This window comes from Lactuca serriola, chromosome 5 (genome assembly GCF_051521515.1).
Source record: "Lactuca serriola cultivar US96UC23 chromosome 5, Lser_US96UC23_V15, whole genome shotgun sequence".
NCBI classification, from domain to species: Eukaryota; Viridiplantae; Streptophyta; class Magnoliopsida; order Asterales; family Asteraceae; genus Lactuca; species Lactuca serriola.
Window position 1 is genome coordinate 8,035,471 of NC_136412.1, and position 72,089 is coordinate 8,107,559.

The 72,089-nt window shown below is 40.6% G+C and overlaps 2 protein-coding genes, 1 long non-coding RNA gene and 1 pseudogene across 4 annotated transcripts; 2 read left to right on the forward strand and 2 right to left on the reverse strand.

The window, feature by feature from the left end:
- Positions 1-31,232: 31,232 nt before the first annotated feature.
- On the forward strand, positions 31,233-32,480 carry LOC145051925 (fatty acid desaturase 4-like 2, chloroplastic pseudogene; annotated as a pseudogene).
- A 625-nt stretch (positions 32,481-33,105) lies between these two features.
- LOC145055788 (uncharacterized) lies at positions 33,106-34,917 on the forward strand. The gene is made up of 3 exons (XR_013685347.1): positions 33,106-33,211; positions 34,013-34,100; positions 34,614-34,917. It is a non-coding gene; the product is annotated as an uncharacterized LOC145055788 (long non-coding RNA).
- A 7,219-nt stretch (positions 34,918-42,136) lies between these two features.
- Positions 42,137-45,332, reverse strand: LOC145051926 (microtubule-associated protein TORTIFOLIA1-like). The gene is made up of 4 exons (XM_078999754.1): positions 44,379-45,332; positions 44,082-44,273; positions 42,814-44,001; positions 42,137-42,671 (listed from the first exon to the last, which is right to left on the reverse strand). The coding sequence occupies exons 1-4, from the start codon at positions 45,075-45,077 to the stop codon at positions 42,474-42,476; spliced, it is 2,277 nt and encodes a 758-aa protein (XP_078855880.1). The 5' UTR covers positions 45,078-45,332; the 3' UTR covers positions 42,137-42,473.
- A 668-nt stretch (positions 45,333-46,000) lies between these two features.
- GDC1 (Ankyrin repeat family protein) lies at positions 46,001-47,144 on the reverse strand. Of its 2 annotated transcripts, XR_013683868.1 has the most exons (3): positions 46,812-47,144; positions 46,113-46,478; positions 46,001-46,076 (listed from the first exon to the last, which is right to left on the reverse strand). XR_013683868.1 is itself a non-coding variant. In XM_078999755.1 (2 exons), exons 1-2 carry the CDS (start codon positions 47,085-47,087, stop codon positions 46,221-46,223), a joined length of 534 nt encoding a protein of 177 aa, XP_078855881.1. In that variant the 5' UTR covers positions 47,088-47,144; the 3' UTR covers positions 46,067-46,220. The 2 variants fall into 2 exon arrangements, 1 of the variants encoding a protein (XP_078855881.1); XM_078999755.1 differs by having other exon boundaries at positions 46,067-46,478.
- Between the last annotated feature and the right edge of the window lie 24,945 nt (positions 47,145-72,089).

Genomic DNA, 72,089 nt, shown 5'->3' on the forward strand with positions numbered 1-72,089 from the left:
TGGGAAGATCATAGATGTCTGAACTTGACATCTTTTGGGAGATATTCAAGATAGTTGATTTAAAGTCCTTAATATAACACTCAATATGAAATATTAAGGCTAGGACCCAACAAACTATTTTATAACTTGGAAGAGGGATGCCGTAATCCAAGCTATAGAATATTTGAAGGTAAGTGAATGACGATTCACCAATTTCCACCATGAAAAACGAAATAATTAATTAGGTTTTAATTGGATTTGAAATTCCTAGATCTTTGAGATTCATTGAACTATTCAATGGCATGTTTCAATCTCGAGTGTGCCCTTCAGGTTTTGTGACTGGGATGCCGAGGATCACAAAACAAGGTGTGAAGTAACCATACAAATTACTTGGTACCCTTAAGTGTTTACCCCTCAATCAATGTGCCGGTTAACCACACACGTTCCATCGATACTATGATAAACATTAAGTTACCCTTTGCCTACCTTGTTAAATACGAGTTAGTGTGCCGGTTAACCACACACGCTCCACTAACCGACTTAAACAAAGTGCGAAGTGTAATTTCATGGATTTGCACCTTATTCACATTTTCCTAAGTAACTAAGATTGGGTATTATTAAGAGTTTAGTTACTTAGTATTTATCATTAATACTTTTAATGAAGGGAGAATTAAAGTCCTGTCAAACCCGTTCGGCTAACGACCCTCCACCAGTCAAGGAAGCGGTGGGTGAGAGCGGACACCCATTAAACTGTCATTTTATAGGCAGTAACCTTATACCCCCCTTATAGACCGGCTTCGTGAATGAGACCTACTAACGGTAAGACTGGCTTTACTCTTATACATATATATATTATTAACTTATAATATTATAAAGTATAAGGGTTGAATTTTAACTTTTAAAATTCTCAGGGCTAACTTGGAATTAAAGTATTCATAAGTGAAAACTTTTTAAATTTCAAAACTTGAGGGCAAGTTTTGAAACTATTCAAAACTAATTAATTCCATAACTTATGTGTTTAAAGTAGTTTTAATCCAAAAACTCTTCAAGTTCCATAACTTGAGGACAAGTTATGGAAGACTTTAAACTAATAAAAGAATTAACTTTTCTTTATTTTATAACTTATGGAATTAATTAAGGTTACACTTTTTTTTATTTAATGAAGAGACTGTTGGTTCTCCATAACTTGAGGACAAGTTATGGAGTCATAAAACCATTTAATAAGGAAATACTCTTCATTTTTTTTGTAACCTAAGGCATTTTTATGAGTTTTTAAGATTCATAAATGTGACTTTTCATATAACTTGAGGACAAGTTACAAAAACACATTTTATGAACAACTTTTAGATTAATTTGGATTGAAAACTATTAACACATATTTTTCATTAATCTAAAAAATAACTCATAAAACAAGGTAACACAAAAAATCTTTTGGATTCCATAACATATGGAGTTTAATGTTTCTTTTATGATGAAACTTTTCATGTTCCATAACTTAAGAACAAGTTATGGAATTCTTTAAAACATTAAGACCAAGTTTTGTAACTCCATAAAAAACTTTGAATCAATTTTTTTTAAAACCTTTTCATATCCATAACTTATGGAGGTTTCAAAAAAACTCTTTAGATCAAACTTTTACAACTAATAAAATAATCATATCATTTTATCCTTTACTAAATTTGACCTAATTCAACTCATATAGCAAATGATTCAAATTTTACAAATAATTAGTTTTTCACAAAAAAAAAGTAATTATCTTAAAATTTGACAAACGTCATGTTTTTTTTCCTTTTTTTTCAACTTTGAAAATAAAACATTTGCATCAATATAACAGAAAACAACCCACGGCTCTGATACCACTGTTGGGTTTTGAGCATTTTAACACTCCTATGGTGTACATGCAACCCTATAAACCTTGGATCTATGTTTTCTCTATTATACATGCAAATAATAACTTACCAAGGCTTTAATCCTAACTAGCATATTATGAAGTTCTTATACTACAAAGTACTAGTTAGATGACATACCTTTTGATGTAGCTTGATATCTTCAAGCTTTAAGAGCTTAGCCTCAATAGTGTGGAAGACTCAAATGGAATCACAAATCACCATAACACCTTGGAAGACTTTAGAGAATATGGATACTTGTTCTCTCTAGTGAAATCGGCTAGCCCTTCTTAGTGTACCACACTAGTGCCAATTTCACCAACCAAGGACATCTTTATATAGTATGGAAACTAGGGTTAAACCCATGACCTTTCATTTCATATGATCCATGGATTAAACACTCCATGGACTATTCATGAAAGCTTAGCCCAACCTAAATGAACTTGGCCCATTCCATATATATAAGAGTCCATATTTAATTAGTTGATTTTGATCACTTAATTAATTCTAAATTAAGTCTTGATCAATACTAATTAAATAATATGATTCCATATTAATATATTAGAACTTATAATATATTTATATAAATCATAAATATACTATTCTCAAAAGACTATCCATATAAATTGTGTCGGTGAAGTGCAACCCAAATGGACTATGCCAGGTCGGGTCAAGTACATACCAAATATAGTTATGGACTTAGACATTAATCCAACAATAAGGGCCTTTAAATAGGTCCCAAACCCGGACAATTAGGGTTTTCCTTGACAGCGACGACTCGGCGAGTCCAAATACCCGACTCGTCGAGTCCCTTCATTAAACTGGTCCCCAAAACGCAATCCTACTCGACGAGTTGAGGCATCAACTCGCCGAGTCTCCTCATTCCCCAATATAAAATACTCAAATTCCCATACCTGGATATCCGGATGTTACAGCAATCGGGACCATATCAATCGGAAACTCAACGACGAAAATCTCGAGTACATATCCTCGAATCACATCAGTGGCATACACCGCTCGCTCGTCAGCTATGGAAACTCGTAGAGGTCGACTCAACGCCTCCTGTTGGGCACGGGTGTGCTGACTAAATGCTAAAGACAAAAATGACCGACTTGCACCCTAGTCAAATAACGCCAATCCAGGTACAGAACTCACAAGAAAAGTACCTACGCATATTGTAATATAAGCACAATATCTCATAACTCGGCATAAATAAATCAAAGAATATATACCAGCCACGACATCGGGCGCCGCGCGGACCTCCTCCGCTGTCAACTGCAAGGCTCTCCCGCGAGCCTTCGGTGCCTCGGCCTTCACCGGCCGAACCTCAGTAGCTCGGGCAGCAGGTGCAGATCCCTGTGCCAATCCCTGCCGCAACTGTGGGCACTCGTCCTTCTGATGGTCAGTCTGGTTGTAATGGATGCAAACCGTGAATCCCTGGGGACAATCCCTCGCATAGTGCCCCTCCTTCCCACACTTGTAACACACCCGAGCTCTGCACACTCCCTCATGGCTCTTGCTTCACTTCCCACAAGTGCGGCCCTTCGGACCCCCAGATCTCGAATCAGCGGGCTTTGCCCGCTTGGCTACCGGTTGCGCCTGTGCCGGTCGCCTGTCTCTCCTCTAAGACTCGGCCTCCTCACTGACCTGAGTCTCCAGCTCAATCTCTCTCTTCCGGGCATTTGCCTGGAGCTCAGCAAATGTCTGGTATGACGAGTTCGTCACAAACTCACGGATATCCCTCCTCAATATGCTCAAGTACCGACTCATATGTGCCTGCTCAGTCGACACGTGCTCAGGGAAAAACAACGTCCTCTCATGAAACATCCTCTTAATCACCGTAACAGACTCAGTTCCCTTCTTGAGGGACAAGAACTCCTGGGCTAGAAGTTCCCTCTCCACAGGGGGAACATATTCATCTTGAATCATCATGGAGAACCTCTCCCAGGTCACCGCAATAAGCTCTGCCGTTGTGAAGTCTTCCGTCACAAACTTCCACCAGTCCTTCGCCTCCAAGCGAAGCTGGTTCAGTGCAAACTGAACTCTCAAATGCTTCGGACACGAGCAAGTATAGAAACATCCCTTAATATCAGAAATCCATCTCATCACAGCGATCGGATCCTACCTCCCGTCAAACTATGGTGGTTTCGTGTTGCTGAACTCTCGGTACAGCAACAAGTCACCCCCTGCACCCTTGCAGCAGCGACGGCTGCGGTGGCCGCAGCATCAGAAAGAGCAGTGTAACGCTCGTCAAAAGTCTCGATCAGAGTGGTCTTGATATACCCAAACATGTCCGGTATCTCGGCTCGGATGGCTGCAGCCACGTCCTCATGAATCAACCTACGGATCTCCTCATCACTAACACCACTACTCTCAGGTGTGTGGTGTGTCCCAACCATGATGTATCTCTAAAATATAACACAAAATATCAGAGATCCGCTCTAGCATACTCGCACTCGATAACTCAACCCTACTTGTTCCCTAGTACCCTAAGGATTCTTACTTGGATTGCGCACTGATACAGTGTCTTCGGTAGTACGGGCCCTTATACTACCGTCCACACCGCATCAGTATTCACCCCAAGTCCTCCTCCTTGGATCCCAGATCACAAGTACTCTACATATTGCTAGCATAGGCTACCCTTCGGTAGACCTCTCATAAGCTCCTCACTGCTACCTACTCACTCTCAAGCATCTAATAGCAGCAGAAATCTTCTTGGGCTAAGGCATCACAAATCACGCCACTCTAGTCCTAATATGAATACCTAGCCTACTCTAGCATGCATATCATATCATAACATATCTCATAACACATAATGTACGCGTATTTTGGGAAATCACCGTTCGGGCGCTGGCTAATTATACACATTGCTTCCTTCTGTTTTTCTCAAACTCTTTTACTTTTTTAGAAAAAAAAATTATGAAAAACTACCTCAAATCCTCAGTTTGAGTTCAGACACGCCCGAAGGTGCATACGAATCCCTCAAACCCAGGCTCTGATACCAACTTGTAACAACGTAAATTTCAAAACAATTTTTCACTTTTTAATAATATAATTTCATTCATAAAGATTCTCAATTCTCAATGTCTCACACAACAAATCCATAAAATCACATCCCAAGATCAAATGTATTAAACTCCAATAGTGTGTACTGATCATGCCGGCGCCTTCCCGCGATCCTCACTGGCACCTAAAACACATAACACAAACACTGTAAGCACAAAGGCTTAGTGAGTTCCCTAAAATACCACAAACAATACATATGCCACTTGAGGCTATAGTACGACCCTCCGGTCAATGTGTCTCAGTAGGACCCTCCAGTCCTGTAGCTCGTTGTCTAGTTCGGTCATAGCTCGTTAGACTCTTTGGTCCGGTCTGTATCGTTGGACCCTTCGGTCCGGTCTATATCGTTGGACCCTCCGGTCCGGTCTATACTACATATGGAATACATACAATAAAATGCACATAATCTCATACATACACAGAACATACAAGACCCTTAGGTCTACACATAAATACCATTCTAGGTAATGTATAGTGAGAATACTCACCTCGGGTATCTCGAATAATATCGCACACGAACACACTGATCTAGCCCCGCCAAATCACATAAACAGCACTATCAAATAAATAATGGCTCTCAAAGGCTAGATTAAATCCACTCCTACAATTTCACATAAGGGTAAAAGACCATTTTACCCCTCCGTGACCCAAAAGTCCAATTGTTGACCAAAACCCTAAAAGCCAACGAAAGTCAACAGGAGGCGGTACACGGGGCGTACGCCAGCGAACAATAATTGGAACTTTCCCTAAGCCTCTTAATCCATAAAGTCAGAACCTTTAAGCCTTTGCATGGCTGTAAACGTCCCTAAACACTCTAACACCTTTCCTTCTTCCTCAAAAGGTCTAGATCTCATGCATGGCTCAATATTCATGTCCAAGATTGTATTTTTATGAACATACAACTCTTATAGTCCTGAAATATGGTAAATCTAGGCCATTAGAGACCATTTGCTCATAAAGTCTCCATCTTGGGACCAAAAACCCTAGAAATTGGTCCAAGAAGCACACATCACAAATGACAAGGAAAGTTTTGAGCTTTTTACCTCAGAAAGAAGCTCCAACCTCTGAAAAACTTGGATCTACTCTTGTCCACCAACTTCTAACTCCCAAAATGGCCTCCTCTTCTCTTTCACCACCTTGAAATGGCACTTTGAAGCTTAGAACACAAACACACAAGCTAGAACGAAGGATGACTCTCTATTAGGGTTTCACTCTCTGAAATGGTGGCTGAGGATAAGGCCTTAGCATTCCTTTTATAGTGCACAAGTCATAAATTTGGGTTTACATCTGGGCCCGCTACGCCCAGCGTACCTAGGCGAGTCTGCGTCCAACTTAAGTGCACGAGTACGCGCAGTGTACTCTTCAGTACACCCAACGTACTCACTTGCCTTAACATTTCATTTTAGGGGCTTAACTTGACAACTTCGGAAAAGGAGAAGGGTTTAAGAGACACACCTGAATTCGAGATGTTACAGATCCGTAGTACTCACTATTTAGTGAGAGATTGTGGTGATGCTACGGGGAGCCATAGTACTCACTATTTAGTGAGAGGTTGTGGTGATGTTGCAGGGAGCCATAGTACTCACTATTCTATGAGAGGTTGTAGTGATGCTACGGGGAGTCATAGTACTCACTATTCAGTGAGAGGTTATGGTGATGCTACGGGGAGCCGTAGTACTCACTATTCAGTGAGAGGTCATTGTGATACTGCGGGGAGTCGTAGTACCCACTCGTCAGCGAGAGAATATTGTGATGAAGTACTCTCTGATCAGAGCATGATGTAGAATAGTTTTAGGCATAGGTAGCCCTAATATTTGAGTTTGTGGGAGCCTAGTGGTCGAACCAGGGGTGAGACTAGGGTCTCCATATTTGTCAGGAGTTGTTATATTTTGAATTGAGTAGTGGTTGTCGCAATCAAAGGGAAGTGGATAAGTGAGGTATGCATGGGTTGCGGGTCATGAGTCATGAGTTGAGTGGTTCATTGGGACGAGTGGATCCAACTCTGGGTTAGACCAAACTCTCGAGTTTGAGTTTGGCTCTGGTAGTGCGTCGGGTAGAAGAGATGAGATTCTAGATTCACAGATGAGTTCCATCTTGAAGGGTATTGGTTGTCATCTAGTGTCTTAGACCAGTGTAGGTCAGTGCTTGGTTCGGGAGGTACCGCGAGATGCATGGAACTAATGAGCCGTAGACAACAAATGTAAGGGGTGAGCCGATCTTTAGTGGGGATTTTAGTATTCGCTTGGGATATCGAGAATTTCGTTACTGGTGTGTCACAATGGACCGAGATAGTTATTGAGAGGGGGAAGGCGGCGAGACGTTTTGAGGCATGTAGTGGGTAACCTTTGGAGGTCCGACTGTAGGGTTGAGAGTAGACCAGGTGCTAAATGATAAAAGAGATATCTGTGAGAAAGTGAAGGATTACGATTTTAGAGGTTGAGGACTTCCGAGCATGATTATTTCTCTTGTCTCTGAGAACGGGGTGACAAAAGTTTATTGTTCGGATGGGTTCTGATTATATTTCAGTGGATGAGCCCATGGTGGGATGTGAGCCCTTGTGTTCCTTAGGGCGTGATTCAGATCGTTCAGTATGAGTGATCAGTCACCGATTTTTGGACTTTGTCTTGTGTGAAACAGTGGAGCAGTGAGTTATCAGGGTTGGTGTTCGAGGAGTATATATCATGGTGATAGCTTGAATGGGCGGTCTGGCAGAGGGCCAGGCCACTAGAGTTTCCAGATGTTGGGAATGTCAGTAAGGGGCATCTTAGCGGCAGAAGGGTTGGTTTGGTTCTAGACTTGGGAATTTCTATATGGATTCAGGTTCCCATGGAAAAAGATATCGGTGTGGAATGAGATTCTTTCGGTAGGGCCTTTCGGGTTGTTGGATTCAATCTATGTGTGGTTAAGGAGCGATTTCGAGGGCGATATCTCATTCAAGTGGGGGAGAATTGTCACATCCGGTTTACCAAGTATATTGTTTTAATTATTTAATTTATGGATTTTGGAGGGACTCGACGAGTTAGTGCCTCAACTCGTCGAGTAGGGTCGCGGCTTGATGATGTGGATAATAAATGGACTCGACGAGTCGGAGAGATGACTTGATGAGTCAGCGTTGTTGGCAGAAACCCTAATTCTCTCGTGCTTGGGCCTCTACAAAGGAACTTAAGGCCTCCTATTGCGGCTACCCTTCAGAGGAGAGAACCCTAAACGAGTCCTGAGTGCTTTGGGAAAGAAAGAGAGCCATGTTGAGCTTCTTGGTGGGTGTCTTGCAAGGAAGAGGAAGGTTTCAAGCCAAAGGGGCTAGAGGAGGTTGTAGATCCGCGATTTGCAACCAAGGAGCATCAGTTGGAGGTATCAATTCGGACCCCTTTTCTTCCCTATTTGAGTGGATCTTTCTTTTGTGGATTAGGGCTTGTATTACCTTCTTGGTGGGGTTTTGAATGCATCAAACCCCTCTTATGAGCTGATAGCATAGATCTGAACCTTGGAGGGTCCAGAGAGTTCGAAAGTGGGTAGCCATGGTGGAGAAACCATTGGGATTTGAAGCTAGGAGCCATTAATGGAGTTTTTATGGTTTATAATGCAAAATACACCATGCATGGACATCAAGATCGGACCTTTATGCGAATTTTGGGTAGTAGGAGGTTAGATCTATGAGTTAGAGCTACAGATCTAACCTCAGGTGGCTGAGTGATTAAACCAATGGAGCCAACTCGCTAAGTCCATGGGATGACTCGACGAGTTGTAGCGGGTGTGACCTGGTAGTGTTGGCCAGTGTTGACTCATCGAGTTAGGAGTCAACTCAGTGAGCTGAGCGGACCCTAGGAAGATCATGGAGAATTTGAGGGGACTCGGCGAGTCACAGGTGTGCACTCAGCGAGTCAGGTCAACATGGAATGTTGACCCAGGTTGACTTCAGTTGACTTCGTGAGTGGACCAGTAAGGGGGCGGGTGGGGCCAAGGAGGGGTAAAATGGTCTTTCACCCATCCTGAAGGTCAAAAGAGGAAAAGAGGATTTAAAGTGTAAAGAGTAATAAGGCAGATAATGATTAAGATGCTTGTCTTATGTGTTAGGTGGAGGCTAGTCCAAGATTTCCAAGTACTTCTCGGTTACCTGCTAACCGAGGTGAGTCTTCTCGCTATACGTTACCTAGAGTGGTATTTATGTGTGACCGGAAGGTCTTATGTGCTTGCTTGAGTTATGCATCTTGTCTATGTGATATTATGCTATGAGTTATTTAGATCGGACCGGAAGGTCCAACGATTTATGAGGCTGGTAGGCTCAACCAGACCAGACCGGAAGGTCTAATGATTTATGAGGCCGGAAGGCTCAACCATACCACACCAGAAGGTCCAACGAGCTAGACCGGACCTAAGGGTCCAACGAGCTATAGGACCGGAACGTCATCATGGGTAGGACCGGAAGGTCTACCAGAGTTGTGGAGCCGTAAGGTCCACTTAGACACATTGACCGGAAGGTCTCGTAGAGCCATAGCCTCGAGTGGCTAGTTATATGTGTGTGGTATTTTGGGGAACTCACTAAGCTTCTTGCTTACCGTGTTATGTGTTATGTCTTTCAGGTTTCTCAGGATCGTGGATGGCAATGGCTTGATTGTACACACCAGAGAAAGAGTTATGTTCTGAGGATCCTGGATTATCAATTAATCAAACATGGACTTGTGTTTTGTAAATTTAACAAACGAGATTTTATACAATATGTTATGAAAAGTATGCGATTTTAAAATGAAAAAAAAATGTGTTTGAAAATTTACATCGTTACAAGGCCCAACACTTAAGGCCCATTATAAGATTTAGCCCAAAAAGCCTATAGCAAGGTTATGCAGGGCGTACCTCCCTTGGTACTCTCAGCGTACACAAGTATTCACGAAATCTGATCAGGGACTCCAACCTAGTACGCAGGGCGTACTAGGATGACACCCAGCGTACGTCTAGTATGGCTTTTCACACTTTCTTCGTCTTAATCCATTAAGACCTTAGCTCATATCATAGATCTAGACTCCCTAATAGCTCTTATTCAGTGAATTTAAACCTTTGCATGGCTGATAAGGTCACAAACACAAAAAACTCTCACTCTCTTATCTCAAAATGCTCATATCTCATGCATGGTTTGATTCCAACGTCCAACTCTTTATTTTTATGACCCTACACCACTAATTACACTTAAAGGGGTTGATCATAGTCTCTAGAGCTCAAATATCTCATAAAGACTCCAACTTTTGGGACAAAACCCTAAAATACTCTACTATAATGCAAAAATCAAAAGGGCCAGAAAGCTTGGAGCTTTATACCTCTAGATGAAGCTCCCAACTCATATATGCTCAGATCCAAGGCCTGGACTCTCACTCCTTGTTCTCCAAAGCTCCTTCTTCACTCCAAGAACACACAAAATCACTTAAAGGCTCTCAAATGGACAATACAAGCTCAATGGACAAGGATTAGGGTTTAAGAGGGTTGATTGACTGAGGATGGTGGCCAGGAATGAGGCCATCTTATTCTTTATATAGGGATACCCCCTCATTTAGGGTTTTCACTATGTGCCCAATATGCCCAGCATACCCTCTGGTACACCTAGTGTACTAGGTGGCTCCGCTTAAAAGCCATGTACATGACTACGTTAAGCATACACACACGTACTCCCAGCGTACTCAGCTGCCACCTTTCTCAAATAAGAGACCTATTTTATCAAAACTTCAAACTTCCATAGCTTCCTCGATATAACTCTGTTTCCAATGAACCTCATATCCATGGAAAGGTGACAAGATGTAACACCCATAGAGTTCAAACCATTTTAAAATTTTTAAAACATTTCCAAACCCATTAACCATTACAAAACTTGTTTTCAAAATGTATCATATCAGAGAATCCCATAAACAAAGTCATAAAAAAAAAGTGAGGAGATGTACGATCACGCCTTTTCCTTGCCACGATCTCCTGATGTACCTGAAACAATAAACTAAAACTGTAAGCCCGAAATATTATTGAGTTACCCCCAAAATACCCATACACACAACCATACACATACAGCAATGAACAACATACTATGGGTCCAGTCAACCATCGGGTTGGAATACCCTTGGCCCTCAACCATCGGGTTGGAATGCTAACATACTACGAGTCTAATCATCCTCGGTAACAACTACTATAGTTCCAATCATCCATCAGGATGGAATACCCCGGGCCCTCAACCATCGGGTTGGAATGCCAAACTACTGTGAGTCCAATCATCCTCGGGATGGAATACCCCCGACCCACAACCATCGGGTTGGATTTCCCACATACGATGAGTCCAATCATCCTCGGGATGCAATACTCTTGGCCCACAACCATCGGGTTGGATTGCCCACATACTATCAATCAAACATGTGCACCTATATCAGATAATCACATAACAGTCTACAAGACAACATACTAGGGCCCTATCGTCCTTGGGATGGGATACCCTCCACTACTGCTCGATCATGTGCACATATAACAGGTAATCTCCTACTAGCATACAGACAGTTAGACCAAACTATAGGTCACTAAGCATACCCACATCCAATCTATCAGGATATCGATCTACCGATCATACTAGCATATACCCATCCTATCTACCAGGATACCGATCTGACCGACCATACTAGCATAGAACCGTCCTATATACCAGGATACTGAGCTAACATATCACATTAGTAACTATCTCAAAGAGCAAATCAAAGGGTCGGCCATGGTGCCTTAGGCCCTTGAGTATAGTGAGGATAACTCACCTTCCAATTGCCGAACTGAAGAGATAAGATCAAATCCTCCAATCACAGCCACGAACTCCACCACCTAACACTATGATGGAACCACATCTATAAGTGCTCAATTACCAGAATACCCTTGGAAGTCAAACTAGTCAACTCTTGGTCAAAGTCAAAGTCAACAGCCGAGGTCAACAGTCCATGTTGACCTGACTCGCCGAGTGCACTATACTGACTCGTCGAGTTCTTCCAAAACTCACAGAGTCATGAAACCCTCGTTGACTCGCCGAGTTTCCAAGCAACTCGTCGAGTCCAAACATGTCCAAAAGTCGGGGAAACACCAGAAGACTCAACGATTTGAATCACAACTCAAGACTCGCAACCCTAATGTTACTCGTTGAGTCGGGCGGCCCGACTCGCCGAGTTCCTTCGCCCTAATCCATAATCCAGCGATTCTGAGCAAACCAATTGTTCCAATTTGTAGATCCAACCTTCTAGGGTATGATTCTCACGTAAAGGTGCAAACTTTACATGTATGTACGGTGATTTTCGGTCAATACAAGATAGGGAGAAGGTTCATGACAAGAATGCTCACAAACAAGCTAAAGGGATGATACTTTATGATTTCATGGACCAAGACAAGTTTAGATTTGAAGTTGCAACCTCATATCTAGACCCAAAACCCGAAATGGATCCTAAATATGCTAAGTGACCCCAAATCTCATCCATGAATAAATCTAAATGTAACAAGGTCAAGGTAACGACTTGTTACCTTCAAACTGATGCCATTAAGCAGAGAAATCGAATCCACCAGCTCCTCTATGATCTTCTTAAACTCCAAGCCTTCTTCTTGCAATTGCTTCAAAACACACTTTCCCTCCTTCTCACACTCAAAATGGGGGTTTGGATCGGTTAGGGCTGCTTCTGGATGCCAAGGGGTGATAAGGGGGCTGAGGTAAGGACTTAAGGTCCTTTAAATAGGGTGTAGACCCTAAAATTAGGGTTTTCTCTTCCCAACACCAACTTGTCGAGTCCAACCGCCGACTCAGCAAGCTGGTCACTTAACTTGTGGCCAAAATCCGCTCTGACTCGACAAGTAGGCATACCTACTCGCCGAGTAGACTCCTTAATTTACACATAAGCCCCTAAATTATACTTCTGAAGTTTGGGATGTTAGAACTCTCCCCCACTTAAATTAGGCTTCGTCCTTGAAGCCTGCTTCAGAACACGATTTTTAGGATAACACTCTTGCATTGTAGCCTCCGAGCACCCAGCCAACTCAGGTCTCTTCAGACACTACCACCGCATCTTTTCTACGGCAACTCCTTCCTGTCGTGAACATACTTTCGTGACTTGCAAAACTTAGATACTACTATAATTCATTGGGCTCTCTCACAGTACTAATATATCTTCCCCTTTCCAAACTGGTGATAACCCGAGTAACTTGCAATATTGGAAACTCATCCTGTCCCCTTCCTGAATCTAGTCCCTTTCCGCGCTGATAGGATGATGCATCCTTCAGCTTCCGGGCAACTCCCATGAACAACCACCTATATCACATAAACACTCATACCTGGCCCAATCAGCCTTGGGCTGGAATACCAGGTACGTCTACGACAGTCTAGTCATCCCTAGGATGGTATACCCTTGTATCCTCATGCATGTTTGGCCCAGTCAACCCTCGGGTTAGAATACCAAACACATCAGGTCCAATCAATCATAGGGAAGGCCATCCTCATGATGGAATACCCTAGATTGGAATACCACTACATACATAACCCATGTTTACAACCATACTTGGAATCCAAGGAGCTATCCTTGCATCTCCTTCAAACTCCTCTGATTCAACACAACCGAGTACAGCTCACCCAAATCTCAACAATACGCCTACTCCAAACGCTACAGCAGGGAACATAACTATCATGATCTCTACACCCACGACCTACGACTAGAAAACCCTCACGTGGTCCTCAACATAGGTCTAATTTGCTTCTGAGTCTGTCAACCCCGCTACCTCCACTTCTGTTGTCTAAAGCTCTATCCTGGAGATACTCACCTCCTCCACTTCCAAGGAGGCCTAAACCATGACCTCGCAACATCAGTCAGTGTCGTAGTGTTGAAATCCCACCTTACACTATCCACTGGTGGAACATATTGACATTCTATCACACATATACTCAGAACCTGATCACATAGCTAATAAACCCATGCAGAGTCTTCATCACACTATCTCAAAATATTCATCACTTGAAGACAGACCCACTGATTGTTATTAGCATAGCAGTATACTCAAGGCCCACACATAGATCTACAATATATATAGAGTCTTCAGCATAACTGGACTGCCTCATTGCACCACTCTAGTAACCGTCATCCAAACTGCATCAAGCAGCATCTTCCAAAGCAAATGCCTCATCCGAGAATTTCTAATTCTCCCCCACTTAGAGCACTAACTACTGTCTACTGGTGGCGAAGCTAGTACGCGACTCAATTGTCCCTATCCGAGGCAACAAACTTCAAAGAATCCGAGTTCCTGCTGATGATTTCTAAATCCCTGAATCATGGCTGCTCGTCTTGGTTTGTCGATTTTTTTCTATCCTATCTCTTTCTCTTGAATGCACCACCGGATCCTACTCATCTATAATCCCTTAACAACAAATTCTCACTAGCATCTCCTATGCCCTAATAACTCATGCAGGAAATAAATGGAACTCATAATACCAACATGAACAAAAGATTGGAGAAAAGACATACTGGTCGTCACCTCTGGCGTTGTCCCGGTCTCCTCAGCCATAAGCTGATAGGCACGCCCTTGAGCCTTTGGAGGCCCTGCTCTACCCTGACCCCCGTCAGTAAGCCTCAAAGTGGCTGGTGATGGGGCTTGTACTAGCCTGGCAGCCAATAGAGGACACTGGGCCTTCATATGGACCACCTGCTCGCAATGATAACAAAGTCGGACTCCGGCAGCTGGAATCTGTTGTCTGTAGTCCCTGGCTATGTGACCTTCCTTGCCATACATGTGGCACCCAGAACAAGACCGAAAACCTCCATCATGCACTTTGCTGCACTTCCCACAAGTGCGAATCCTCTTACTTCCTTGTCGATAATCAATGGCCCTCAACCGTTTCGGTGTAGGCTATGACTGCACCGGGGCCTGCCTCTGCTCCTTCATCTGGAGCTCAATCTCTAACTCGCGTCCTGGCGGCCTCTTGCAGCTCCAACAAGGTATGACATCTCTGCGTGGACACGAAATTTTTGGAGTCAGCTTCTCCCTCTCAACCCGCAGGACATAACGGGTACTAAACATGTCCCGGAACAGATACCAAGTAACTGCAACCCGCTGCATATCAGAATATGATCCCGTAGTCAACCTCCACCGATCCTTTGCCTCGAGCCTCAACAGGTTCAGAGCACACCTCACCCTCTGATCAACAGGGCGTGAACACGTGAAGCAACATCCCTCCACGTCCGACAACCATCTCATAGCAACAATCGGATCCTGAACCCCATCGAAAGTAGGGACTTCATATTTTCAAAGTCCTGATACTGGAAGCCCCGGCCGACTCCTCCCCCTGCCTTTGATACATCCGTTGTAGTTGCAATGGCAGCCGTCTCAGCAAGAGCTGAATAACGGTCATCGAAGTACTCCACCATAGCGGTATTGATAGACCCAAACATTTCCGGTAACTGAGCCCGAAACATAGCAGCAACCTCAGTATGTAAGATCTCACGAATCCTGGCATCCAACTCATCCATCCTCATCTGACCAATGACCTCGAGTGGTGCTGACCCATCCTGACCACCCTCACCTAATCCTGCTCCTGATCCCGATCCAGATCTCGCCCCGAAGCGTCTCGTAACCACCATACTGAAATACACTAAGAAGAACATTAGACACTCCTCATAAGAACCCATGAACTAACTTCCAACCAAAACCCTAGGGAGTTGTGACTTCCTTGATACGTGTATGGGGCCTGTGCTTTCAGTAGTACGGGCCCATAATACCTTCCACACCTACCCATATTTGTCTTAAGTATCATCACAACACCCAAACAACATACATAGAAATAGCGAGCGCTCAATCCTCACTCCTAGAGGAATGCTAAATATCTCATCACTGACCTACCATTCCCACACAACCCACCCATCCATGAAACTTTCACCAACCCTACAACACTAGTGTATGCTAGTCATACATAACGCTGGACCCTATAGACTTTCGAATATCCAATCCTACCCTAAACTGCCAATCAGACAAGAACAGAACATAAGACCAAATCAAACATTCTCAGGCTATAAGATCTTAGTTATGTATAACCGTGATGCCTACACTAAATAACTACAGTAATGATGTCAATTTCATATAAAGAGAACCCTAGGCTAGCAAGCATCATTTAATCAGGAAATTCTTTCATGTAGTTCCTAAAGATCCCTAGCATAGTACTAGCATGTTGTTCTAACATATCACATAATATCAAATAATTGTATGGTATTTTGGGGTCTACTTACTGGCTCCGGCTGATCGTGCACCCTGCATCCTCCTTTACTTATTTTGAAAATCATTTTAGAAATAATTTTGAAAATTTCTCCTTGATTTGAGACTGGATTCACACGAATGTGTTGGATAAGGTGTCTAAGTCCATAACTATTTCTGGTATTTACTTGACCCGACCCGGCATGGTCCATTTGGGTTGCATGGCAACATGCATTGGATAAACTAAATAAGAGAAATAACACTTATGGTTTATTAATATATTATAAGTTCTAATATATTAATAATATTATTTAATTAGTTTGATCAAGAATTAATTAAGTGATCAAAAGATAACTAATTAAATATATGGGTTGATTATGTAAATCATCCATAACTTATATTGTGAGCTAAGAGGCTCCATGGATTATCAAGTTGGGTTTCACCCATAGGATGCTCCATGGAGTTAATCCATGGATCATGGAAATGAAGAGTCATGTTACATTAGGGTTTACCTAATGCAACACACTATATAAACCATGTGACATCTCCAAAAATCGGTAAGACACATGCATGCTTGAGGGCTAGAGCCGATTTTTGAGTGTTATACTTTCTCTCCAAGTTTACTCCATAGCATTTGGTGTTGTGTGAAGCATTTGAGGCATCACACTTGAGGTGCTAGGCTCACAAGGTTTCAAGGAATCAAAATCAACAACAAGGTATGTTATTCTATCTATGAATTAAGTTAAAATGTTCCCCATGTATGCTAGATAGGATCAAGAACCTTGGAAATCAATTTTGCATGAATCTTAGACAAACATAGATCCAAGGTTTATTAGGGTTTCATGTACACTTAGGAAGTGTTAGAATGCTCAAAACCCATCATAATGTTCCTCCAATTCACTAAAACCAAGGCTCTGATACCAGCTTGTAACACCCATAGAATTCAAGCCAATTTAAAACTTTTAAAACATTTCCAAAACCATTAACCATTACAAAACTTGTTTTCAAAATGTATCATATCAGAGAGTCCCATAAACAAAGTCATAAAAAAGTGAGGAGATGTACGATCGCGCCTTTGCCTTGCCACGATCTCCTGATGTACCTGAAACAATAAACTAAAATTGTAAGCCCGAAATCTTAGTGAGTTACCCTCAAAATACCCATACACACAACCATACACATACAGCAATGAACAACATACTATGGGTCCAGCCAACCATCAGGTTGGAATACACCTGGCCCTCAACCATCGGGCTGGAATGCTAAAATACTACGAGTCCAATCATCCTCGGGATGGAATACTCTCAGCCCACAACCTTCAGGTTGGAATGCCCACAGACCTACACATACAACAACTACTATAGGTCCAATCATCCATCAGGATGGAATACCCCAGGCCCTCAACCATTGGGTTGGAATGCCAAACTACTGTGAGTCCAATCATCCTCGGGATGAAATACCCCCAACCCACAACCATCAGGTTGGATTTCCCACATACGATGAGTCCAATCATCCTCGGGATGCAATACTCTTGGCCCACAACCATCGGTTTGGATTGCCCACATACTATCAATCAAACATGTGCACCTATATCAGGTAATCATATAACAGTCTACAAGACAACATACCAGGGCCCTATCATCCTTGGGATGGGATACCCTCCACTACTGCTCAATCATGTGCACATATAACAGGTAATCTCCTACTAGCATACAGACAGTCAGGCGAAACTATAGGTCACTAAGCATAACCACATCCAATCTATCAAGATGCCGATCTACCGATCATACTAGCATATACCCATCCTATCCACCAGGATACCGATCTAACCGATCATACTAGCATAGAACCATCCTATGATCCTATTTACCAGGATACCGAGCTAACATATCACAATAGTAACTATCTCAAATAACAAATCAAAGGGCCGGCCTTGGTGCCTTAGACCCTTGAGTATAGTGAGTATAACTCACCTTACAATTGCCGAACTGAAGAGATAAGATCAAATCCTCCGATCACAGCCACGAACTCCACCACCTAACACTATGATGGAATCACATCTATAAGTGCTCAATTACCAGAATACCCTTGGAAGTCAAACTAGTCAACTTTTGGTAAAAGTCAAAGTCAACAGCCAAGGTCAACAGTCCATGTTGACCTGACTCGCCGAGTGCACTATATTGACTCGTCGAGTTCTTGCAAAACTCAAAGAGTCATGAAACTCTCGTTGACTCGCTGAGTTTCCAGGCAACTCGTCGAGTCCAAATGTGTCCAAAAGTCGGGGAAACACCAGAAGACTCGTCGAGTCATCTCCTAGACTCGCCGAGTTGAATCGCAACTCAAGACTCACAACCCTAATGTGACTCGCCGAGTTGGGCGGCCCGACTCGCCGACTTCCTTCGCCCTAATCCATAATCCAAAGATTCTGAGCTAACCAATTGTTCCAATTTGTAGATCTAACCTTCTAGGGCATGTTTTTCACGTACAGGTGCAAACTTTACGTGTATGCAAGGTGATTTTGGTTCAATACAAGCTAGGGAGAAGGTTCATGACAAGAATGCTCACAAACAAGCTAAAGGGCTGATACTTTATGATTTCATGGACCAAGACAAGTCTAGATCTGAAGTTGCAACCTCAGATCTAGACCTAAAACCCGAAATGGATCCTAAACATGCTAAGTGGCCCCAAATCTCATCCATGAATAGATCTAAATGTAACAAAGTCAAGGTAACAACTTGTTACCTTCAAACGGATGCCATTGAGCAGAGAAATCAAATCCACCAGCTTGTCTATGATCTTCTTTTCCTCCAAGCCTTCTTCTTTCAACTGCTTCAAAACACACTTTCCCTCCTTCTCACACTCAAAATGGGGGTTTGGATCGGTTAGGGCTGCTTCTGGACGTCAAGGGGTGATAAGGGGGCTGAGGTAAGCACTTAAGGTCCTTTAAATAGGGTGCAGACCCTAAAATTAGGGCTTTCTCTTCCTAGCACCAACTCGTCGACTCCAGCCGCCGACTCGGCGAGTTGGTCACTTAACACGTGGCTAAAACCCACTTCGACTTGACGAGTAGGCATACCTACTCGCCGAGTAGACTCCTTAATTTACATATGAGCCCCTAAATTATACTTCTAAAATGTGGGATGTTACACTAGAATCCTTACACTTCTAGCAACTCGTCGCAGCCCCGAGGCTTCCTCATGCCCAGGGTTGCAGCCCACGAACCCTAATCACGGACGATCCAAAATAGGATGTTACATTTTTGGCTTTGAATTTTTGTATGTTACAAAAAGGGTGGCAGATGGCGGAAGGAGGTGGCAGCCACCACCTCACGGATTATAGTAGCAACACACACACACACACACACACACACACACATGAACACGAGTTCCAAATTGAAACATGCACACAAACTCAGCCACCCTCTTGGTGGCGTGTGGCAGTAGGAAGAGATGGTGGCAAACAAAACAATCATCGGGGCGGGGGCGGCGATGTAGCAGCAGAAAAGAAATGAAGAAGGAGAGGTGGCGCAACTCTTAACCCAGGAAAGAAACAGAGGCAACATCGTTCCTTCGTTCTTCAGGCCTTTCCATAGTCACGGTTTCAGCTTTCCACTTGTGTATTCATCGGAAGCAATAGCCTCGAGCTTCGGTGGTTCACTATGGCGTCAAGGAGTTGGCGGCGACGGTTGGAAGTTGGAGAGATAAGGTGGCGGCTGAAGATGGGATATAGGGTGAGGGTTTGAGGCGTGTCTACATGTAACATCCGGATTCCTAGGTATATTATTTTATTCATTTATTTTGGAGTTTGTGGAGGGACTCGGCGAGTTGGTGTTTAGACTCGCCGAGTAGGGTCGCGATTTCTCATCCGGATTAATAACCGGACTCGGCGAGTTCATGAGTGGACTCGGTGAGTCCGCGCTGTTTAATGAAACCCTAATTTCCCAGGTTGGGTAACTATTTAAAGGCCCTTAGGTCCGTCATTTGCGGCTACCAAACCCCAGAGAGAAACCCTAAAAGAGCTAGAGCGTTTGTGAGAGGAAAGGAGCCATTTCTTGATCTTTTGGTTGATTCTTGCAAGAAGGAGGTGATTCCAGCTTAGAGGAGACCAAGGAGGTTGTGCATCTGGGGATTTCGAGCAAAATACTTCATCTTTGAGGTATTATATCGCCCCTTTATCTATTTTGTTGAAGGAATCCATAGATGTAGAGTTTTTATGTCCTTATTTGGAATGAATTGTGAGAATATGGCCCCTATTCATATTGAGACTTCAGATCTGGACCCATAGTGGTGTAAAGAGCTTATTCCAGCTTGCTTTATGTTGAGCTATGGAGGTAATGAGCTTAGGGTGTTGTTTTTGGGGCTAAATCACCAAGTGAAACCTTTTAGACGTCACATGAGTGTCAAGATCCGAGCTTTACGTGATTAGCAGGCTTGGGAAGGTCAGATCTATGGATCAAAGGAACAGATCTGACCTCAGGAGGTCAATTGAGTTTGTGCATGGCATGAACTCGCCGAGTCCAAGGGCAGACTCGGTGAGTAAGGTTAGGGTTTCCCGTAAATCATTCAGTGAGTAACTTGCCGAGTTGGGGGAATGACTCAGTGGGTCAGAGGGGGGATAGAGGACTGGAGTTCAAGGCGGAACTCGCCGAGTTGATCTTGAAACTCGGCGAGTTAAATCGGGGTGGCCCCGCGGTTCATGCCAGTTGTAACTCGTCGAGAAAGGGGAAAGACTCGACGTGCCAAGCGAGACTAGAGAGATAGTGGACACGTGTAGACTCGTCGAGTCGCCCAAGTGCACTCCACGAGTTGGGTCAAAGCTTGACCGTTGACTTTGTTGACTTTTAGGGTTTGGTCAACAATGGGGTCTTTGTGTCAAGAGAGGGGTAAAAGGGTCTTTTACCCTTCTGAGGATGCCAAGAGAGAGTTGAGTCTAGTCTCGAGAGTTATATTTATGAGAGTATTTACTTTATGTGATCAGGCGGAGGCTAGGCCATAATTCTACCGAGTCAGAGATTTACCGAGATATCTGAGGTGAGTCTTCTCACTATACCTTACCTTGAGTGGTAACAGAGTTTTGTGACAGAGTTATTGTATGATATTTATGTGATGTGTTGCACTGCATTATTTCTATATGATTTATGCCGTGTTTATATCAGAGTATATTAGAGTTAGAACCGGAAGGTTCACAGAGCTAGGACCAGAGGGTCCACAGAGTTAGATGTGCCAGTGTATTTGTATGCTATTTATGTGTTGGGATTTATTATTTCTATGTGATTTATGCCATGTGTATATCAGAGTATATCATAGTTAGAACCGGAAGGTTCACAGAGCTAGGACCAGAGGGTCCACAGAGTTAAGGCTTATGGGCCACGGAGTTATAGCCTCGAGTGGCTAGTACGTGTTATGCGTGGTATTTTGGGGAACTCACTAAGCTTCGTGCTTACAGTGTTTTGTGTTATATGTTTCAGGTTTTCTCAGGATCACGGGACGGCACCGGCTCGATTGTACACACCCGAGGAAGAGTTTGTTTTGAGGATCCTGGTTTATTAATTGATTGAACAAAAGAGTCATGTATTGTAATTAAAACAAAAAGGAGATTTTTATGAAAAGTGTTAAAGAGATAAACTATTTTAAATGAAAATTTTATTTTGAAAATTTCGGTGTTACAAGTTGGTATCAGAGCCTTGGTTTGAGGGATTCGGATGTACCTTCGGGTAATTTGGACTCAAACTGAGGAAGTAAGAAGAGTTTTCAAGGAAATGATTTTCTAAAAGTGAATAAGAGTTCAAAGAGAAAGCAAGAAAGAGCAATGTGTACAATCAGCCTGAGCCCGAACGTTGATTTCCTAAAATACCCCTACTTTTGTGTTATGAGATATTTATGATACATTTTATGAGATATTATGCATGCTAGAGACAGGCTAGGTATTTCATATCTTAGGACTAGAGTGGCCTGATTTGTTATGCCTTAGCCTAGGAGTTGTTGTTATATGTGATGCGCTTTTGAGTATGAGTGAGAGTATTCAGTTGGAATCCTTCTAGGGGATTTGAGTAGAGGAGTAATCTAGGATAGACGCCTAGATGAGTATTGTGGTGCTTATCGAGAGAATAGTTAGAACCCGCGAGGGGTTGAGTTGCAGAGTTCGGTGGTAGTTTGGGAGAATGAGCAGAGCAAGCGGAGCTATCACCTAGAGTGAGTTCTATGTATTCTTCGATGCCCGAATGTTGCTTGCTTCGTGCTTTGTGGAACTCTCGATGATGGGAGTCAGCTACCGAGTGAATATGACGATGTTCAGGAGGTAGATGACTGGCATCATTAGGAGCTCTTCAGCAGTTGATGGGGAGAAGTGGGAGGAACAAGGAAGAACCTAGGGAGCAACCTTAGCCAGATGAGTACGTTGGCGGAGTAGAGCATTTCGCTGAGGAGCGAGCACGTGTGACGGAATTGGTGAACGAGAAGGCTGAGCAGCTACTTAGGAGCTCTGGGATGGTCTGTGTGGAAGGTATGGGTAGATGTGGTAGGTAGTATGGGCCCGTACTACCGAAAGAAGAGGACCCATAATCGATACAGGGAGTATTCTGAAGGTTCTAAGTAGCAGATTGAGGAGTGATGTTATGGTTCGAGTACCATACATCGGAGCAGATTGAGGAGTGATGTTATGGTTCGAGTACCATACATCGGAACATATTGAGGAGTGATGTTATGGTTCGGGTACCATACATTGGGGTAGATTCAGGAATAATTTTATGGTTCGAGAGAAGATTAAGTAGTGATGTTATGGTTCGAGTACCATACATCAGAGCAGATTGGGAAGTGATGTCATGGTTCGAGTACCATGCATCTTAGCAGATCGAGGGGTGATGTTATAGTTCGAGTGCCATGTATTGTAGTCGATTGAGGAGAGATGTCATGGGATGAGTACCATGGTTCTTAGCATATGATGCTTGTGATTCTCCGGTTGTCCGGTCAGGATTGATTGGTGGAGTTTGGACGCGATGGGGTTTTAGGCCTGAGGGCCATGATTGAGTTCGAAGAGGCATCCCTTGAGAAGGAGGTCGGGAGCATTTCAGAGTATTATTGGTAATATGTAATATGTAGTCGCAAGACTCAAGGATTTGTAGAGAAGGCATTTATGGGGGATTGCGGCCTGAGTGAGCGATCAGTCAATGGAGGAGATGTCACCTTCTGTGACCTGATGGGTGCTATTTATGTTTCTGTGGGAAACAGGAGAAACACGAGATTTCAGTTCTGGGTTTAGGAGTAAACCCGACGGGTTGACATTGATGTCGATTTTTCCACCAGTGTATCAGGCAGCAGGTCTGCCGCGAGGAAATGATCTACCACGAGCAGGTAGTCAGTGGGGACTGAGATGGTCAAGGACCATATTACACCCTAATTGGGTATAGTAGGGCTTATGGTAGCGGTATCAGCGGGTAATCCAGACGAGTATATCAGAGCGGTGGCTCTTTTGTCTATGATGGGTATTGAGTATGGTAGTGGAGTCCATGTTCTTGTGATGATTCACGTGTTCGAACGGGAGTTGAGAAGTCGAGGATGAGGAGTATGATGATTTATTGTTTCAGTCTAAGAGTCAGTGATAGTATTGGACAGTTGAGAGGTTCGGTATTGGGATGGTATGATGCTTTGAATGGCTAAAGGCAGTCGTGATGAGAAATTCTTGAGGATTTCATTGGAGATTTAAGGTATTTGAGGTTTCTTGATCCCTACGTGGGGAGATCATTGGACGTTGTGTGGCACCTTCCAAGTGTAGGTGCGACGTTTCTGACGGAAACTGTCTGTGGGGTAGATTGTTGATGCATCAATTGGTGATGGTTCGAACCCTAAGTGGGGGAAAACCGAGTATTTTATTGGGGAAACCAGAGATTTGTGCAAGAGCGGTTAGGGGTTGGATACAGAGACCTGAGGCTCGAGTTCATGAGACCAGGGTCATTGGAGATCAAGGAGAGGTGCAGAGCGAGATAATGCATGTGGTGTGTGTCTGAAAAAGGATGAGTGTCTCCACGACAGGTGGCTGATGATCAGGAATCTGGTGGTCGTCAGGGCCGTTTCGAGTGGAAGGCTCGTAATGATGGTATGGGCAGTTGAGAACTTCTGGGTCGAAGTATGGATAGAAGATCATCGAGCAGCCAACTCCCGGACTGGTATGTGTATTTTTGCTTGGATTTTGAGTAGTGGGGAAAAGGGTTTCGGAGGATCATCAGCGTGTTCTGAAGCGTTAGCGCTTTCTTTGTATTCCAATTGAGTGTTTGGATACACTGAAGTTGCGCATTGGGTAAAATGAAGAATTATTTATGGGGTTCAGAGGAAATGTATTGTTGTATCTGTATGGTGCTGGGAATAGGAGATCAGTGGTTGAGGCAAGACATTGTGATGTTCTGTAATGGTGTTCTGTAATACCCGGGTATAATGTTCCAATTTCGGAGTTATTTGGAATCTTGAGTTTGAGACGACTAGTGGTGTATCATGTATCTACAGTTCCAGTGGGAGCCCTTCGGGTATTGGCATCAAGAGGGATTAATTAAGAAAGTGGATCTCCGTAGAGGTGGGTATTTTGTTATAGCGGTTACCGCCGGAGTCTGCGATGCATATGTGGGACAAGGGTGTGTAGCTATCTATGATAGTCTACGGAGCATGGGTTAGTGGACGTAGTGTGGCGTTGTGATGAGAATGAGAGTATGGGGTGAAGCTACGGGGAGCCGTAGTATTCACTAGTCAGAGGGTGTTGTGATGCTACGGGGAGCTGTAGTACTCACAAGTCAGAGAAAGGGAGTCGTGGTACTGCGGGGAGCCATAGTACTCACTAGTCAGTTGGTGTTTTGGTGCTACGGGGAGCTGTAGTACTCACTAGTTAGAGGCTGTCGTGATGTTGCAGGGACCATAGTACTCACTAGACGGAAAGAGAGTGTGATGATGGAGTGTTCTCCGATCAGTGTATGATGCAGAAGAGTTTTAGGCTTAAGTAGCCCTAGTATTCTGTTTTTGGAGCCTAGTGGTTGAACCAGGGTGAGACTGGGGTCTCCGTCTCTGTGGGGAATCATTATTTTTTTTAGTGGTGATTGTCGCAACATGAGGAAGTTGGAAAAGTGGTATTGCACGGGGCGCAGGTCGAGTCATGAGAAGAGTATCTTATTGGGTAGCGAGGTTCCAACTTTGGGTCGGACCAAACTCTCGAGTTGAGTTTGGCATTGATGGTGCATGGGTAAATGAGATGAAATTCTGGAATTCTGAGGTGAATTCTTGGATGAGGGTATTGTTGTCGTCCGATGTCTAAAACCTGTATAGGTCAGTAATCGGGTACGGGAGATACCGCGAGATGCACATGAGATATGCGCAGCAGACATCAGAGGTCGGGGTTGAGTCAATCTTCGGTTGGATTGTAGTTTTCGTATGAGGTAAAGAAAATTTTATGACTTGTGTGTCACTGGGCTGAGATAGTGGACACGAGAAGGAAGTTAGTGAGACATTCTGAATCATGTCATGGGTAACCATGGAAGTTCAACTATGGGATTGAGGTACTATGAGTTTTCCTATTACAACAGCCATTATTCGAGCATCGGTATGCCACCCTTTGAGCTGTTGTATGGGAGGAGGTTTCGGACCCCCATTTGCTGGGGAGAGGTAGGGCAACGTGTGATGGGTAGTACAGAGATTGCGCTTCTGACGACCGAGCAGATTCAGCAAGTTAGGCAGAGGTTGTTGACCGCTCAGAGTCGCCATAAGAGTTATGTGGACGGGCGCCGGTCCGAGCTCGAAATTCAGGACGGCAATTTTGTACTCCTGAAGGTCTCTCCTTGGAAAGGAGTGATCCGATTTAGGAAGAAGGGCAAATTGGGGCCCCGATATATTGGACCTTTCAGGGTGATCGCAAGAGTAGGCAGGGTAGCCTACCATTTGGAACTACCTGTAGAGTTGGGTCAGATACATGACACCTTCCACGTGTCGCAACTGAGAAAGTGTATAGTCGACAAGTCGATAGTGGTACCATTAGAGGATATTCAGGTGGATGCGAGCCTGAACTATGTTGAGAGACCGGTGGCGATCAGGGATCGGAAGATCAAGGTGCTGAGGAACAAGGAAGTTCCTTTGGTGCAGGTCCAGTGGCAACATCGGAAAGGGTCAGAGTTGACTTGGGAGCCGGAGCGAGAGATGCGTGAGCAGCATCCAGAGTTGTTTGTAGAGTGAGACTTCGAGGACGAAGTCTGATTCTAGTGGGGGAGAATTGTAACATCCGGATTCCCAGTATATTATTTTATTCATTTGTTTTGGATTTTGTGGAGGGACTCGGTGAGTTGGTGTTTAGACTCGCCGAGTAGGGTCGTGATTTCTCATCCGGATTAATAACCGGACTCGGCGAGTTCATGAGTGGACTCGGTGAGTCCGCGCTGTTTAATGAAACCCTAATTTCCCAGGTTGGGTAACTATTTAAAGGCCCTTAGGTCCGTCATTTGCGGCTACCAAACCCCAGAGAGAAACCCTAAAAGAGCTAGAGCGTTTGTGAGAGGAAAGGAGCCATTTCTTGATCTTTTGGTTGATTCTTGCAAGAAGGAGGTGATTCCAGCATAGAGGAGACCAAGGAGGTTGTGCATCTGGGGATTTCGAGCAAAATACTTCATCTTTGAGGTATTATATCGCCCCTTTATCTATTTTGTTGAAGGAATCCATAGATGTAGAGTTTTTATGTCCTTATTTGGAATGAATTGTGAGAATATGGCCCCTATTCATATTGAGACTTCAGATCTGGACCCATAGTGGTGTAAAGAGCTTATTCCAGCTTGCTTTATGTTGAGCTATGGAGGTAATGAGCTTAGGGTGTTGTTTTTGGGGCTAAATCACCAAGTGAAACCTTTTAGACGTCACATGAGTGTCAAGATCCGAGCTTTACGTGATTAGCAGGCTTGGGAAGGTCAGATCTATGGATCAAAGGAACAGATCTGACCTCAGGAGGTCAATTGAGTTTGTGCATGGCATGAACTCGTCGAGTCCAAGGGCAGACTCGACGAGTAGGGTTAGGGTTTCCCATAAATCATTCAGTGAGTAACTTGCCGAGTTGGGGGAATGACTCAGTGAGTCGGAGGGGGGATAGAGGACTAGAGTTCAAGGCGGAACTCACTGAGTTGATCTTGAAACTCAGCGAGTTGAATCGGGGTGGCCCCGAGGTTCATGCCAGTTGTAACTCGTCAAGCAAGGGGAAAGACTCGACGTGCCAAGCGAGACTAGAGAGATAGTGGACACGTGTAGACTCGTCGAGTCGCCCAAGTGCACTCCACGAGTCGGGTCAAAGCTTGACCGTTGACTTTGTTGACTTTTAGGGTTTGGTCAACAATGGGGTCTTTGTGTCAAGAGAGGGGTAAAATGGTCTTTTACCCTTCTGAGGATGCCAAGAGAGAGTTGAGTCTAGTCTCGAGAGTTATATTTATGAGAGTATTTACTTTATGTGATTAGGCGGAGGCTAGGCCATAATTCTACCGAGTCAGAGATTTACCAAGATATCTGAGGTGATTCTGCTCACTATACCTTACCTTGAGTGGTAACAAAGTTATGTGACAGAGTTATTGTATGATATTTATGTGATGTGTTGCACTGCATTATTTCTATGTGATTTATGCGGTGTTTATATCAGAGTATATTAGAGTTAGAACCGGAAGGTTCACAGAGCTATGACCAGAGGGTCTAAAGAGTTAGATGTGCCAGTGTATTTGTATGCTATTTATGTGTTGGGATTTATTATTTCTATGTGATGTATGCCATGTGTATATCAGAGTATATCAGAGTTAGAACCGGAAGGTTCACAGAGCTAGGACCAGAGGGTCCATAGAGTTAGGGCTCAAGGGCCCACGGAGTTATAGCCTCGAGTGGCTAGTATGTGTTATGTGTGGTATTTTGGGGAACTCACTAAGCTTCGTGCTTACAATGTTTTGTGTTATATGTTTCAGGTTTTCTCAGGATCACAGGACGGCACCGGCTCGATTGTACACACCCGAGGAAGAGTTTGTTTTGAGGATCTTGGTTTATTAATTGATTGAACAAAAGAGTCATGTATTGTAATTAAAACAAAAAGGAGATTTTTATGAAAAGTGTTAAAGAGATAAACTATTTTAAATGAAAATTTTCTTTTGAAAATTTCGGTGTTACACTACATGAAGGCCAAGAGGGGTGACGGGTCTTAACCTGCCTCCAACTTCAATCGTATGCCAAATTTCCACTTTTAGCCCCTCCTTCCCTATCTTTTTCAATTCAAGTCCATAATTTACCAAACAACCCCTACTCCACGAAACTCTTTACATTTCAAGTCCAATTGTTCCAAAATAGAACCCAAATTCCAGAAATTATAACATTTAACTCCTATGGCTAACACTAATAAATTATTGAGGATTAAGGGCTAAAATAAAATAAATATATATAAAATACATCTTCGGGTTTTAGGGTTTATTATTTACTTATTTTAAATGGAATGTTACAGTGTAAGTCTGAGTACATTGGGCGTAGTCAACAGTTGTTGACTTTTGTTGACTTTTGTGGTTTAGGCTATATTTGGACTATTAGGGTTTTGGGCCTTGGTGGGCCACTAGTATTTCTGACCTTGGGTCATTGTTAGGCTTTGGGCCTTCTTGTATTTAGGCCCATAATGAGCTTTGGGTATCATTTAGGAATTTTGGCTATATTGGGCTTTTGGTACCATTGGGTTGGCCCTCAGTTATTGGGCCAAGTGAAGGAAAGGAAAAATGGTCTTTTACCCTGGGTGTTGGACAAATGAACTAGATTCCCAATTATGGTATATGGCCCAATTATTAATTGGGGTTTTGTTTGATTGAATAGCGAAGGGATTTTCCGATTCAGCAGTCGATCATTTATTTGACTAACAGTAGATTGAGGTGTGTTTGCTCACTATACTATAGGACACTAGGATATGTTATGTGCTTGTAGTCTTTGTGACTCCTGTTGTATGTGTTATATGTCTGTGTGCCTAGGATGAGCAAAGGAACCGACCAGGCTGGAATCGGCTCGAACCGGAACTGGCTCGGGAACCGAACTTGGTGGAAAATAGGAACCAAACCGGGCCGTCGGTTCTACTGGTTCTTGCTATGTCTTCAAATGTTGGAATCGGTCCTCGAAAAATAGCAACATACGGTTCCGGTTTTTTCCGGTTCTACCAGTTCCCGGTTCCAAAAATCCACAAGAATATCGTCTCGGTCCCGACCCTACCGGTTCCATCGGGTTCCGGTTACGGTACCGATTCCAGCTGGTTCCCCGGTCCATATGTTCATCCCTATGTGTGTATGTTTGCTATATGTATGTGGGGTGAAATAGACCCAGTACATCCTTGTGTTGATACATGAGTTGAAATGGACTCAGGGTGAAATAAACTCGGTACGGCCTTGGGACGACACATGAGTTGAAATAGACTCGGGGGTGAAATAGACCCATCACAGCCTTGAGCTGGCAGATATGTATTGTATGCAGTATTTGGGGGAACTCACTAAGCTTCGTGCTTACGATTTTCAATTTACGCTTTAGGTATTTCCAGATCGAAGGAGAAGAACTCGGGATGATCGCATCACACACACCACGATTTCCATTTTATTTGACCCTGATGTATTGATATGATTGATTAACATACTCTGATTTTCCTTTATGGTTTTATCAACACGTTTTGGTTGATGGTTATAATATTATGAAAACGAAATTTTTGGTTTTAAATTTTGCGATGTTAGATAATCTAATAAAAAAACATGGATCAATATATAATGAAATTTTTGATGATTATACGATGCGTCGATGTTTCAGTATCCATAAAATGCAAAGATGATCAGCAAAGAAGTTGATAAACATATAAACTGATTTCATGTGGGAAGAAAGTTAGGGTTTGAAGATCAATGTCAATTCACTACCAGAAATTGATGTATCAACAACAGAATCAACTATGTACAAAATTCATAGCTAATTTAGAGACAGAATTAAGAGGGATCAATGATGAACTAATCCCTTACTACTTGTTTCTCGAAAAAATAACCCAATATGTCGTTGATATTTATTTTCTCACTACTTAGAACTTAACCTCACCCTCACCCCCACCCCCCGGTCCCACTGAAAAAGTTAACCAAGTTCCTCTAAAGGAGATAAACTTCTTCTCCACCCAAAAATGAGATTGTCCACAACTCACTCTCTAAATCAGCCTCCACTCTTCGTCGTCAGTTGTACTAGCTCTACCCTAACATCAAGAGAGTACTAGAAGCGCGATTACATGTTCCATCACTAACACCAATGATCTCATGACGGAAATCAGTGACAAATTCGGGAGGACAATTAGCGAGGAAACTACAACAAAGTCAATTGGTTTCATGAGCATTGGTGATGAGCTAATCACTCGCCGATCTGTCGAAATCCGTCGGTAATCGGTCGTTGATCATTAAGCGACCAAGGTTTTTTTTACGTCCAGTTTTCTTCGTCTTTCTGTCCCTGTACCTATGTTTTTAGTAATGTCCGTCAAATGCATAATGAACTAAGAAGATGATGAACACATACAGTAATATCATGTGGGAAGAAATTTCGGATTTGAAGATTAATGCCACAAAAATGCAAATGTCTATTTCTTAATTTAAGGGAAATATAAGTTACTTTTAAACTTTCATAAATATGTGGATTTATTAGATATCCTGATTTTTTTTAATCAAAATTTCACTTTATTTCTTGTTTATATTTGAACATAATAACCATTAAAAAACGAATCAAAACTAGAAATAAAGACAATTATTATTAATAGTAGTAATAATATTATTATTATTATTAATATTACTTTTAAAACCACAATGTTTTTCAGGAGAAATAGATACAAAAAGTTATCGTTTTTTTAAATAAATATAAAACTTAATAGTTTTATTGATAAGAAAATGTTGCTATTTAATGATAATAGACTATAGCATGTTAATGATTTTTATAAAAACATTTATAAAACATGTAGAGATGTCAAGAGAGAAAATATAAAGTAATAACTTTTTAGAATATAATGTTCTGAAAATTTACATAGAGACATAGAGTATACATTTATTACTCGCCTAGTATATATATTTGATAACCTTCCACAGTTTATTTCCATCCACAGTCCACCCTTGGCTTCCGCCTTCGACTGTCCCACCTTGCAACTTCCAACTCAAATCCCAATTAATACGGCAATATAATGTCCATCTTACCGCAACACCACCACCTCCAACATGCTGATGCTACAACCGGCCACCATCACCACCACCGCAACCGCCGTGTCTATTGCACGGCAACACCACCAAACACTAGGCCTAAACTCCAAAAACTCGTCGCCAACACAACGCCGGTCATTACTCAACCAAAACTCGATGTCGACCCAAGCCTCAAATCGACTTGGCTTCATCGCGCATGGTTGGCCACCGGATCCACAACAGTAGTCCTGTCCTTAGCCAATTCCATCATCGGATCAATCGACTCACACATCTGGCTCGAACCCGTCTTATCTGGATTCGCCGGCTACTTGTTTTCAGATCTTGCTACCGGTATATACCATTGGGGCATTGATAATTATGGCGATGCCTCAACTCCGTTAATCGGTGCGCAATGTGACATGGCTCTGGGCCACCATAAGTGGCCTTGGAAAATTACTAAGCGTCAGGTTGCGAATAACTTACATCTGTTAGCAGGTGGCGTAACATTTACAATGCTACCGATTAATCTGATCTACCATGATCAACCTGTGGTGATGGGGTTTCTGGGGGTGGCTAGTGGGTGCGTCATGTTTAGCCAGCAGTTCCATGCTTGGGCTCATGGAACAAAGAGCAAGCTGCCACCAATAGTGGTGGCGCTACAAGACGCCGGAGTGATTTTATCCCCATCACATCACGTCGGCCACCACACGCCGCCGTATAAAAATTACTGCATTGTGAGTGGGGTTTGGGATAGGTTTTTGGATAAGCATAGGGTGTATGAGGCTCTGGAAATGGCGGTGTTCCGCAAGTTTGGTCTGCGACCACGGTCATGGAGCGAACCAGACGACGATTGCATGGTGGAGGCGGAGGCTTCTCCGCCATAAAACGTGTTGTCCATTTCTTAATATTTATTTTCCTAAATAAAAGTTTAATGCAAGTTTGAATATTAAATTAAAGAATTATAAACCATTGCTCGTTGCATTGATTAAGGGATACTTAAAGATCAATTGGGTTAAAACGAAGGTCAGAAAGGAGTGGTGATGTCAACGGTTCGCACTAAAATGGAAAATATCAAATGTGTAAGATTGAATGTTAGTTTAATAAACAAATGAATATAAATAAGATTAGTTTTTGTTCTTTAGTTATACGAACATATGCAATGATTTTATTTGTTATTTATGTTCCTAAACGTCCATTTATGACTTTATGTTACGTAACATACATTTTAGTAACCTTGTTTAATTATCATGTTTCATATGATTGTTAGTTTAAAAATGAATATTATTAGATATTATGTTGTTTTAAACGTTTAAAGTAGGTAGTTATAATAAAATAGAATTGTAAGCGTTAAAAAAAAATTCGGTATGTTTTAAGCGTTGATTTCTAACGAAATAGGTTTATAATATTTGAAGTTAAACTAAGTTTAGAATCATTTGGAAGATATTAGAGGTGATAGGGAAGTCTTATGTGATTCCGATCAAAAAGTCAACTATCGGAATTAACGAAAGTATAACGTCTAAGATGGAAATAATTAAATCTGATTTTATTGGAAGATCTTTTCTAGAATATTTTTATTGGAAGTTGTAAATTATCTTGTTAGAAACGTATAGGCGAAAACATCATCGAAAACGGAGTTTCGAGCGAAAAGTTATGCAATTTTTAGTGTTTAGGGGTAAAACGGGTACCCAAACCGGGTCAAACCCGACCCAACTCGGGTTCTTACCCATTGAAACACGATTTTGAGTCATTTTTCTGCCATTTTCAGTTCCTCACCATCCCTATGGGAGATTTTCACATACATGATCAATCTTGATCAAGTTTTGAAGATTAAATCAAGATTTTGAGTGTTCTTGAAGTATCAAGTCTAGTAATCAAGGTATGAACTCTTAATTTTTGGATTAACCCTTGTAATTAGTGAGTTATTAAGAGATTAGGGTTTGATCAAAGTGGGTTTACCACTGATTTAATGAAATTAGGCATGAGTTTATGTTATTAACCTAGAATCTTAAATGGAAATCAAGTAACTACATGTAAACTTGAGAATTAATCATATGGTTTAAGAGTAATTAGTGAAAATTAGTAATGAAACCCATGGTTTATACTTGAATTAGAATGGATTACTAAAATATTCAGTGTTATCATTGTAAAAGAAGAACTTGGTGATATTGATCATGAGGTTTGATCATGTAAAGGGTAAAATGAAATTATAAAGGGTATAATTATCCTGTTTTTGTAAAAATCACCAAAAATTGTAGAAAAATCGTATGGAGATGTGCTATATATCCCTGGAAAGCTTAGAATGTCTACTTTGATTTTTGTTTTAAAACAAAAATCTAATTCCGGACTTAAGATGGGTGAAAACAGCTATATGTTCAGTGCAGTAAGGCTGAATTTTGACAGCTTTGGGACATTTTGACAGCTTTAGGATGTTGTTTTGTAAAATTCATAGTAAATTATAGAAAAATCATAAAAATGTGAGGTCAGTGGCATTAGAAAGATATAAGAGTATATTTTTTAATATTTATAATTTATTAGTTATTTTGATATTTAAGAAGGGTAAAACAGATCTGCAAGTGACAGCTATACAAAGAACAAAAACTAAAATTTCTAAATTGAAAACAACATAACTTGAGAGTAGTTGAGTAATTGCTTATGAAATTTGAAATATGAACTCCAGGTGTATAATTGAAGGTTTTAGAGGCCTGAAGATGGTGTAATTTCATCAGAAAAAGAGGAATTTTATCGCAACATTCGGTTACAGCACAGTGAGTTCAATATAGGGACAATTGCATGTTATGTGTTATATGTGCAATGTGTTTTCTTGTGTTATTGATCTAAGTGGTTATTACTTGATATTGATTTTGATGCCTTTGGCCATGTAGAGCATGACTCGTATCACTTTGGTATTGGCTTTGTGCCTTTGGCCATGTAGAGTATGACTTGTATCACTTTGGTATTGGCTTCAGGCTAGGTAGGGCTGAAAGCCTGTACATTCTAGCAACATGATTAAAAGGGATTGTGTTTTATGTGCCTCTTGGGCTGGAATTTATGATGTTTATGATCCTAAATCATTGTGTCTCATTGATTGTAATCCCTTGAATCTAACCGTTTATTGATTTGGAAAGCCCTTCATTTGATACACATATAAGCCTTTGTTGTCCTTTGTTTCTTTTTGTTCCTGTCATATTGTTATGTATATGGCATAGCGTTATATTGTATCTATTTTTGAACTCACTAAGTGACACCCACTTATCCCTTTCAGTGTTTAACTATTTCAGGTGATAAGCATCCAGAGTAAATAGGCTTTGTTGGAGGACTTAGAGTAGTTGACACTACTACGTTTTTACTTGGTATACATATATGTATATGGATTATAAATTCCTGGGTAGTTATGTGTTTATACAACTAGTTATGAAACTTTGTAAAAACCCTTTTAGTTGGTTTGTATCCATGCTTTTGTATTTAGACCACTAGTGTGAATTATAATTATGAATATGCATGTAGCATGTTTGGCTTTATGGTAATTTTAGTGAATGGGGTCTTACATGTTAATCTAAATATCAATATGGGTTGGTTTGTTTATGTTTTCTATAATAATTATTACTTGTTTTATTTGTTTGTCAGAGTAAAATGATGTTAGAGGCGGATCCATATTTTGGGAAAAAAAACATCATAAATGGTCCCTGTGGTTTTCCAAAATCTGAAGTTTAGTCCTTATCGTTTAAAAACGTCATAGATGGTCCATGTGCTTTCAAAACTTTTGACGATTGGTCCTTATTGCTAACTCCGTTAAATTTTTCCATTAACTAAAGGACATTTTCGTCTTTTCACGATCACAGGGACCATTTATGAAGTTTTTGTCTTATTTAATATAAGTATTATTATTATTATTATTATTATTTAATATTAAAGCTCTCTCTCTCTCTCTTTCTCTCTCTCTCTCTCTCTCTCTCTCTCTCTCCATGACCACCATCAACCTCCCAAGATCCACACAACCATTGCCACCTTCTACCATCATGAATCACCATATTCCTCCATTCACCATCACCGAACATCGTTCCCAGCTCCACAATCTCCGTTCCAGCCACCGCTTCACCAAGACCCGCCTTCACCATTTCACCACCATGACCACCAAAACCACCACCCATATTTCCTCAAAACTTCCGGCCACCTTACCCTACAGTTCTACTCCATAAACCCATAGCAATTGACCTTCAAACAAACCTTCACAACTTTCTAATTCCAGTCTCCATTCACTTACCTTCATCAACTTCTTCTCTCCTCTTCATCCCCCTACACCACCCACAAAACATCACTACCCAAAGTCACCTTTAGTCACCAAATACCTCCCATATTCCTCCATTGTCATCATCCCTAATAGCTGCAAATGTAAAAAATAAAAGATAAAAGAAGAGGCTAGTCTATTCAGAAAGGATAAAAGGGAGAACTATGATCGATATTAGAAGAAGGAGAAGGAGGATGCGACGTTGGGTGACTGTGTTTGTCGATCGGATTCTATGAATCGAAGGGGGTCCGATTTCTAGTTTGATACTATTTTTAGTTTCTTGGATGTCTCTATCGGGTATGTTTAATGGAATCAACCACCCCCAGTCGTCCTTCTCCGATTATCCCTCTCACCGTTGATGTGAAACCTCTTCGATCTAACCCTTGTCGGTGTTTCAAGGTCCGGTTTTGTCGATCTAACCCTTATCGGAGTTGCTTATTAAAGAAAGCCCAAGCACCGCCGAACCCACACTGACGATGAACAGATTTGAAAGGGGTTGATGATTGGAAGTCAACTGAATGGAAAAGGGTTGACGACTCAGATTTGTCGGAAAGGGAGAAATCAACATCGATCTAGCAGTTGTTGAGCATGGTGGGCTGGGTACGGTGGGGCGTTTGATTTACCACGATGGGTGCAGTCGGTAGCCAATGAATCATGGCACCATGAAAGCTTCAACTTTTTGTACATTGTGTGAGATGGGGAAACAAAGGAGGGGGAAGCAAATGTCAAAAAGAGAGAGAGAGAGAGAGAGAGAGAGAGAGAGAAAGAGAGAGACCCCTTTGTAAATAAGAGAAAAACTTCATAAATGGTCCCTGTGATCATGAAAAGACGAAAAATTCCTTTAGTTAACGGACAAATTTAACGGAGTTAGCAATAAGGACCAATCGTCAAAAGTTTTGAAAGCACAGGGACCATCTATGACGTTTTTAAACCACATGGACTAAACTTCAAATTATGGGAAACCACAGGGACCATTTATGATGTTTTTTCATATTTTGGTAAGTTAGGATCATTTGCGGGTCACAATTGTCAAGATAATGAATGTAGTCGGGTCAAAATGTCAATTTTTTCAATTCAAATTTAAAAGAAAATCCACGAAACAATCTATTTTTATGATATTACATGTTATATATACACATTATAAACCCACAAAATAATGTACTTTTCTATTAATATTTCTTTCTTATGCTTTGAGCAAGAGGAAAGAAAAAAAATCTAGTGACAGGGGCAAATCAATTAAGTGTCACGGGATGCCTCGGGCCATTATTCGATTTGGTCTTACAAGAGTAAAAAAAATTTAATTTTTATTTTTTTCATTATTGTGGAACTAATAAAAAATATGCAAAATAAAACGGGCGTAAGATCGTAAAATCGTTATATCTCAATCGTTTGTTGTATGTCGTACCATGTAAAACGTATCTCTTCTTTGTTTGAGTGTGTGGTTTGATGAATGAGTCTAAGAAGAGATGATAGGTTGTGGCTCTTGCTCGTAGATAAGGCCGAGCGGACCGTAGCGGGGAAGGTGGTGCAATGTTGTGGGATCAGAGTGAGGGGAGGCTACCCTGCCCTATCTCTCTTCATTTCATTGGTTTGGTTTTTTTTTAAACTACTAAGGACTACAATTTGAATATATATATATATATATATATATATATATATATATATATATATATATATATATAGAGAGAGAGAGAGAGAGAGAAAGAAAGAGAGAGAAAGAGAGAGAGAGAGAGAGAGAGAGAGAGAGCAAGATTCAAATGTGGATTGACATCTATTATGCGGACGTGTGCACACTGCTATTCTGTGAGAATGACAAAGAAAATATGTTGTTTGATAATATAAATGCGTTCAATCTTACATAACTATTGTCATTAACACACATTTTCACTAATTAAATCATCTATAAAGTTATTATAGACTTTTTATTATTATTCTCATTCTGTCATAATGTTTATTAAGTCGTATTCTGTCATAATGAAAGTGAGTGAAAAACGACGTGTGAGAACAAAAATGAATAAGAATTAGTGAGAATGCATGAAAATGATGATATTTATGTAAGGTTGAACATATTCGCATTACTAAACAACTTATTCTCTTAGTAATTCTCATAGAATAGCACTGTCCACACGTCTGCACAATAATTGTTCATCCACATTATAACCTAGCCCTATATATATATATATATATATATATATATATATATATATATATATATATATATATATATATATATATATATATTCATTTTATACATCTATAAACGACCCACTACTTTCACCTTTAAAATCAAACATTCTTCTATCAATTTCTCTCTGTTTCTTGAGAAAAAAAAAGAGCCCCAACAATCCAGCCTCAAAATCCAATAGAAACCAATGTTTCAACTTTAAGTACCCCCAACTTGAAACATTTTCGCATTTGATCCATCCCAAACGTTTTATCGTCCCCAACTAGATGTTCTCGTTCAATATCCTTCTCAAATTTCAATACCAAAATGTTAGGTAATACTATTACATGCAAGTACTAAATGTTTGTAACACCGTAAATTTTCAAACAAAAATTTCATTTAAAAATCACATTTAATATCATTAACACAAATCTTAGAATCTCCAAAATGTCAAATTATCAAATCACATGTTCATAAGTTTATTAAATCACAATCCAGGATCCTCCAAAAGATAACTCCAACTTGTGTGTACAATCAAGCTGATGCCTTCCCGTGATCCTGAGAAGTACCTGAAACACATAACACATAACACGGTAAGCATGAAGCTTAGTGAGTTCCCCAAAATACCACACACATCTCATTAGCCTCTCATGGCTATACTCGAATAAGACCCTCCAGTCAATGTGTCTCAATGGAACCCTCCGGTCCCAAAACTCGGGTGGACCCTCCGATCCTAACTCGATAAGCTCAGAATAATACACAACATAAATCACAAAGACATAATGCAGGATATTACAATACTCAATATAAGCACATAAGACCCTCTGGTCAAACATAGATTACCACTCTAGGTAAGTATAGTGAGAAGACTCACCTCGTAAGCAAGCAAGGAAACTGAATACCCCTTGAATAGTCTAATCCCCGTCTACATGTAATAAGCATCTCTAATTAACACTTAAAGATCACAACTCTAAATAAACTCATGATAGTCCCTCTTTAACTCTTGGGATGGGTAAAAGACCATTTTTCCCCACCATGACCTCTATCCCTCAAGTTTGACCAAACCCTAAAGTCAACACTCGAGTCAACAGTCCATGTTGACCTAACTCGTCGAGCGCATCTATGTGACTCATCGAGTCCCTTCAATTCCTCAGAACCCTCATGAAAGTCCAACTCAACTCGTCGAGTTGACCCGTCAACTCGCGTGAGTTACCGTGTGGTCAGACTCATCGGGACAAACTCCAACCGACTCGTCAAGTCCCTTAAGTCGAATTCTCATTAAAACGTTTTAAGGCAGAACTGATACCCCATACTCCAGCTCTATCTTCCTAAGGCTCGAATATACGTAAAGATGAAAGCTTTACGTGCATGCATGGGATATTAGGCTCATAATGCCAATACAAACTCCAATAAGGCTTAGATGCACAAGAGCTTGCCTCCAGCTCAATAAAGCTTGGGTCTTTGGACTCACAAGGCTCCCTACAGTCTAGATCTAAGGTTTCAACCTCAATCCATGCTCAAATGACTTAATGACACAAGATGGATTGGAGAAAACCCTAAACTAAGATCTCATAAGGGAATGATCAACTTAGCATCTTTTTACCTTCAACTGATGCAAATCTCTGAGGAATCCCTCGATCCAAAAGCCTCCTCTTGATCTAAGATTTGATGCTCTCCACTTCTCCTCCAAAAGATCACAAAAATGCCTAAGATTAACTCTCTTTTCTCTCTTAGTTTACTCTAGGCGATTAGGGTTTCACACATGGGAGTTAGGTGGCTGGTGAGGCGGAAATGAGGGCTTAAGGCCCTTTAAATAGGACACAAACCCGGAGATTTAGGTTTTCCTCACACAGCGCCAACTCGGCAAGTCGGCTCTCTGACTCGTCGAGTTGGTCATTAAACCCACGTGACCAATCCGACTCTACTCGACGAGTCGGGCATATAACTCATCGAGTCACTCATTCAATCCTAAAAATAAATATATAAATATTATACCTGAGAGTCGGGATGTTACAATGTTAGTCCAAATATGTTCAACAACTTTGTCGTTTTTCGATCAACTTTCACCAATGTCAATCCCCACTATCAATCTCAAACCCAAATCTAAACCATACCCTTTCACTCTTAACCACAAAACCAAACCCTTGATGAGTCGGACGACCAAATTGTACGAGAAACTCAACCCCTACCCCCCAACACCCCCACAACATCGCAAAGGAAAACAACGAGTACAAGAGAAGACAAAGCATAAGCCTCAAGCATTGACTCCACTAGAAGAGTTAGTGTTGACATAATCTTGCGTTGACATTTCGGAGCATTCAGAGTAGGGAAATGCATAACCACATGAACATTTTTTGCTTCGCATTCTTAAAAGATTTCGCATGGAGTTGGGTAAAGATGAATTGATGAGTACTGTACTAAACACCAACTTAATTCAAAGTCTCAAGAAATACCAAAATGTGTTTAAAAAATGAACGGGTTATACAACAATCTAAAAACCCAAAGGAGAAGCGGTCAAGGAGATAAAGAAATTTTTCAAAGGGCTTTGCATTTATTTCGCGAGGAAATAGGAAAGACGTTCAAGTTTTATGAGCTTTGGAAAGTGTTAATTCTTAGTCTAAGGTGGGAAAATATGATGTCGACTTCATACTAAGAGGATCACAATTAAAAAGAACAAAAACAGGCTCCAGTGGAAACACAACTTCTTATGAAGCTCGTTTTGGGGGAGATTTAAATGAGAACGATGGACTGGGACTAGAAGAAATTGTCCGACCAATGGGTAGGGACAAATCAAAAAAAACAAGGAAAGGGTCTTCTTTCAATGCTTCGGATTTCTGGACGCAGACGAAGTGCAGAAAATGACGGCAATATTTGATCCATACAATCTGAATTTCGTTGAACATTTGACATTTTACAAAGAAAAAGAAGTTGAAAAAAAAAAGAGTGCGCAGCAGTTGACGATATTAAATTCTTGATGCAAAAAACTAATCATTTTTCGGGACCGGCCCTCAAGCTACTTTTGAAGAAGAAAGAGAAGATCATGAAAAAATATTTTTCCTGGATTGTTTTCCAAATGTAGGTCATTTTTTTTAAATGTAGGTTGTTTTTCTTAATGTTGGTTGTTTTCTAGGTTTTTTTAATCTTGGTTATTTTTTTATATACTTTTAGTTTTTATTGAAGTAATGAAGTATTTTTATTTTAATTAAGTTTTGTGTTTATTAATCATTTTAAGGTATTATATTTATTTTTTGAATTATAAAGCTTAAAATTAAATTATTTTTATTTAAAATAAAAATAAAAAAGCAACCATTTTCTATCTTTTGAAGAATGAAATGTGAGTAAATGGAAAGTTCACAAACTGAAAAAGTGAAAAAGATGGATAGACGCTCAAATCTAAGAAGAAAAGATCATATTCAGATATATCATATACATATAGGTTAAAAACGGAATTTGGGCTTCTATTGATTACTTGGGCTTTGAATTTTAAAAAGTAAAATTTAGATATAGATGAATTTCATATATATCACAAATATACGATAAACGTGCGTCTGAATTTTTTTTTTGTTCTAAACTATAGTACTTGTTTTCACATCATGTTTTGTTTTAGAATTTCTTTAAATACGATAAACTTTTTGAGATAGATAATTATCTCTACTACGAAAAAAAAAATGTTTATTAGGTAGAATTTTTTATGATTCCAATTCGATTTTATAATTGTGGTCTTGCAAAGTAAAAAATTATCGTAAATCTCAATCTTAATAACCTTGGTTCCAATAACAAAGAAATATGCGTCAAAGTTACAAATTTTATCAAATCTAAAATACTTTGTTTAAAGTTTGGATTTGCTTACTGTTGCTCAAACTAATTTTTTTTTTAAAAGTTTGGATTTGCTTACTGTTGCTCAAACTAATTTTTTTTAGTAAGTTTTTTTGGTTTGAGTTTGACGTGTTTCATGGGTTTTCCTATCTTGACCCGACCCGACACGAACTCATTTGCTAACTCTATATTATTATATTTGATCGGAAAAAAATTGGTACCTGTCTGACATTTCTAGAGTCTTTTTTCTAGTGAAAGAAAAAAAAATCTAGTGAAAACTAAAAAGCCTTTCATTTATCTTTGTAAATGGGCTTACGATGGCGTATTGTTTATTAAAAAAACAAAATTAGAACCCTATATTGGCCATATGTTTCGTGTAATGTATGATTGTTGAATTTTGGCAACCAGGGCTTGACGCCCCTTTCTTCCTTCTAAAGATGCACAAACGCACTGGTTTCTTTTTAAAAAAATAATAATAACAATAAAAAAAATCAATTGTCCCCAAGGTTTTGTAATAAAGCAAAAGCACATGAAAAAACAAGCCAATACCGTATAGTTTAAATAAAAATAACTTAGAACCACCATATAAAGCTTAGATCTATACACAAGCTGGTAAATATGTATCAAATGTCTATAACTTTGTTTGTGTATATTATGCAAGAAAGGCTAATCACTTATATATACAATGAGTATACACTTTTCAATCATCTTACAGTTTGCTACCAATTTATATGCGTTATTTTAGTTAACTTGCTAAAATAATGCAAGAACTGGTAGCAAACTGAAACATCGATACATAAATTGTTTTTTTTTTTAAAAAGTGTAGCTTCTTTGCATAAATAAGCGATTATATTCAAGAATGAAAATGAGATACTATTTGTTTAAGTGTTGCATACTAATATTCCAGGCTGACGCCAACTGCAATAAAAGTTGGTTTGGCATCAGACCTTCCCAGTCCTGTGGAGGGTCAATAGTTGACGAAGCTTCATTCAAATTCACCAAAATCTCCCTTTTCACTTCCATACGAATTCCAATCACATCATTTCCATTCTCTACCATTGTATCCAGCATCTACAAACATAACAGAAACAAATTAAAAAATCCATAAATAATTTTTTTTTTTTTTTTTTTTTGTGTTTCTTCATTAACCATACTAATAAAATGTAACAAGATTTTCAATTTATCAAGGAAATGGCTTACAAAGAGGTCATACCTGTTGAATCCAGGACAAACAGATGTCAAACAAGGTAGGTTCCAAAAGGAATTGAGCAACCGCATGCATAACTTCACTTGCCACATCAGCTGACAGCTGGTCAAGCACGGGCCCCGTCCTGTCCATTAGCTTCACAAGCAAAAGATCATCTCCGGTAGACAAAACCTCACCAAACGCCACATCCATGTCACCTTCACAAACTCCATCCATTGCATTTCTCCAAGCAGTCAAAACAGCATTCTTCTTCTTCTCATGATCATGATCAGGTGCAACCCCTCTAATTGCTTCCAAAGTGGCTTCATCTTTTGAAGCTTGCCAAACACTTCTTGCTGAAGGACCAGGTCCAGCCCCTTTAGGCAACCTATTATCCCTATCCACCCCTTTTCTTAACCCTATTTGCATATGTTTATTATTATTATTATTATTATATCCCCTACCCCTCATACTTGAACCCATGTTAGGATATTCAGAGAACCCATTGTGATTGTACTTTCCTACCATATGAATATGATTACTACTACTACCTCTTTGACTATACATTGACGCTGATGATAAACTGCGTGCCATGTCTTCAACAACTCTCTCTAGGCCCCACACTCTGTTCTCTAAAGTCACCATACCATCACGTGATCCACCTTTAAAATCCTGCAACATGTTCATGATGTAAGCTTGTTGTCTCTCCAGTTGAAGTAACTGCCTTTGGATGCCCAACAAATTTCCTTTACTCTCTAATTCTCGCTTTCTAGAACACGGATCACCACCTTGTTTTTGCAAGTTGACTGGTTCCTCTTCTGACTTTGACTTTGACCCAGCATTGATGTCTGGTTCCTCTTCGTTTTGTGTATTTGAAGATTTGAGGAGTCTACGAGGGAGAACGACTTCGACTTCACCTGAAACCCTAGTTTCAAGTCTTTGAAAGAACTCAGGGTTCAGTTCCTTATCACTTAAAGGAGGTGGCTTCTTTTTCGTTCCAGTTGTCTTTTCAGCAACATTTTGAGATTTTGTTTCGCCATTCTTTGCTGGGGTCTCTATTGATTTCGCATCCAACTTTGGAAGCTCCTTTCTTGACAACTTGGATTGTACTTGAGAATCTTCACCATGACCAGGTGTTTTCTGATCTTCACAGCTTTCTGCAATTTGATTCCATAGTTGCAGTGCTTCCGTTATGCTATCTCTAACAGGTTTTATCTGCATCAATTAATCCAGGATTTTGATGTATTCAACAAAATGGATATTTACTTGAAGGTAGTTAGTTTATGGAAAAGAACCTTATCAAAGCGGATTGCTTCAAGTATTGTTATCGTAGAAGTTGGTTTTTCTTTGATCAAGTTACTTGAATGCAAAGCCAATACAATTAAAGTGTCAGCAGCTGCCTTTCGAGTTGACCAGTCAGAACTACTAAGACAGTCATGAATACTTTGAAGCAGTGGCTCCAAGGCTTGTGGAGAAATAGCACCAACCTGCAAAACCCAACAAGTGTCATAATTAAGTGAGTAAATTTTCATGAATCAAATGTAGGTATGGAATTCTTTACACATAATTAGGTAGCAAAGCGTTGACCAAACCTGAGAAAGCCTTGAAACCACAGGCAAAAGGGCAGAATTTGCCAAGAAATTAGGACTATTAAGGAACTTGCAGATCCTACTACAAAGCTTTTGAAAAGTCAAAACAGGTGGATCACAAGCCATTTCCACCATCTTAGCCATACACGATGCTGCACCAGCTTGTACAGCTTTGTTCTGTTCATTCATAGCTTCAAACAAAGGCTTCACAAACAACGAAACCACAGACCCCATATTATTATCACCTCTTTCACCCTTCAAATACAGAAAAGAAAGATGTCCAATTGATTCGCGACACGAATCTTTAACACCGGAATCGGAATCTTTAAGCCTCTTGACAATGTGGGCTATAATTTTTGTCAAATGACTGACAGCTGATTCGGTGTGGGTGGCGCAGAGGAAGGAAAGGAGTCTGATTGCTTCTTTCTTTACGGCGGGTTTGTTGGTGGTGGTGTCGTTGGTGGCGTCGTAGAGGGAATTGAGGATCATTGAGATGCCGTCAGGTGAGAGGGTTTGAATGATGGTTTCGAGGTCTTCGACGGCGATCTGGTGGGTGTCTCGGTCCGAGAGTCTGGAGAGTGATGTCAAGATTCTTTGTCTGAGTTCAACCATGGCGAGATGAGCAGATAGTGAAGATGATCGTGAAGAAGGTGGAGATGGTGTTACTGGGGGTTTTGTGGGTTTTAAAGGTTTGGTTGACATTGTGATTATGGGTTGGTTTCGAAACAGCAAATGAAATTGACGGTGGTGCCTGCGGTGGTGCAAAAAAAAGAACCACCGGTGTAGAAGAAGGAAGGGTTTGAAATTGGAAATTGAAAAGCCCCAACTCCAACTGCTTTTTTAATTGGGTGGTTCAGTAATACCCAACGTGAAAGCAACGATCAAGATTCGTAGCTGAAAAAATTAAAATCAAATTTTGAATTCGGAAACTGAAAGTCTAAAGTCTAAACCCACCCAATTGTCTTTCTAATTGTAATTTCTTATTGAAATATACCAACTTTTTGAAATATTGGAGTATTATATTTGGACAAATAATACCTCGGAAGATATATTTTAATTAGTGCATAACCTAGTTTGTTATCATATATAAGAAACTAAAAGTCAATATCTCAATTTCTGTTTTAGGTTATAAAACCTTTTATCTATTTAGGAATTTATAAGATAAAATCTTTAATGTTTATATATACTTTTTCTCGCATATAATTAACTAAATGTACATATATTATACGTGTGATTATTCTTGTATGTATTGTTAAAAAAAATAACAATAATAAAATAAAATAAAATAAAAAATCTAACATTTAAGAGTAGGTTATAAGTTTATAAAAAATAAGACGGACTCTATTACTGCTTAAAAGCACAAACAACAACTTACTTTAATGGAGGTTTTCTGGTGTCCAAATTAATTCAACCACTTGTCCCCTCCACTGTAACATCATCAAATTAAAACATTTATATATTGAGACTTCAGTAAATATTTAAGTCATCATTGTTGAAGTAGATAAAAGTACCAGGGAAATCAATTACAAACAAAGAACCAAAGAGAGATACCAAAGCTAAGTTGAAGCAGATTAAAACGTTTATGTCTTATATGTCACTGATGACTGAAGTTTGAAGAAAATAGAAGCATCAGAAATACAAGGATAACCATAGATTTACATAAACCACATATTATCAAGGCCATTCAACAATCAAATAAAACTTTGAACTACTACATTTGCATTTCTGCTAACAAACATTTATCATCTCAAAAGAAGACAATGATATTATACATTTTTAATCTAAAATCTCACTAAAACAAAAACATAACAACAATAACTTTAATTTTGGGTGTTGAAGATCAGATCATGCCTTTTGAGTAGTAAAACTTAGAATGAAGTTTTTGATTTCATCGTTTACTGCTTTATCAAGTGCAGTCTTTCCACCAGCATCTTTGACATCATATTTGGCTCCAGCTTTCAACAGCTCCTCTATTTTGGGCTTGTCGCCTTCAGAGGCAGCCATCATCAACAAAATGTCAGCAGGGTGAATGTTCATGCTTAAAAGAGCCTCCATTTTATCGTATGTTCCCTCAACAGCAAGCATACCCATGTAATTGAAGTACTGCATAAAAATAAAATTGACTAAAACATAATATTTGGAAAAATTGGGACCAAATGTATGTGTCTTATGACCATAGAGCCATGGAATTGCCAAAAGCTTTCAATTCCACATCAAATTTGGTATAGAATACAATGAATCATCTTTTTCACTTACTTCAACAGTATACGTAAGTGCCCAATACATAATTCTAATGTCAATTGTCATAAATTGCTCCAATAATCATTAACTTTCATGGAACCCAACGAATGAAGTCTAGAATTTGATTATGTAATGTTCGAAAGCGAGAAGAAATTTAGAAGAATTCAATACAATTGAAACAGTTAAAAAGGATACCTGCTCGACATCATCCCGATCAAAATCGTCGCGGGATTGACTGCCGTAAATACCAGCACCCTCAGAATCGACGCCATTTTTACCGAACTTGAACCAACAGGTGGTTCTTGAACCACAACTAGGTCCAATTCTTGAAGTTCGCCTGCAAAACCCGAGTCCTTTACGCATTCCTACAAACTGTGAATTGAGTTTACCAAGAACTGTGATCGAACTGTTTATGGGTTTTGTGTCTGTACTCGCGAAGATGAGTTGAACAGTACATGGAATAGTCGCCATTGTTGTACTTCGCTGTATGAAGAACAGAAGAAGGGAGGAAATCTCTTATCACCAGAGAGTGGATATACCTGCCAAATGCCTTAACGTAAATTAATAATATATAAATATTAAAAGTGTTTAAATCACCAAATCAGAGTGGCGCAGCGGAAGCGTGTGGGCCCATAACCCACAGGTTCCAGGATCGAAACCTGGCTCTGATATAGAGAAAGCTTTGAAACGCCAGCCCTTTTTTTGGTTTAGATTGCTAAGGTTGTTAGAATATGAGGGACTTTTTTATCATGATTTGACCACTAAGCTCATTAGAACTTTTAAGAACTTGTGATAGAATATATTCGTATCTAGTATAAAAAAAAAACGTGATAGCATTGTTGTGTTCATGTGTAAAATTGACACAATATTAATATGTGTGTCTGGTTTTGTATGATTATGTACGAATTAAATAAACTAATAATTATTTTATATTGTATTTGTCATGTTGGACGTGTTTTTTTAGTTATACAGAACACAACACTGTTTCATGCCGACTAATGAAATGAAATTGTAGTGAAATTAAAATTCATGTTCGTGTCTAGCATACAACAAATATGATGTCGTATCGTACTTATGTATTTGTATGGGTAACACCTTATTTATAGTATATGGCTTATCATTTAATCTTCTTTAAGTTCAATTTGATTTGGGATTTTGGGAAGGTCGCAACGCAACTACCTAGTGGTCACAGTACGTACCATGTCAAATAAGTAGCAACACGACCTTATGTAGGTCGCGACACGAAGCCGCTAGGGCTCAAAACTCAAGATCTCAGACCTTGGGCCCTATTTGAGGAATGAAATTTTTAGGGTTTGCTTTATTCTGAGTCTCCACCTTCAGATAACACCCATTTCAAACCCTAGCCTCCATCTTTTGTGTTCTTAAGCTTTGTGTTCTTTTTTGTGCATCTTAAAAGAAGTAGAAGGAGCCTTGTAGTGCAATGGAGCTTGATTCAAGAAAGATCAATCCATTTAAGTATCTACTTCTAACTTCCCAAATATTACAAAGAGAATTTTCATTTTAAAATAGATTAACCGATTATACCCTTGTTTCAAAACTATTAAATATCATTTGATTGATTGAAAATCATACATTATCAAAGTTAAGTTCACAAAACTGTGGAAACGAATATCTTCGATGTGTGTGTATAGTCCAGCCGAGCTCCTCTCACGTACGACCTACTAAATACTTAATCTACAACTATAAGCATAAAGCTTAGGGAGTTCTCCAATATGCCACATATTCCATCATATAATGCATCCACATAAAGTCATCAGATCTAACGTTGACTTATCAACATACATACATTCATCCATATCAATACAGAACATGTGAACGTTATTGTCCTCCTATAGTCTTAGGTACGGTTATCGTTGTTCTCCCATGCTCTTTCATCCAAGTGCCATGGTCCTCCGATTGTCCTCTCATTCTCTTTCCTACAATTGCTAGGGGTCGAATCTGTTGGGTTAAGGTCATAAGACATCCTATGTGCTCATACAAACCCTAATGTTTGGATCTAGGTTTCTCTATTATACATGCAAGTTATCCAAGACTATAAACCCTAATTCTAGCATATAATTAATCATATTAACATAAGGATAGGTTTAAGATGTTACCTAGATTGTTATGTAGCAATAACAATCCCAAATCTCCTTGTATTGACTTTAGAAAGCTTAGAGTCACAAATGTCACTCCTCTAATGGTTCACAAACACCATAAGCAAGAGGATGAAGAGGAGAGAGGATGGAGGCTGCCCAAAACGTGTTCTAGCCCTAGAATAATGCTTCACCACGTTTTTGGGTCATAAGGGGTCTTAATATAGTGAGGCCATTAGGGTTATCTAACAAGGAAACCCTAATTTGGATGCTTAAGCCTTAAGCAACCCATAGACTCCTTTTAATTAAGGCCTTGGACGATTTCCTTATGGGCTTCCCATAGAATTCGTCCACCCCTTAATACAAGGCAATCCATGGCCCAAATTGCAATTATCTTATAATTACAATTCCAGTCCCTTAAGTTTAATTAATCTCTTTTAGTCACAAAACTAATTACTAATTAATTATTGACTAATATTAATTAAACAATATGATTTCTCCTTTAATATATTATTCTCATAATATATTAATAAATCATATTTAATCCTTTCTCTCCATAATTCATCCTATCAAGTTGATTTGGTGAAGGCAACCCAAAAGGACCATGCACCATCAGGTCAAGTACATACCAAAATAGTTATGGACTTAGACACTAATCCAACAGAATCATGGTCTTTCATACACTACAAAAAGTCATATGGAGCCAGAGATCATATAAACAGTCAAACAAATGATCCAACCGAGAGCGAAATCGGACAAGAACATCACAATAAGGCATTAGACTAAGAGTTCTCAGATTATCCAACTTAAACTACATAGAAACAATGTTATCATTACCACATAATCATGTAACATAAACACATAACATATACTACCATATTACATATCCTTGGTGGTTAGCCTTCCCTAGCTACCCTGTTATTGACCACTTCTCAATTAAGTCCTTCGTTGGTTAATCATACATAACCCTGATAACTGGTCTTCCCCAGTTACCCTAACCAATTATAATTCCTAACAGTATCATGCGATCAACATGCAAGACCTTACTAGTCTACTATACCAAGACACTAAGTGTTCTAACTGCACATACATAACATGGAGTTTATCCTTGTCAACTAGCATACTTGTACCATACAGTACCTCTATCCTATTATGCAAAGGATATACAATGGGATACGTGGCATAGTGAGAAACTCAACTGAACTAGAGAAACAGAGAAACACGACAACACTCTCATACATTACACTGTTCAATCCCACGAACCGACTAATACCAAAAGAGATGAACCCTCAATCAACAACCCAAATCCTCCAAGTTTGACCCCAAGTCAAACTGGTCAGAAGTCAATGGTCAACGAAAGTCAACGGCCACCATGACGTGGAGACCTCTTGGCCATGTCTTGGGCATGACAGGACAAAATAGATGACATGAAAGACATCGCCATGTCGTGGTCCTGTCCGGACAAAACAATCGTGAAGCTAGACTTCACCAAGTCGTGGTCATTCCTTGTCCACGTCGTGATCATTAGCAAACTCTACAAACTCTAACTCCTTGCATTGATCAAACCCTTGAACCGACTAGCACTAATACAGACAAATCCTTAATCAGCAGCCTAATCCTCCAAGTTTGACCTAAGGTCAAACTAGTCAAAAGTCAATGGTCAAAGGTCCAAAAATTAAACATTCAACATCACGTCGTGGCACACCATGCATCACGTTATCAGAAGGCAAGGACAAAACAGTCATGATTCCAAGCACTGACACGTCGTGGCAAACCCTCGGCTACGTCATGGCTTCTGGAAGAATGCTAAAATCTCCATTAAGTGCTTAATTCATTCAGATCAAGGCCCATAACTTCATCTCTAGTTGTTTTTACTGACTTAATATAAAGTTTCCAACTTTATCCATTAGGACTCCGTCTCGAAGCTAAATCTACAGCCTTAAGTCCTTAATAGCACAAAACCTTTCCAAGACATGCATGGATTCAAGAACAAGATCAAGATGCAAAACCCGGTTCCACCAGATTATGAGGTGATAAAATAAGCTCAAGAGGTGTTGGAGTTCACTCAACTCCAAAGCACAAGCTCACAAGGACCAAAAGGGACATATATAATCAAACTACAAGATCTAGTAAACTAAGGACCATGATGAAAGTTTTTTACTCACAAAGGTCTAGAAATGAAGTCCCTTTTCAAGATCTACACTTGAGCTCTTTACGATAACACTTTGCAATATACTTGGTCTTCAAGTTCCACACCAAAATTTGAGAACTGAGCCTTCAAATGGCCAAGATCGCCACGAACACTCAAAGGGCTAGGGTTTTCGAAATGGACAGGTTGGAGGTTGAAAGGGATGCCCTAACTTGAAGTTAAGGTGCTTAAATATGGAGGAAACCCTAATAAATCATGGGCTTCGGCTGCAGCTGCTGTCACATCGTGACCTTCCTTTAGTCACATCGTGACAGCCATCCCGTAAATAATTTCTTCTTTTGGTATGTCACGTCGTGACACCCTTCATGTCACCTAGTGGCGTATGGTTTTCCTCAAAAACAATCCATTTGACTCCTTTATACCATCCACTGGCCCATTCTGGGAAAAAGGTGTTACAAATTAAAACCTGCTCAAATGCTCACATACGCGATTTATGTTATACGTGTTAATAGACCTTTCAAAAATTATGAACTAGATCCATAACATTCATACACTAAATAAGCTTTATTTTATTACAAATACGGACTAAGGAAATTCAAATAATAACTAAATTAAGGAATGAAAGTCAACCCCTTCAAATCAGGCAGTGGCGCCACAAACACATGAGCATGATAAGGTTTGGTTGTGATATTTTTACATGGGCGTGTTGGATTTGTTATGGGTAAAGGAGCTGGAGTTTTATTGTTGGAAGACCTTGATTATGCTAAGGTTTGTTCTTATAAATGTTCGTTGATACATTTAGATTAAATGTGTGTAACATGTTACAATCAACTATCGATCAACAAGACAACTAATGATCAAGAACCAAAGTGGGGAATTAAAACAACCTTTAATGTTTTAATCAATCACTTTCAAGTATATTTTCTCAAATATTTGTTGTTTATATTTCAATTAAAATTGTTGTTTTTAAGGTCAAGTGATGATGCCATAAATTGTGATTCCGTTAAAGATAAAGAAGGGGTTTGGTATTCATACATGGCTCTAAAGTACCAAACTTCAGTTTCACCCTTTATTGAATTCCGTTATAATTGGTGGATTAAAAAATAGCAAATGTATCTACAATCGGTATACCTTTCTCCATATATATATATATATATATATATATATATATATATATATATATATATATATATATATATATAAGTGATGATTTCCCAAATGGCACACGAGTTTTTTTCCCGTAGTAGCAATGTACTTTATTTGATTGTTATGTAACAACCCAAAATCCCAATAAAATTTTTCATTTTCAATTAAGAAATTCATTTCCATAAATCATAAAATTCCAATCACAATTGTTTTCAGATCGATAACATCAGATAATTTATTCATAAAATCAAAGTGTCCCCAAACAAAATGCCAGAGAGTGCATGTCGCGCCAACACGCCGGGCTCTTGCCCTTAGATCCCGAAATACCTGAAACAACCAACAAACTGTAAACTAATGCATAGTGAGTTCCCCAGAGCATACCCCATACAATCCATATAATCACATAAACCATATTAGCTATAACAGCTACATATACCACATAAGTCATGCATACAAACATATAAGGATGTCATGGAAACTCTCCATAGTCTTACCCCGGGTGCCACTGGAATCCCTACGTGGTCTTAACCCACTGACATGGGAACCCCTACATGGTCTTGACTATCTGCCATGGGAACCCCCACATGGTATTTACTAACTGCCATGGGAACCCCCACATGGTCTTCACTAACCAAGGAAATATCATGCAAGCTAAACATACAATCATACAAGGATGCCATGGAAACCCTCCAAGGTCTTACACCAAATGTCATGGGAACCCCCACATGGTCTTAGGTGTTGTTTTTTTTTTCGAGGCAAAATGTCTGCAGTCTGCGGACCACATCTGTAGACCTCTGCAGTAGAAGATGTGGACCAAACGTCTGCAGTCTGAAAAAAGAATAATGTTTGTTTTTTTAACATCTGTTGGCTACTAAAATAAACTGAAATCTAAATAAACTGATTTTTTTAAACTTCAAAGTGTTTTATTAATATTTTTATGACTTTGTTATAAATAATTAACATATCTATATCAACTTTTATGTATTATTGTATAAAAATAAAAATAAAAATGGTATGAATTAACATATATATTTGATAAAAACCAACAACTTTGGTTGCAAAGTTATAACTAAACATTAAAATTAAGGAGCAAAGAACTTGTTACATAAATGGATGGAAATAAACTTCGATTTTTTCAATTAAATCCATTAAAAACGTAGCATAAATATTTTCTCGAGAAATTGACGATGGTGTATTAAATAATGTTTTACAAAATTTAGCAAAAAAAATATAAGAATATATTATGATTTTTTTCCGTATTTATATAAACAACTTCAACGACGATTATTGTAATAAATCTTTAGTTATAAATTTGTCAAAAATATCATGTTTGTATCATCGAACGTTTTTTTTAAGTTTTGTAATGTTTTTTCAAATTTTTTATGATTAATAAAGTTGGAAAAAATATAAACTAAAAAAAAAACTTGCAAAAAAATATAGATATATGTGTTTTTTTAGGCCAGAAGATGTCTGAAGATGTTAGAAGACTCTGGTTCACATCTGCGCCAAGAAGAGGGCGCGCAGACATTTTTAGGTCTGCAGTCTTCAAAAAAACAAACACTCTGCAAAGACTAATGTCTGCGCGTGGTCTGCGCGGCGCAGACAGAAGAGGCTACGCAGATTTGCAGAAAAAAAAAACAAACACCACCTTAATCTACTGCCACGGGAACTAGGGATGTCAGAAAGTCCCATGGGACCCCGTTCCCGTGGGGGCCCTGTCCAGTTTTGGGGAACTTTTTAAAAAAAAAACTGAGGACGGGGACGGGGGCGGGGGCGAGGTTAACCCCTGTTTTAATTTTGGGGGCGGGGTGGGGGTAGGCAATCCTGTTCCGAAACCCCCATGGGGACCCCGTTAATACGTTACACATATATTTATATATATTAATTATATAAATATAATAAACAATAACATGATTTTGAGCTTCCAAGGTTCATCAAAAAACATGTTATTAAGTTGCTAGTATAATGTTTTTAAGATGCCATAACTTTTTTATTTTTAACATGTAAAATTCTGATATAAATAATTATTTATTACCTAAAAATAACTTGTTTTAGCCTAAATAACAACTTCTTTTAGCCAAAAAAAAAGTAGGCCAAAATCAATCGGGGGCGGGGAAACGGGGCGGGGGCGGGGGCGGGGGAACGAGGAAATTTCGGGGGCGGGGGCGGGGGATGCACTCCCCGTCCTGTTTGCCCCCGTTGACATCCCTAACGGGACCCCCCCCGGAGTTCTTACAAGCAAAAGTCATACCAACATAACACATAACCCACTAACAATCCATATATCACATATTGGGTCGACCTTGGTGCCTTCGACCCATTGGTATGGTGAGGAGACTCACCTTAGTTTGCTGAATCCGAAAGCTGCTCGTCTATCAGTCTGAAACCACCCACGCTGAACAATAATACCATTAACCTTCAATTAGGGTTAAACACTGTAACACCCAAAAAAAATTCAAACTTTAAAATGCTATAGTTTTAAAAACATTCGGGTATTAACCCACATTTAACAAAAACCAGTCCCACAAAAACCTTTATAAATTAAAACATTGGGTGCTACCATTAAGCATCAATAAATCCATAGCAAGCAAATAATAATTACATTAATACAAAATAATAAGGAACTTATCAAGTTCCACTCCATTCTCTATAACTTGACTTCTAACTTCCATTTATCATCCTCTCTCCTTAAAGGTAACCTGAGATACATGGCATTAAAAGAGATACGTAAGACAATAATGTCTCGTGAGCTACATGAGTTTATGACCCAAAACATTTATCACGTTTTTACCAAAAACATTTCATCTTTGCAAAACATAGTTTTAGACCATAAAACATTTTCAAGGAAAGCTCATTTCATACACGTCATAAATATCATTTCATATCTTATCATTTCATTTCCTTTCCTTTCATTTCATTTCAAAAGCCATATTTCCATGTTTCATTTTCTTTTATCATTAAGAGCTAATTCCGGTATTAAACCGTTTTCATTTTTATACTTAGGGTCTACGTCCAATAAAGGAACCACTTCCAAGTCTAAACCAAGATGGAAAGAACAAATCAATCCACCAAGGCATCATTTCTATTAGGAAATCTATCTCGTGAAGGGGAGGCGCCACCCCGATATATTCCTCTAGTGCCTCTTACGAGGTATCATGGCCCGGGTAGTTTTCATTTCATTACTTTCCCATTCTTTTCATTACTTTCCATTCATTTTCATTACTTTACATTTCTTTTCATTACTTTCCATGCTTTACACATTTCATATATTAGTATCATAAATCATTTCAAAAGTAAAGCATTTATATTTCAAAACATTTCAAACATATTTTCAAAACATTCGATCTTCCAAAACGTTCTTTTCTTTTAAAAACATTCTTGCCTTTAAGGCACTCTTTCAAAATACTATTTCCAAAAACATTTGATGCTTTCTTTTCAAAACATTTCATATATCAAATAATTGCATTTCATTATCATAAAATCATTTTTCCATGTACCCCAAAGTGGGAAAAATTCCACCACGTACTCACCTCAATCACACATAGGTTAGCTAGTGCTCTTCTAGTTCCTTTCCCGAAATCAATCCTCTTGAAACACTACCTACACCATATATGGACATAAATCATTAAAATGACCAAAATACCCCTCAAAGGTTCAAATACTAAATTTTATTGTTTCATACTATTCCACATGCAAAAATATAAATGTAGGCGAAAACTGTGCGTAAATCTGAGTCTGTATGCAAAAGTTATGAATAAAACAAGAAAATCTCCGAATCAGGGATTTACGCGGGTGGTGTAAGTTAAAGCATTAATTTACTTGGGTCGTGTTTTCATGTCTGGACACACCCAAAACTCGATTTTTCACAACATAACACCCTACTTTGCATATTTCTTGAAGACCCTTTTCCCATTCACTTTGTACCATTTATTTAGGTTCTCACACATGTTTAGGAGTTGTTTTATCATCTTAAAACACTCCATTTAATCCAATAAGTGTTCATTGAAACCTTTAGATCATGATGATCTTCATGTGTTTAAAAGAAGGGTAAACTAGTCCATCTTTCACTTGAACATTCCAAAGCTCACAAGGCTTGTTCCTAACTTATTGAACACTCAAATAAATGTTGTCAAGCATGTAAAACCTTATTAATCTCATTGTAAATACATAAACTAACAATGGAATCCTCAATTCCATTCCATGTTTCCAAGATTCCCTTATAGCCAAACAATCACTAGTACCGCTTATAGATCAAGAGATCCTTCATGTTTATGTTTGAATATCATCTCTAGAGTGTCAATTCATGTTCATGAATGTCATTCACTTCTTATATGTCAATCACCATATAATTATCCGTAGATTTCCCAAAATACCCTTGTAACAACCCAAATTTCGAGTCCAAAAATTTCATTTTTAATTAATTTATTTATAAAACTTCCATAAGAAAAACATAGTAAAGACATATCATTTCGTAAAACTAATATCTCATGTCTGAAAACCAAACCATAAACATAACAATGTCAGAGTATAATCCCAAGAATCTCGTAATGCGGAAACCCAACGTGTGTGTGTATGATGTGCAGTTACCGCGCCAGCTCCTTCCCCTTTGCTGAAGAGGTACCTGAAACAAAACTGAAAACTGTAAGCACGAAGCTTAGTGAGTTCCCCCATCGTACCGCATACCATACAATCACATAACATACATATACTGTAAGGCATATTTGGGTGCCCGACCTACCCCTTCGGTCCTCTCGATCGGATACTGCCTAGCATATCTGGGTGCTAGCCTCCCATTCGGTCCTCTTGACCGGTTACTGCCTAGCATATATGGGTGCTGGCCTCCCCTTCGGTCCTCTCGATCGGATATTGCCTAGCATATCTTGGTGTTGGCCTCCCCTTCGGTCCTCTCGACCGGATACTGGGGACTATTTCACCCCTCTACTACTACCACATAACATATAACACATAATCATATTTTATCTAGCATGACTGGGTATGACTACCCTCTTCGGCCCTATCGACCGTAAGTCTTGGGGACTATCTCCCCTACTGCTACTAGCATATAACATCATATCACACTAGCACATAACACATCAAGTAGTAACAACCTAGATGAATATCACAAAGACAATCATCTAACATATAACTCCTACTGGTGGGCCGGCATTGTGGCCGTAGACCCACCGCTACTGGAAGGTAACCAACCTCGCAAGGCTGACTGCTGAAAAGCTGATCGGCAGATGTCTGACTGCTGCTCCGGTGATCCTCCGACTATAAATCCCTAAAACACTTAATCAGACACTGATAACTACTCTTAGGGTAAAATGGCTATTTTACCCCTGACCAAGTCAAAGTCAAAGTCAACTTCCAGTTGACCTGACTCGTCGAGTTGGGCCGCCAACTCGTCGAGTCCCTATCCTGTCATCTGCCCTTCTTCACACCCCTACTCGTTGAGTTTAGCAACGACTCGACGAGTTATCCTTCTAAAACATCCTCGAATGAACCTTCACCCGACTCGCCGAGTTGTATGAACAACTCTTCAAGTTCATCCCCATCCTATGAACAAGTCTGCCCTTGACTCGCCGAGTTGTATGAACAACTCGTCGAGTTCATCTTCGAACATTGGGAGATTGTCTTGGACTCGCTGAGTCTGTTCATACACTCGCCGAGTCCTATGATCCCCAGGACTATGGCTAAGTCCAATGCGTTGGGTCATTCCCTCAGACCCCTCTAAGACTATTCTAACACTCACTGGGCTCCTTCGAACCATAACAGAAAAGGGAAGTCAAGCCATGGACTCGCCGAGTCCCAAGAACGACTCGTCGAGTCAAGAATGACCAAGTCTTAGTTCTCGATTTCTAACGTACAACACTTGGCCAAAAGATAGATCTAGGCTCCTAGGATCGATCTAGCACGTAAAGTTACAAACTTTACGTGCATGCATGGGACTATGAGCTCAAATGGCCCTAAATGAGACTCTTAAGGTGCATGGGGCTCTCTAAGGCTCCAAATTCAGCCCCTTTCTGCCTTGTAACCCCTTAAAGACCTTGGATCTGAAGTCTTAGCCCCCAACCATGCTTGCACTCATGATTGGTCACCAAGAATGGCTCCTAAAAGCCCTAAATCATCCGAAAAAGGGATCTAAAACATGAAAGGCCAAGGTGTCAGCTTTATACCTCTAAAGAACCGCAGAGGGTGCACAAACCCGAACTCCTCTGGCCTCCTCTTGATTCCTAAAGCCTTTCTCTTCCTTATTATGTTCCAAAATCACCAAAAACCACCACAAAGGCCTTAGATCTTTACACAAACGATTAGGGTTTGATATGGAGAGTTCTGAGAGCAATAGGGACGAAGGGAGGCTGAATGAGATGCTTAAACAGGGTGCAATCCCTTAGATTAAGGTTTTATCCAGCCAGGGCCTACTCGTCGTGTCTGGCTACCGACTCGTCGAGTAGGTCATTAAACTCACGGGTCCAAGTCGCTCCTACTCGTCGAGTTGGCCATCAACTCGCCGAGTTCTAGGCAAAAAAATGAATAATGCTTGAAGGAAATTCAGGAACCGGGTGCTACAACCCTTAGGACCAATTATTCCATATATCAATCTAGGAATCAAGCAACACCTTATGTTTTGATTTCAAATCATTCCAAGAGTATCCATTCATAATTATGAACTTCCTTTACCCATCAATCTCTCAACTACAAAGGATTCTATTGGTTTCATCATATTGTCCCAAAAACCATTTCAACCCTAACTTATACATGATTCTACCATCATCGATGTGTTTGAGCATTACAATTGGATTCAATGTCATCAAACAACATATATGCCATAGAATACAATCAAATTTCATCATCAATTGCAAAATCCCCAAATTGGGTTTCTAGGGTTCATGAGGGTTTTCACCCAAATTCATCAATGGGGTGATTGTATTGAGATTAGGATCATCAAAACAACTCAAGAGACGTTAGAAACCAAAACCCTAACCCTTATAAGAAGCTAAATTCAACATTGGGGTCAAACCCACTTCACAAATCCGAATTCTAGGTGAAAAGGAGAAGAAATTATACCTTGAACCACTTGATTTCTTCACAACTTGCACCAAATGAACCAAGAAGGATTGAGATCGACCTTGTAACAGCCCGAAATTCAGGTTCAACCATTTAACCCTTCATCTTTTCCAAGTTGTCATATTGGGTCCTTTGTGTTGAGTGTTAAGCTTGTGAGTACGCTCGGCATACAAGGAGTACGATGCACGTACTCGCGCGTATTTTGTACGCGGTTCCATCCGGGTATGCTGGGTGTACCTAAGGTTACGCCGGGCGTAACCGGCCCAGACTCAAAACCCTAATATGACTTGAGGGCTATAAGAGGAATGAGATGGTCTTGTCCCTCAGCCACCATCTTTCAGAGAGAAACCCTAAGAGAGCATTTCCTTCGTTTTTAGCTTGGGTGTGAGTGTTCTAAGCTTTAAAGTGCCATTTCAAGGTGGTGAAAGAGAAGAGGAGACCATTGTGGAGGCTAGGAGTTGGTGGACAAGTGTAGATCTGAGGACTACAAAGGTTGGAGCTTCTTCCTGAGGTAAAAAGTTCAGATCTTGCCTTGTAGTTTATATGGTGTGCTTCTTGGACCAATTTCTAGGGTTTTTGGTCCCAAGATGGAGACTTTATGAGCAAGTAGTCTCCATTGGCCTAGATCTATCATATTCCAGAACTAAATGAGTTGTATGTTCATAAAAATGCAATCTTGGACGTGAATGTTGAGCCATGCATGAGATCTAGACTCTTGGAGGAGAAAGGAAAGGTGTTAGAAGGTGTGGGGAACCTTTATAGCCATGCAAAGGCTTAAAGGTTTCGACTTTATGGATTAAAAAGTATTAAAATGGCCAGATCTAGAATATGGGGTTATGTCTTAATCGTTTAAGACATTAGAATGAGGAAGTGAGAAACTGGGATGTACGATGGGCGTAATCCCAGTACGCGCCGCGTAATGGGTCACGTCCCCCGTTTCTGGAATGCAAGGGTACGCCCCGCGTACAGGAGCTGGTACGCCCCGCGTACTGCTTGCTGTTGACTTTTGTTGACTTTTAGGGTTTTGGTCAACATGTGGACTTTCGAGTCAGGGAGGGGTGAAATGGTCTTTTACCCTTCTGTGGGATAGTGGAAAAGGACGTAGCATAGCCTTGGAAGGCGATAATAATTAGAATGATTATTTGTTGTGATTAGGTGGGGCTAGGTCGTTGTTTCGAGATTCAGAGATATCGAGCACGTGAGATTCTAGACATCATACTAGGTGAGTCTTCTCACTATACTGTACCTAGAAAGGTACCTATGTGTGACCGGAAGGTCTTGTATGTTATGAGATGCATGTTTTGCATTGCATATTCTGTATGCGTTATGTATGTGATATGTATGTTATGTATGATATGGGCCGGAACGCATTATGACGTGGACCGGAAGGTCAGGGAGTCATGGACCGGAAGGTCTACTGGAACTGGGACGGAAGTCCCCTGAGACACATGGACCGGAAGGTCGTGTTGAGTATGGCCTGGAAAGGCGTATGTGTGTAAGGGTATTATGGGGAACTCACTAAGCATTTATTCTTACGGTTGTTGTGTTATGTGTTTCAGGTACTAGCGAGGACCGTGGAAAGACGCCGGCGTGACTCATACACACTAGAGAGAGGATTTGATTTTTGTGATCTTGGGATACGATATGTTTTGATAACTATTGTTGGATATTTTACAAAATATTTTATGTGAAAATGGTTGTGGCAAAAATGAAAATTTTGTTTTGAAATTTACGTTGTTACAAGTTGGTATCAGAGCCTTGGTTTGAGAGATTCGGATACACCTTCGGGCGTATCTGAACTCAAACTGAGGATTTGAGGAAAATTTTGAAAATGAAGTAAAATTTTTGAAAAGAGTAAAAAGAGTTTTGAGACAAACAGAGCAGAGTCGTGTGTACGATCAGCCAGCACCCGAATGGTGAATTCCCAAAAATACCCTTACATTATGTGTTATGAGATATGTTATGTTACATTATGCATGCTAGAGTAGGCTAGGTATACATATTAGGACTAGAGTGGCCTGATTTGTGATGCCTTAGCCTAGGAGATTTCTGCTGCTGAGATGCTTTGAGAGCGAGTAGATAGCAGTCAGGAGCTCATGAGAGTAGATTACTCGTAATCTAGGATCCAAGGAGGAGGACTTGGAGTGAATACTGATGCGGTGTGGACAATAGTATTGGGCCCGTACTACTGAAGACACCGGATCAGTGGGCATTCCAAGTAAGAATCTTTTGGACAACGGAGGACGAGTAGGGTTGCGTCATCGAGTATGATTATGCTCGATCGAGTCTCTGATAGTTTTTGTTGTATTTAAGAGGCATCATGGTTGGGACACGCCACTGACCTGAGGCGAGCGGTGTGAGTGACGAGGAGCTTCGTCAGATGATCCACGATGAGGTGGTTGCGGCGATCAGGGCCGAGATTCTGAAGATGTTTGGGTCTATCAAGACCACACTGTTGGAGACTTTTAATGAGCGGTACGCCGCGTTGACTGAGGCCGCAGCCGCTGCAGCCACGGCAGCTGTGGCTGCTGCCAGACCTCGGGGAGGTGAATCGTTGTTGTTCTGGGAGTTTAGCAACACGAAGCCACCCGAGTTTGATGGGACGCAGGATCCGATCGCTGCGATGAGATGGATTGCTGAAATTGAGGGATTCTTCTATACGTGTTCATGTCCGGAGCATCTGAGGGTACGGTTTGCTTTGAACCAGCTTTGCTTGGGAGCGAAGGATTGGTGGAAGTTCGTGACAGCGAACTTCACTCTTGCAGAGATTTCAGCGGTGACCTGGGAGAGGTTCGTCACCATATTCAGAGACAAGTATGTTCCCCTGGTCGAGAGGGAAAGGCTAGTTCAGGAGTTCTTGACCCTCAAGCAGGGTAATGATTCAGTTGTTGTGGTCACCCGGAAGTTTCATGAGAGGGCGATGTTCTGCCCTGAGCAGGTGTCTACTGAGCAGGCACAGATGAGTCGGTATTTGGGTATTCTGCGGAGGGACATTCGGGAGTTCGTGTCGAACTCGACGTACCGGACTTTTTCTGAGCTCCAGGCAAATGCCCGGAAGAGGGAGATTGAGTTGGAGACTCAAGCCAGGGAGGAGATCGAGTCTTAGAGGATGGATCGGCGGCCGACTCAGTCTCAGCTGGCAGCCAAGCGGACCAAGTCCGCTGATTCGAGGACTGGAGGCCAGAAGGGCCGCACTTGCGGGAAGTGCGGCAAGAGTCATGAGGGGGCCTGTCGATCGGGTGCTTGCTACAAATGTGGCAAGGAGGGGCATATCGCCAGGGATTGCCCTAAGGGATTTATGGTTTGCTTCCATTGCAACCAGACCGGCCATCGGAAGGGCGGGTGCCCTCAACTACACCAGGGATCAGCGCAGGGATCTGCGCCTGCTGCTAGGGTTACCGAGGTTCGACCGGTGAAGGTCTAGGCTCCGAAGGCTCGTGGGAGAGCTTTTCAGTTGACTGTGGAGGAGGTCCTTGCGGCGCCCGATGTTGTGGCTGGTATGTATTCTGTATTTTATCTTTTGTTTATGATATTGTGCTTATATGATGATATGCCTAGGTACTTTTCTTGTGAGTTATGTACCTGCTTTGGTATTATTTGACTCGGGTGCGAGTCAGTCATTTGTTTCCTTGGCATTTAGTCAGCACATTAGTATCCTTCGAGAGGCGTTGAGTCGACCTCTGCGAGTTTCCATAGATAATGAGCGAGCAGTGTATGCTTCAGAGGTGATTCGAGGGTGTATCCTTGAGATCTTCGGTGTGGAGTTCCCGATAGATCTGGTCCCGATTGCGATGGGGGACGTGTGTGTTATAGTGGGCATGGATTGGTTGAGCCGATTTGGAGCTGTTATAGACTACGAGCGTCAGTTGGTGACGATACGAGACCCTAGTGGGGGAGTGCTTACGATGTATGGCGAGGGGACCCGGTGTGGGTCAGCGTTTTGTTCGGCTGCCAGGGCGAGACAAAGTTTGCAGCAAGGCTGCAGTGGATTCATAGCCTATGTGATGGACACACGAGTGGTCGCGGGGAGGCCAAGTTCGATTGATGAGGTTCCGATAGTGTGTGAGTTTTCATATGTTTTTCCCGAGGAACTACCGGGCGTGCCTCCAGAGAGGCAAGTGGAGTTCCGTATCGATTTGGTTCCGGGAGCAGCACCTATCGCCAAGGCGCCTTATCGTCTCGCGCCACCAAAGATGCAGGAGTTATCCTCGCAGCTTCAGGAGCTGTTGAGGAAGGGGTTTATTCGACCGAGTAGCTCACCTTGGGGAGCGCCGATCCTTTTTGTCAAGAAGAAGGATGGTTCACACTGGATGTGTATTGATTACCGGGAGTTGAGCAAGTTGACGGTCAAGAACCGGTATCCGTTACCGAGGATCGATGATTTGTTCGATCAGTTGCAGGGGGCATCTTGGTTCTCCAAGATAGACTTTAGGTCGAGTTATCATCAGATGAGGGTTCGGGATGAAGATATCTAGAAGACAACATTCAGAACTCGTTATGGGCATTACGAGTTTGTGGTGATGCCTTTTCGGCTCACCAATGCACCAGCTGCGTTCATGGATCTCATGAACAAGGTGTGTAGGCCGATGCTGGATCGGTCGGTGATCGTATTTATTGATGATATTTTGGTATATTCGAGGTCCAGAGAACAACATGAGGAGCACTTGAGGGAGATCCTTGGAGTTCTGAGATCGGAGAGGCTGTATGCCAAATTCTCCAAGTGTGAGTTTTGGTTACGGGAGGTTCAGTTCTTGGGACATCTCGTCAACCAGAATGGGATATTGGTCGATCCGACCAAGATTGAGGCAGTCATGAGGTGGGAGGTGCCGAGATCACCCACCGAGATCAGGAGCTTTCTGGGATTGGCCGGCTATTATCAGAGATTTATTAAGGATTTCTCCAAGATCGTTGTGCCACTCACCAAGATGAACCGGAAGGGTGTTGCATTTTCATGGGGTCCGGAGCAGCAGACCTCATTTGAGACACTTCGCCAGAAGTTATGTGAGGCCCCAGTATTAGCCCTTCCGGAAGGGATGGAGGATTTTGTGGTATATTGTGATGCATCGATATCCGAATTAGGAGTGGTGCTTATGCAGAGGGGGCATGTGATAGCGTATGCGTCGAGGCAGCTTAAGCCTCATGAGTCGAGATATCCCACTCATGATTTGGAACTGGGAGCGGTAGTGTTCGCCCTCAAGATCTGGCGACATTATCTGTATGGGGTGCGGTGTACGATATACATGGACCACAAGAGCTTGAAGTATTTGATGGATCAGCCTAACCTGAATATGCGCCAGAGGAGGTGGTTGGACGTGGTCAAGGATTATGATTGTGAGATCCTGTACCACCCGAGCAAGGCTAATGTTGTAGCTGATGCTCTAAGCCAAAGGACGGATGGCGCCCCATTGCGATATGTTTGTTTGAGATTGACAGTGATGACCCCGGTGTTGGATGCAATCCGTGGGGCCCAGGCTGAGGCTGTGAGGTCAGAAATCCAGAAGAGAGAGCAAGTTGTCGGGCTGGTATCGGAATTCGTTACCGATAGATGGGGGCTTATGACTTTTCAGGGTCGGATATGGGTACCGTCCGTGGGCGGAACGCGTACCATTTTGATGGAAGAGGCTCATCGATCGAAATTCTCGATCCATCCCAGGGCCACTAAGATGTATTTGGACCTGAAAAAGGAATATTGGTGACCCTGTATGAAGAGGGATGTCACATGGTTTGTAGAGAGATGCTTGACCTGTCGCAGGGTTAAGGCCGAACACCAGCGTCCACATGGTAAGTTGCAACCATTAGAGATTCCCGAGTGGAAATGGGAACAGATTACCATGGATTTCATCACCAAATTGCCAAGGACCGCGAGGGGTGTTTATGAAATTTGGGTGATTGTGGACAGGTTGACGAAGAGCGCTCACTTTCTTGCTATCAGTGAGAGCTCTTCTACTGAGAGGTTGGCAGAGTTGTATGTGAGGGAGGTGGTATCGCGGCATTGAGTTCCGATCTCGATTGTTTCAGATCGAGATGTGCGATTTACTTCTAGATTTTAGAAGAAGTTTCACGAGGAGCTGGGTACGAGGCTGCATTTCAGTACCGCATACCACCCACAGACGGACGGGCAGAGTGAGCGGACGATTCAGACGCTTGAGGATATGCTTCGGGCATATGTATTGGATTTCGGAGGGAGTTGGGACACGTATTTTCCCTTGGCTGAGTTTTCTTACAACAACAACCATCACTCGAGCATTGGTATGCCACCTTTGAGCTGTTGTATGGGAGGAGGTGTCGGACCCCCATATGCTGGGGAGAAGTAGGGCAACGCGTGATGAGTAGTACGGAGATTATGCTTCAGACGACAGAACAGATACAGCAGGTTCGGCAGAGGCTGTTGACCGCTCAGAGTCGCCAGAAGAGTTATGCGGATAGGCGACGGTCTGAGCTCGAGTTCCAAGTTGGTGATTTCGTGCTCCTGAAGGTATCTCCTTGGAAAGGAGTGATCCGATTCAGGAAGAGGGGCAAGCCAGGGCCCCGGTTTATTGGGCTGTTTAGAGTGATTGCGAGAGTAGGCAGAGTAGCATATCGTCTGGAGCTACCTACGGAGTTGAGATAGATTCATGATACCTTCCACGTGTCTTAGTTGAGGAAGTGTATAGCCGATGAGTCGGCGGTAATGCCTCTGGAGTATATTCAGGTAGATGCGGGCCTGAATTATGCTGAGAGACCAATCGCGATTCGGGATCGGAAGATCAAGGTTCTGAGGAACAAGGAGGTGCCTTTGGTGCAGGTTCAGTGGCAGCACCGGAAGGGGTCTGATCTGATGTGGGAGTCCGAGTCGGAGATGCGGGAGCAACATCCGGAGTTGTTTTCGGTATAAGAATTCGGGGACGAAGTCTGGATCTAGTGGGGGAGAATTGTAACAGCCCGAAATTCATGTTCAACCATTTAACCCTTCATCTTTTCCAAGTTGTCATATTGGGTCGTTTGTGTTGAGTGTTAAGCTTATGAGTACGTTGGGCGTACAAGGAGTATGCTGCGCGTACTTGCGCGCTTATTTTGTATGCAGTTCCATCCGGGTACGCTGGGCATACCTAAGGTCATGCCGGGCGTAACCGGCCCAGACTCAAACCCTAATATGACTTGAGGGCTATAAAAGGAATGAGATGGTCTTGTCCCTCGGCCACCATCTTTCAGAGAGAAACCCTAAGAGAGCATTTCCTTCATTTTTAGCTTGGGTGTGAGCGTTCTAAGGATTTGATTTTTGTGATCTTGGGATACGATATGTTTTGATAACTATTGTTGGATATTTTACAAAATATTTTATGTGAAAATGGTTGTGACAAATATGAAAATTTTGTTTTGAAATTTACGTTGTTACAACCTCTAGGGTTTCTATTGAGCTTGAATCGCCATCCAACCTCCTCTATTCTCCTCCCATCGTTCTTGTTTGGCTGAAATGAAGAGGAGGTATTCTTATTTTCGGATTTTTCATATTTGGTCCTTCTAGTTTACATCTTCTGCTAATTTACCATTTCTTCATTTATTTTCACATTTGCTTAAAAGATTGACATAATGAGTCCTTGACCATCCCATTCTTAACATTTATCATCCATTTAACCTTAGTGAGTCAACCCTTGGTGAAACATACTTTTTTCCAAATTGACACTTTGGGTCCCTTAACTTTGAAATGTTAACATCTTAACCTTTAACTTTGCAAGCTTCATATCGACTAATGATATGATTATCATTTAAATGATTTAATTATGTGACTCCTCCTTTATTTAAATATCCTAATTAATTTAAGACCCTTATCTTAAAATTTAGGATGTTACAAACACAATCTAACAGTAGAACCCAATTACCTAAGTCCAAGTCCTTTCACAATGGCCCAAAAGTCTCCCCTTGCTAATGGGCCCAAAGGGCTTACAAGCCCACACAAAGCTCAAAACCCATCGGGATGCGTACGTCTGGCGTACCACTCCAGTACACTCAGCGTACTAGTGTCTTAATCAGTACGTGTTGCGTACATGCTGCTACACGCAGCGTACTAGTCTGGCATGCGGAAATGACCATTAAGTGCTTAATACTTGGGACTTCAACATACAAATCTAAATGTAAGATCCAAAAGCCCTTCCTCGTTCAATATTGTTTCTTCCTCTTCCTTGTAGCTAACACAACAAGAAGATGGTATTAAAGCACTCACAAGCTCAAGAACACACACTCTAATGCTTCTAGGGATTTAGGGATGTTTGAGGGTGAAAGAGGATAGTTAGGGTGAAGCTCAAATGAGATAAGTATGCTTATATAGGTCTTAAGTTTGAAAATTAGGGTTTCCATGTCCATCACGTACACCCCGCGTACCCTTTGGTACGCCCAGTGTACGTGCTGACCCTCCGCGTTCATCCATGCTTAGTACGCTAAGCGTACTCCTGGAGTATGCCCAACGTACTTAAGGGTCCATTATGCTCTATTTATTAATTCAAGGGTATAAAGAGTAATTACATGATTTAGAGTGTTACATGTTATTATTCTAAAAACACGATTAGCAACTCAGATGGGACATTTTTGCTACTAATTTCTATTTTATGAAATACAATGTCATGAATTGTTCCTCTTAAATTTCTACAAGAACAATCATAAAACACTTGATACAAAAATTAGTACACATAATAATTACCATCAATTGGTCTCATTTTTTCCACTCTTCTTGAGACCAGTACCTCCCAAGGCCCCTTTTTGAGCTTTGGCTCTTAGCTCCTTAAGTGCGTGATCAAAATGTATATCAAAGTTTAACAACCTAAATCTATCCACTCATTGTCAAAAAAAAAATGATGCATAAGCATTAATATAAATGGAACTTTGGAATAACAAAATGAATTAGCAAGGGTGAGAATATGCCCAAATCAAGCTAAAGGGGTATGAACATAAGCATTAATATGAATGAAACTCTGGTGAATTTTGATGGTAGCTGCAGATTTGCCTCAAGCATAACCTTTTTCTGATGAAATGATCCCTAGAAATAACTACGTTTATTGTGACGCCCGTAGATCCGGGCTAGTCAATTTAGAGACGATAGGCGTCAAAAATGAATTTTTGATGAAAGATTATTTAGAATGAATAATCTTAACTAAGTTATAGTATATGTTACAAGGTTTCTGTTCATATAAAGAACGCCGAAATCCGAGTTATAACGAAGAAGTTATGACCTGTCGAAGTTTCGCGACAGAACCGGCATGACGCAGAATGACGAAAAAGTGAATTTACGTTAGAGTGATATTTAGCCTTAGAAATCTAAACGAAAGTCTTAGAGTTCGTTAAACCATGAGCGTGCATAAAAAGAACGTCCAAATCTGACTTCGTATGAGGAAGTTATGATTTTTCTAAGTTTCGACTTAGCAGTATGCAGCCCGAATACTCGATTTGAGACCGAGCGGTTTTTAGCCGAAACAATCTAAACTAGAATCGAAGATCTCGTTAATTGTAGTGAAACGATAAAAAGATAGGCGAAAACGGACGTCGGATGAAGAAGTTATGAATTTATAACGGAGTTTTCCTGTCCCGGCCTACTAAAATAATATAATAAAAATAAAGTCAAAATTAGCCGATGGAGTCTAAATGAAAGTTGTAGATCATAGTCTCACCTATGCGGGGATATAAAGAATGTCGAAAACGGAGTTAGGAAGATATGAATTTTTGAAGTTTATTTAATAATTTCGGTATTTAAATTTAATTAAAAATATCCGATATTATCCAGGGGGGGGGGAGTCAGCGTTCTTATCCCCATTACGCCCAACGTAAATCTATTTACGCCCAGCGTAAATCGGGTTTCCAGCCCCCTATAAAAGGAAATCGAGTGCAACCGAGTTCTATTGCTCCATTCTTCCTTCCTCTCGCGTTTTTACCTCGTTTTTTGTGCAAGAAATATCCCGAAGCGTCGGTATCATTCCCGAGCCCCGAAGCAAGTCTCGAAGCCTCGAAGATCCCAAGAAGTGAGATTCCCGAGCCAAATCTCTGCCCGCGAGAAGCCAATTTTTGTGAAGATCTTCCAGATCTACCGAAGAATACTACTTCTACAAGTCGTAGTGTTGTCCAATCATCTTCTAATCAAGTGAGTGTATAGCTACTTTCTTCTAACACATAAATATAAAGTATTAGTTATGAAATACGTGTAATGTGTTATATATTATTTGTCTATTTGAGATGGGCTTGGAATTGATGTTTTTATACGGGTGTTAAATGATTTAAATTGTGCATGTATTTATATCTACAAAAATGTTGGGTAGAACATGGGTAGATGGAATAGTTGGTGACGATGCGACTTCGTGCCTATTAAGTAAATCTTTGGTGACGATGTGACTTCGTGCCTATTAAGTAAAGCTTTGGTGATGATGCGACTTCGTGTCTATTTGATAAACCTTGGTGACAATGTGACTTCGTACCTGTTGTGTAAACCCTGGTGACTATGAGACGTAGTGTCTATTGTGTAAACCTTGGTGACTATGAGACATAGTGCCAATTACATGAACCCTGGTGACTATGTGACGTAGTGCCTATTGTATAAACCGTGGTAGCAAATGGACTTTGTGCCAGTTCCTTAGGTTAATCCTTAGGAATGAATGAATGAAGGATAGTGGATTCTTAAGGTAAACCCTTGAGAAAATAAAGGAGATATGGGGATGGGTATTTGGGTTGATTGTTTGATAATTGAATATAATAAATGTATTATTGTGGGTTGAAAACCCTATATGCTCACCAGGCTCCCAAGCCTGGCCCACTCAATTTTCTTTGCATTACAGGTAATTTCACAACAGTATAAGTTGGTGGACCTGACGAGAGATTTTGGATTATAGATCAGTAGTTATAAATAACTGTTGTAAGATCTATTTTATATTGTTTATGCTTTTGGTCTGTATCGGAACATGACATCCCGAGATTTTGTTATTTAATGAAAGTAGATTTCTTTAAGAAATGCTTTGATAAATTTTATTTTATCATATTTTATTTTGGGAACAAATTCCGCAACTCTTTTAATCAAATGATTACTCTGATTTTATAAAAACAAAGCATAAACAAATCGGTCTTTTCTGGCCGTGAAATTGGGGATGTCACATTTATGTTGTTGTTTGGAATTTTATTTATGTATTAATTGCCATAAAAAAGTTGTGATGACATGTATTTGTAACGCCCGCGTTTCCAAGCTAGGCATTATCATTGATGTAATGGTCTAGGTTAACCCTTGTAACTCTTTTTGAAGTATTAATGATGAAATATTTGAGTATTATGTGAATTATGTGTTTATTTTCTTAATTATTATAAATTAATGAATTAAGAATAAAATAAGCGTCAAAATTAAAATATGAGATAAGCCCAATATCTTTGCATAAAGATGTAGTGGTTGAAACAAGGATTCCGAAGATATAAAGAATGCCGAAATCCGAGTTATAACGAAGAAGTTATGACCTGTCGAAGTTTCGCGACCGAACCGGCAACACTGAATGACGTAAAAAGTGAAATTTACGTTAGAGCGATATTTAGCCTTAGTGATCTAAACGAAAGTCGTAGAGTTTGTTAAACCGAGAGCGTGCATAAAAAGAACGTCCAAATCTGACTTCGTATGAGGAAGTTATGATTTTTCTAAGTTTCGACTTAGCATTATGCAGCCCGAATACTCGATTTGAGACCGAGCGGTTCTTAGCCGAAACAATCTAAACGAGAATTGAAGATCTCGATAATTGTAGTGAAACGATGAAAAGATAGGTGAAAACGGACGTCGAATGAAGAAGTTATGATTTTATAACGGAGTTTTCCTGTCCCGGCCTACTAAAAATAAATAATAAAAAATAAAGTCAAAATTAGCCGACGGAGTCTAAACGAAAGTTATAGAGCATACTCTCACCTACGTGTGGATATAAAGACGTCGAAAACAGAGTTCATATGAGAAGATATGAATTTTTGAAGTTTATTAAATATTTTTGATATTTAATTTAATTATAAATTGTCTGATATTATCCAAGGGGGGAGTCAGCGAGCTGATCCACATTACTTCCAGCGTAATGTAAATTTACGCCCAGCGTAATTAGGTTTCCATCCCCCTATAAAAGGGTGTCGAGGGCAGCCGATTCTTTTGCTCACTTATTCCCTTTCTTTCGCGTTTTTGCATCGTTTTTCGTGCAAGAATTATCCCAAAGCCCCGGTATAATTCCCGAGCCCCAAAGCAAGTCCCGAAGCCCCGAAGATCCCGAAAAGTGCAATTCCCGAGCAGAAGCTCTGCCCGCGAGAAGTCCGGTTTTTGTGAAGATCTTCCAGATCTGCCGAATAATACTACTTCTATAAGCCGTAGTGTTGTCCGATCATCTTCTGATCAAGTGAGTGTGTAGTTACTTTCTTCTAACGCATAATTATGAAGTATTTTATATAAAATGCGTGTTATGTGTATATTTTGTTGTTATATGTGTGAATGTATATTCACTTTCTTCTATCTCATAGATCTGATTTATTTTCTATGAAATACGTGTTATGTGTATGTGTCTCATCTGTTGTTTGGAATATGTATTGAATGAGAATGCTATACAGGTTTTAAACTATGTATAAATATATATATATATATATATATATATATATATATATATATATATATATATCTACTAATATGTCGGGTAGAACATGGGTAGATAGTTGTGTGATAAACAGATGAGAGGCCTCGATGTTGTTTTGATTCAGTCATCTAGCGGAGTTTAGATGACGACCACAGACTTTTCTAGACAGTCCTGTGGAACGCTAGCAGGTTCGCCACCTATAGGTGTTAATGAACTTGGATGTTCATTCGTTGTACTCCATCCCCCTCATGGTTGCCTTATTTGACTTATATTGCCGGGAAACCCCCGAAAGCATGTGTTGTCGCCCTGATGAAATATTCTAAGACTAGTTCCCTTGTGTTAGTTGTTTTAGGGACGTAAAGAGAGAATAACGGGATTGGGTAATTGGGTTATTGTTGGTTGGTGGAATTAAATATAATTA

Excerpts from the sequence above, each read along its gene's own strand:
- LOC145051926 (XM_078999754.1), bottom strand. The coding sequence starts at position 45,077 with ATGTCAACCAAACCTTTAAAACCCACAAAACCCCCAGTAACACCATCT. Across the intron at positions 44,002-44,081 it reads AAGCAATCCGCTTTGATAAG|ATAAAACCTGTTAGAGATAG; the intron begins GTTCTTTTCCAT and ends TAATTGATGCAG. Across the intron at positions 42,672-42,813 it reads GTTTGTCCTGGATTCAACAG|ATGCTGGATACAATGGTAGA; the intron begins GTATGACCTCTT and ends TTATGTTTGTAG.
- GDC1 (XM_078999755.1), bottom strand. The coding sequence starts at position 47,087 with ATGGCGACTATTCCATGTACTGTTCAACTCATCTTCGCGAGTACAGAC. Across the intron at positions 46,479-46,811 it reads ATCGGGATGATGTCGAGCAG|TACTTCAATTACATGGGTAT; the intron begins GTATCCTTTTTA and ends ATTTTTATGCAG.